This window comes from Bombus huntii, chromosome 2, assembly GCF_024542735.1.
Source record: "Bombus huntii isolate Logan2020A chromosome 2, iyBomHunt1.1, whole genome shotgun sequence".
Lineage (NCBI taxonomy): Eukaryota > Metazoa > Arthropoda > Insecta > Hymenoptera > Apidae > Bombus > Bombus huntii.
Window position 1 is genome coordinate 7,221,275 of NC_066239.1, and position 72,089 is coordinate 7,293,363.

At 34.5% G+C, this 72,089-nt stretch overlaps 2 protein-coding genes across 8 annotated transcripts in view; both read right to left on the reverse strand.

The window, feature by feature from the left end:
• Positions 1-5,911: 5,911 nt before the first annotated feature.
• Positions 5,912-32,905, reverse strand: LOC126874280 (venom allergen 3-like). Its single transcript, XM_050636108.1, has 6 exons — positions 32,583-32,905; positions 23,509-23,679; positions 22,511-22,595; positions 17,588-17,723; positions 13,010-13,311; positions 5,912-8,421 (listed from the first exon to the last, which is right to left on the reverse strand). The coding sequence occupies exons 1-6, from the start codon at positions 32,730-32,732 to the stop codon at positions 8,270-8,272; spliced, it is 996 nt and encodes a 331-aa protein (XP_050492065.1). The 5' UTR covers positions 32,733-32,905; the 3' UTR covers positions 5,912-8,269.
• Positions 32,906-36,651: 3,746 nt separating this feature from the next.
• LOC126874205 (uncharacterized) overlaps positions 36,652-72,089 on the reverse strand; it is a 65,338-nt gene continuing 29,900 nt past the window's right edge. For 4 of the 7 annotated variants that reach the window (XM_050635983.1, XM_050635974.1, XM_050635993.1 and 1 more), the window contains exons 7-14: positions 59,526-59,742; positions 54,444-54,605; positions 53,826-54,023; positions 53,032-53,141; positions 49,660-50,003; positions 45,299-45,547; positions 44,545-44,848; positions 36,652-39,673 (exon numbers count right to left, since the gene is read on the reverse strand). In XM_050635983.1, coding sequence (XP_050491940.1) covers positions 39,496-39,673; positions 44,545-44,848; positions 45,299-45,547; positions 49,660-50,003; positions 53,032-53,141; positions 53,826-54,023; positions 54,444-54,605; positions 59,526-59,742 — 1,762 coding nt within the window. In that variant the 3' untranslated portion in view covers positions 36,652-39,495. The remainder of the gene's footprint in view (positions 39,674-44,544; positions 44,849-45,298; positions 45,548-49,659; positions 50,004-53,031; positions 53,142-53,825; positions 54,024-54,443; positions 54,606-59,525; positions 59,743-72,089) is intronic. The other 3 variants (XM_050636007.1, XM_050635999.1, XM_050635998.1) reach the window with 2 other exon arrangements.

Sequence of the window (72,089 nt, forward strand, 5' to 3'; positions counted from 1 at the left end):
CGATCCGCAAATCTCCGAAATCGTTAATAAGTTGCAGAACGAAGAGCTCGCGGAAGACGTCGCGAATACGTATGAGTTACGGTCCGGCACCCTTCATCGTAAAATACAGAGAAAGGGTAGAACTCTCTGCCTGCCCATCGTTCCGAGAGGATTTAGGTGGTCTGTTATTAACCATGTGCACCAGTCCATTATGCACTTAGGTTGGGATAAAACGCTTGAGAAACTGTACGAGTATTACTGGTTCGAAGGAATGGCGAAGTATGTTCGCAAATTCGTAGAGAACTGTCATGCTTGTCGAGTTTCAAAGGCAAGTTCGGGTAGAGTACAAGCCGAACTACACCCCATACCTAAGACCAGTATACCTTGGCATACGGTGCATATGGACATAACGGGCAAACTAAGCGGTAAAAACGATTCGAAGGAATACGTCATTGTGTTGGTCGACGCCTTCACCAAGTTCGTATACTTGCACCATACCCGTAAGTTAGACTCCATTAACACCATTAAAGCGCTTAAGTCCGCTATATTTTTGTTCGGCAGTCCCTGCCGGATAATAGCGGATCAGGGAAGATGTTTTACGGGCAAAGAATTTCGAGACTTTTGTCAAGATAAACACATTAAACTCCATTTAATTGCGACCGGAGCTAGTAGGGCCAACGGGCAGGTAGAGCGTATTATGAGTACGCTAAAAAACATGTTCACAACAATAGAAACCACCGGGTGGTCCTGGCAGGACGCAATCGGGGAAATACAACTGGCCTTAAATTGTACCACCAACCGCGTGACTAAGTCAAGCCCGTTGGAACTACTAATCGGTAAAACAGCGAGACCCTACGGCTTATCCCTACCCGACAATATCGAAGAAAGAGAAGTAAATATCTCCCATATAAGACAGCAGGCGATAAAGAATATAGAAGCAAGCGCCAAATACGATAAGGATAGGTTCGACAAAAACAAAGCTAAAATAGTTAGGTTCAACCTTGGCGATTTCGTGTTACGTAAAAACGAGGAAAGAAACCAGACGAAGTTAGATCCGAAATTCAGGGGTCCATTCGTAGTAGCCGAGATTTTGGAAGGAGATAGATATACCCTAAAAACCTTAGACGGCAAACGATCATATAAGGACAGACACGACAGACTGAGAAAAATGCCAGAAGGTTGCGTCCCTGCTGAGTTAGACGTCTGCGGTGATGACAACGGCGGTGATAATAACGATGCAAGTACACTGACCTCAGAGGATCATTAACACTGCGTTGTGGTCATAGTAGTACACCGAGTGGTTTTATGTGCTTTTGTTGTAACCCGTTGAGAGGGTTGATGCGCTTTTGTTGTAACCCGTTGAGAGGGTTGATGCGCTTTTGTTGTAACCCGTTGAGAGGGTTGATGCGCTTTTGTTGTAACCCGTTGAGAGGGTTGATGTGTTTTTGTTGTAACCCGTTGAGAGGGTTGATGTGTTTTTGTTGTAACCCGTTGAGAGGGTTGAGGTGTTTTTGTTGTAACCCGTTGAGAGGGTTGATGTGTTTTTGTTGTAACCCGTCGAGAGGGTTGATGTGTTTTTGTTGTAACCCGTTGAGAGGGTTGATGTGTTTTTGTTGTAACCCGTTGAGTGGGTTGATGTACTTTTTGTTGTAACCCGTTGAGTGGGGTTACGTGCTTTTGTTGTAACCCGTTGAGTGGGGTTACGTGCTTTTGTTGTAACCCGTTGAGTGGGCTTACGTGCTTTCTGGGTGTAATGCACCCAACGTGGCAATATGATCCAACAAACTGAGGTTCACCGGTGTACGAAATCGAAAATGATCTGTTGTGTCATTACGGTCTGACTGGCGACTCACAGAACGCACCTAACACTTTGAATACAAATTATAACATTACAAATTCCTATTCTCCTTTATTTTTCCGTTGTCAAACCTCCGAACGAAACTTTGTTATTGCACTGGACCCTTGACTTACTTGGACATTTAGCTAAATCGCAAATAATGTCAGTTGTATCGAATCTAATGTAAGAAATACGATATTTTAGTTACACACGAGGACGTGTGATAGTCAGGATGGCCGTGTCGGAGATGAAAGAACACTGGAGCCTTTGGAATTTTGGATAACCCCGCAACATTGTAACCTAGAGTCTACTATAGCTGTAATTGAACAATTGTAGTTATTCAACCCGATTGTAATTATTCGAGAATTGTGATAATGAGCTTGGGCTCGAGGCGACAGTCAGTCGCCGAACGTAGCCGCGGTCACGGGATGAACGCTTTGTCTAACAAAGGTATGGAGTAATTCTATAGCTCTCCTTAAAAGAAATATTCGTGGCGACAGTAAACATTCCTACGGTTTCTGTCCTGTGGCTCGCCACGTGCAGACCCTATTCTTCGAGTAAGATGATTGCCAGATGTCGATGCGTCTCCGCAGTACATGTTCGGCTAGCCCGAGGGCCCGTCATAAATCTTAAGGTTTTGTTAACTAAAGTCCTTCTAACAGACAAACAGTTTTTGGCCCAACTACGGGAAGATAGGGGAGACATATTTTTCAACGAGCGGCGTCTCCCACTAGCAACTTTCCCTCGAGGGCGGCTAGCATCCTTTTCTAACCACCGATATGGAGATTAACCAATTAGCAGCAACACTTTCTGAACGAAGGCTTTTCTCGACGAATCCGATGATCTCGTATCCTTAGACACACCCCGTTATAGTTTTCCTGTGTGGCATCATCGGGACGGGAAAGGCATTCTCGCCCGCGATCTCATCGATCCGAGAGTAACGCCTTCGCGATCAGTGATTATTCTCTCAGACTTAGACTTTGTGAGTACGTTCTGTTGTCATCCCGTTGACCGCGGATTCGTTATTGAACCTAGGATCATTGTCATTAGTATCTCGAGCACCTAACTACCGCGGTTACTTGTCCGGTTCTATAATAATCGTATTTGCACTAGTCAATGTTTTCTCTATTGCATAACGACAACGTGTAACCCAAACGAAGATTCGTTTCACGCCCCTAACCCTAATTCTAATGTAAACCCGACATATATATATATATATATATATATATATATATATATATATATATATATATATATGACATATATATGACATAATAAATATATATGACATATATATATATAAACAAAATTGATAACAAATTTTGAAACAATAGATCTAACAGAAAATTCCCATAATAGATCTACAATGGCTTTTGAGTATCATTTTTCAAATGATTCCTTAATTTATTAATTGTATATTCTCACATCTGTGCAAACTAAGTAAATTCATATCTTACACGAGTTCGCATCGTTAACCAAGCGAGATTCTCTTCCCATCGTCTGTTTCATCCCATCCTTGAAATTCTCTAATCAGGGTTCACGAGGTGACCATGTGAAATCTAGTGCGATTTGACGTGAAATGGCTAGTCGTTACGTGATCTGAAGAGCTCGGCTCTCCCCTGCTCACTCGACGTCTTTCCGCTCTTTGACTGTGAGGAGAAACACAGAGGAAGAGAACTAATTCACTTGGTAAATAATAATCCCGTAGAGATGTGCAAATACTTGACACTTCCAATTAACGCAACGTCATTGTACGTGGTTATGGCTATTTTATATCCAGTTGATGCATAACATACAGTCTATTTATCATTTGGAAAAGATAAGAAATATTCATTTTATTGTACATCGTTATTCTATACGATGTTTGATCATTTCTTCTATTCCGGCGAATTTTTAAAATAAAATAAAATATTTTCAAAGAAAAGAAAATATTATTTATTGTTTATCGTCACATTCCTTGTTAAGATACTAGTGACTACAATTTCATATTTTTTATAAATATATAAATATTTAAATACTATTTACATGCTTAATTTGGTACAGTTACCTTAATGCTGTTAGCTAGTAAATAATATGTTAGTTATTAATAGTTAATTACCAAACTAGTACAGTTTTACATACGTGTTTCTACAGGCGGCACAAAAGATTTAGTATTTCTAATAGAAAACTGAAGTTTTTTTTTAACATTGTATTCTAGCAGTTAGAAGCGTTTGCATATTGTTGGGTATTTTTAAGTTTCACCTTTTACGTATATATTAATATTTTTCAGCATGCTGCACAATCACATTGCTCTGCACTGTATTATATTTGTTCACTGTTTTTCTCAAGTACAATTGTGTTTTGTAAAATCATACTTATTTTTTGTGCCGCTTGTATCTAAACTTTCTTTCGTTCGCTACCGTATCTTAGAGTAAAATAAGAATAAAAAGGGGTGTCCAAGGAAGTTGCGGAATGTCCATAGGTTCCGAAGGTCGCGAAACATCGAGTCGAGAAAATTGTTTAATGTCACGAGAAAGGAACATCGAGCTAATATTACTTGTCGCTAGAAACGTTGCGGAATAATTTAATGAGAACTGGCCGGTCCTTCTTTCACGAAATGATTCTCCACCTCCTAGGATGTGATGTTCATTTTAAATTGGAAGTCGAGCGCGAGGGTGAAGCCGATTGCCCGACATATTAAATCATCTTGTTGTCGACTCGTGATACCAACTTCCTCCGTCCCTTCGGTTAGATTACTGTTTCCACCAGACCCGCACCGTTAAAAACTCTCCGGTTAAATTAAAAAACAAGACGACGATGGAACGAAAGAAAGAAGCAATTTCGCTGTCGCGTGAAATGTTCATTGCGAAAACACCTTGACGCTTTTTCATTAGCGATGCTATTTCTATTGGAACGCAATATAACAGCGTCTCCCACTAAGCTCGAAGCACATTACGATTTCCTTCGAACGTTATACTTAACAAGAAGACATCTTGCAATATTTTTTCGTTTTCGATTACGACGATGTCACGATAATTACGTTGATCGAATCGACTAATGTAATGTTTTGTAATGTATGTTTGAAATGCAGAATTTTCAATGGATCTTCGATCGGTTCTCATTTTACCTTCTTTTTTTGGAATTCAATTAATATCATTATCGAAATTTTATCAAGTCAGAAATTACAAGTATCAATTACTTCGTTCTCTGCATGAGTACTAAGCTCATAATGGACGAAAGCTTAACACGATAATAATACTAATAATAATGAAAAAAAAAGATTTCAGAAATAAATTTTGCAAGCTGCGAATAAAACTATGAAGCTAAACGTCATAGAACTATGAAATTGTGAGAGAAAAATCTATATCCTACAACCTTTAACTTCTCGATTTATAACATTCGTTAGAATATTGATTTATTTATTTTTCGTGTTTTTATTTAAGGAAACATTTCAGGCAAATGAAGTTTTATCATATTCAATATATTGTACGTACATACGTGTTGTATACAGAACGAGAAATTTATATTATATTGTAGAATTCTTCAGGTGATGCCATTTTGTTATTTATATGAATTGGGCAATTTCATTAAATTTTATTCATAGAAGTTACATCTGCCATTATTACAATTATTAATTGAATACGAATTCCCATTAATTTATAATACGATACTGGGCTCAAAAAGAATCGGAAATTAAATATACACAAATTGTTGAAATGAATGTAATAGTATTTCTTATACAACATGTTTGACATATTGATTGTCGCTTCCGATAATTTGATAATAAAATGCTCGAAACAAAATAATTCCGACCGATGAATAAATTGCTGTAGCAACTGGGAAAATATTCCCTGTCATAAGATTATACAGGCCCTCTTGTATTTGTACATTTATTAGAAATCTAAGTGTACAAAAATGTATAAAATATTCAAATAAAGTATTCATTATATTTAGTAAATGGAACAAATTTTTATTTAGGTTCTATTTCTTTAGTTATATCCATAAAAAGATAAATTTGCAGAAATAGGTGCCGTCTATTTATAATCATAATACATACAAAGATGAATTTATCGATTTTCAGTAATGAACATCATTCGTGTACGATCAAGTTACGAAGTCCATATGCATATCAAATACTATTTGTATCTGTAACGATTGCTCTATAAACATCATCATGCAAACAGAATTTTCACCAATGGAATCGTTCGAAACGCTCGAAAAAATATCCCGTTTTAAACTCACGTTCTCTTAGCACGCAAAAATAATTTTTGCAAAATCAGAATGGAATCAAAATTTGATACGCGCGAGCGCTCCCATTTCCAAAAAAAAAAAAGAAGAAAAGGGCAACCGAACCGATGGAATAAACCACTCAACGACGCGTCAAGTAACAGACATGCCACGAAACGTTCCGACGTTGCGGCCAAACAAGAAAATAACGCAAAACGGGCAAGGACATCGTTCCACTTACGGAACATCGATTTTCTCGTTTTTTCTTTCGCGAAACCTTCGATGACGGCCAGCCGTTACCACCGTGAAGCTTCCCTTTTTCGCCTCGTAATTCTCGACCTGATCCCCGCTGAAATATTCATCAATCGTCTCGCTCGATTCTCCTTTCGGCCTGTCTCTTTCAATTATCGCCTGGACAAGCTGGATCCGTTTCTTTTTGCACCCAACGGTCATGTTGCTTCATCACGATCGTTTAATCGTCCGATCAAATTCTTCGAGCTGGCAAAAAGTAACGGACCTCGGCAAATTGATCGAGTAAAAGTCCACGTTAAACACACGTCTAATCGCTCTACGCTCTACGATCCACGTTCCTCGTTATCGCGGCTAATGAGCCGACCCGGTGACTATGGCATAAACAGTGGTTAAACTGTAATGAAAAGGCGAATGGAGATTAATGTCGTTGTCGTGACACCGGTGATCGTTGGGCAGTTATGTTTTAGGGGTAATCAAATGAATCTGCCTCGTAAATGGGTTTTTGAAATTTCAATTAGATCCAATCGAATTTACTTACTGCATAATGTCGTTCTCGTTTCGATCGAGAAAATGATTTCTTATGTTTTAAAGGAAGCTTCCAACGTAAAATTGGAAAAAGAAGTTACGCATATAACATTGATTATTTTATATTTTTCTCGGCCCTTTTGACAGATTTTCTGATGGTAGAGAAATACAGTTTAATCGGAAATAAACCGATGAAGGCGACAGGGTTCAGATTTCTTGGGGTTAGCGTAAGATTTTTATAAAATTGATATGAGGGAGTAATCACGAGAAATATTAACTATTCATGTTGAGAATAAAAATAGATAAAAAGTATACGAGAAGAAACTTCTGACGTGGAAATCACAGGATTGTTGCATTTTAAATGAAATGAAGTGTACTTACGTGTACTGTGAGTAGGTTTTACAGATCTGGGTTAGGTGCAGCGGCGTGATTGGCATGCAATTTGTAGAAACGTTTTAGTGCGTTATATTGTAATTAAGTAACATTTGCAAGATACGTTCAGAAATTTGGAGAAAAATATAATCACGTTTTTAGCCGTTCTTGAAACGATTAAGTTCTGCAATGTTTGCTTTCAACTACAACGCCTGTCTGGTTTGCCCCATTTTCTAGTATTTGCAGACGTATGCAAAGACAAAACTCCCATGAATTTGAAATCCGTCAAAAGCGCTATACAGTCGTAACTAGTTTTCCTTTCCGTTACTATAATTTACTTTCGAGTATTATAAAATATTCAGAGATTGGACATCAGACATTATTACGTTATAAGATAAAAATCGTTTTATTACCTTGTAAAGGTTTCTTGTAACAATACATATTTGTTGTACAGCAATTGAAACATATCAGTTGTGAGAAAAAACTGAGAGAAAATTCAAACATTACTCGAGTGAACATTTGTATAAGAATAGCTAAAAATAAGTTGCTAATAAGTGAATAGAATAAATAAATAGTAATAAATCGATAACAGATGAATAAATGAATAATTACCGATGATAATGGAAAATAAAGTTCAAGGAAAATAAGAAATTCGAACAAGGAAAAGAAACTATTTAAGAATATCAACGTCAAGCGATTAATATAATAACACTAAGAAGATTAATTAACGAAAAGTTACTCAAATATACAATGCGATAATATAATATTAATTTTCTACAAACTACAATAACGGAGGAAAAATCTTCGACCGGATAGATTTTCCCCCGTAACTCTTTGAATACGTTAAATCGCTCGTTCTTTACTATATACTATCTAAACTAAACATCAATAATCAGGAGTCGTTCGTTGGTGCAATATCAATTAAGATTCTTTCAATTTTTTGGTAAAGAATAAGCCTAAAAAATTCCACCTGTTCGAAGACTTTCTGTGTGCTATTGTACACCGAATCAACGAGAAGGAAGAGAAAGAAAAAACGATTTATCTGGTGAATACGGTCTATTGATAGTGCTACAGCAAGGAACGACGATAAGTGGGCGATCACGTCGACAACAATAATAATACCAGTTGAATAAGATAAATTGCCGATTTGATTAAGAATGCCCCGTTGCTCATCGGTCGATCGTTCCTTTTATCTTGCTTCTGTTGAATCTTGTGCTGCACCTTTTGCGACTGCTGCTTCTGAAACTTTTCTAATAGAGGCAATCATTTTTTCTTCTCTTTTTTTCTTATCTTTGTCTCTCTCTCTCTCTCTCTCTCTCTGTCTCTTTCTTTCTCCATTCGAGTGGCAGTGTCTCATGGAAAACTTTAACGAGCATCCACCTTATCCTTGTTGAGATCTCGCGAGCGAGTTCGTCGGTATAAATTGGAAAGATAACTGAAATCCATGCGCAATTTCGCGATCAACGCGGCTACATCGTTCTATGTATATAACGTGTATGTACGCGTTCTTTGAAGGAATTTTCGATCGGTATAGTAGATTGTTGTTTTCGTATACGGAACGAGTCACGCGATATGTCGGTTTTCTTGTTTGCTTTTCGATGGCATGGAAGAGGGAAAATGTCGACTCGCGAGGAAATAGCCGAGCTGGGTGAGATTTATTTGCTTACGACGTAATGTTGCCACGAAGATTGATGTTTGATACTTACGGTGGCTGCACAAAATATTTGCACGTACTTCTTTTTTCTTTGCGTTTCGACGTGTTTGTTCCGACTGGTCTTTTAGGTAACATTACAATTACTGAACTCGTCGAAATACGAAATCTTTCGTTCCATATGCAATTGGAAGGGTTACAGTTATGAGACAATTACACAATACCTGGTAATTTGAGTAAATAACGCAACTTTTCAAACACGTTATAAATGTATGGTTAACTATTATCGATAGCAATAAAATTCTTTTTTCATGCGTTAAAAATATATTTCTTTATTAAATGTTAAATCTATATTTTGTTCTATTAGGACTAAATATCTTTTACTGTACTTCTTGGCTTCGAGTCTCGAATGTTCGAATAGAAAACGAATAACCATAGGGAACTTGTCATTCGCACGAGACGACAGAAATGACAGTTACAGTTTAATTAATATCGGGATACATTGATTCCTTAACGCGGAAGCGCGGATGAATATTATCAAATGGCTATTTGCGCAGTTAATATAATTCTTTCGCTGTCATAAGACGCGTACTGTTTGGAACCAGGTAAGAAACCAAACTAAATGACGAATGGATTAATTTTGTCCGCTAAAAACTTTGGCGACGTTTCCATCAGGAACGAATTAAGAGGGAGGACTAAAAGGAGTTACAGCCCCGAAGCCTTCTACATTTTTGTAGACACCGCTGTTCAAGAAAAATTTCACTTTACACCAATAACAAGAAATTCACTCGCTCATCTCAAATTTAAAAATTTAAAAAATTAAAAGAAAGCAGCTGTCTTTTGATAATGCATAGTAAAAAGTTTTGAATATGACATATTATACAATAAATTTCATTCCATATTTACGTAAATTTATTTAATTTTGCTGTAGATTAGCAAAGAATACTTCTTATAATGTCTAATCGATATATATGTATACACATTTTAATTCCCGCCTCCGAATTTTCTATAAAGGGGGCCTCGGCTGGATCAATGATCCCAGGCCTCAAAAACTTTCATCCGGCCCTGGTTTCCATCGACGGATTTTAGATTTTCTTTCCCTTGGAATACGTAATCGACTGAGAAACGATCAAGTAATTTTCGTAACGAGAATCATACGACTAACCCGAAATCACGAACGCTGTGTCACGATCGTTCCATTGTAACGTATTAATTTTTATCCTCGTTATGTGTATTATTTGATTGACGGTGGTCGAATCGCGATGAAAGGCGAGGAAAAGATTTCGCGAGGAATAAAGAAGGTTGTGCACGGAACGAGTCACGCAATTTCAGCGAAGAAAAAGTCGAACAGTGTAACGAGGTTTGTCTTGCTATGATTATTGCTTTTTCCAATTGTAACAACACTCCAGGGAAAGATGCTATTATAGTTTTTTTATAGCGTAACTTTACGTTTTTTTGCTTTTCTTGGGTCTCGCTCTCTTTCAGAATGTTCCACGCACGAAGGAAAAATTTGAAAACGAAAGATAAGGTAATTAAGAATAATACGTTTAGCAATTAACGTAAACACTTGTGTATAATTTTATTCAACTCAAAAGGAAACGTCTTGTTGAATTATTGGAAAATAATTTTATGCGATAAGAAGAAAGATCTTCGCATACAATATTTCACGCTAGTATAAGCTTATGGGAAATGAAATTTTGTTTTCGGAGATACGTTTTGTGATTCGTTACTCTCCTGCTGATATTCTTCCTGTCGTAATATTTTCATATTATTGTTAGTGATATATCATGTAAAATTTTAACACTTTATGATTCGTATTTTTAGTAAGGAATTATTTGAATGATATCTAAACGAATAATGGCGAAAATAAGAAGATATCGATTTAAGTAACTCGATTGAAAATGGTAATAGCGTCACGGTTTTATTGCTGTTCATTCGTTCTAAGTTCAGTTTCAAACAGAAGTGAAAATTTTCGAGGGAACTAGGTACGTTTTCGGGAAACTCTGGAGGATTCAGCAGTACCGGAGCAGAATGCTGAATAAGATTGTAGAGACGCTCCCTTAATGTTCAGCCTGCCCCTTCTATATCTACTTATAGAAATGTTCTGCAACTTCAAGTACCTATATCTCGCAATCAGAGGTAATAGTTTCGTGGCTCTTACAGTCGCTCGAACGTCGGATTTTACGAATCGTTCAGACATCGTCGAAATTGCAAAGAAATAACATACTTTTGTGAAGAATAAAATAGGCAACGGAGAAAAATAGAGGAAGTAAGGATATTCTTTAAAAGCTGAAAAATGTATTTTATCAGTCGCGACGCCAAATATTTGCTTTTTTATAGATAAATTTCCTAAAAGTAGCTTTTGCTACAAATAAACAAACTAAATAATTTTTTAAATAGAATCCGACAAACGTTTTTCAAACAAAGCAATACTATGCAAAATATCCTTTTGTCCATTATATTTCAGCGTATGAAAAATCGATGTTTTGCACGCAATAAAAGAAGAAACAAATAACGTACAAACTAGTGGCTGCATTTCATTCTTTGACAGAGTTGCATTTCAATATTTACAATGTATATTTCACTATGACCGTTTTCTACTAAATTGAACGTAGAAAATCAGTCTTTCTTTCGCCGATTGACGGTTTACACTTTTATTTTGTTATTTTAACAAAACTTTCATCATAGTTACCTGCTACCTTGTGAAGTATTTTAAGAGCAGACCGTAATTGCAATTTCCCGTGTTATATTAAGATTTCGACAAAAACAACATCGTTCTCGTTTTCTCGCAGTCATTGAAAAATAATGTAGCAAATAAAGATAGACTTGATCAATGAAGCAAAGTGAAACACTATTTCGATACAACTTCAGTCTTGTCCTACTAACATGCGAATACCGAACAAATCGATCTTATTCTTGAATTAGCCTTATTATTTTCGCGTGAGATCTGCTAAAAATCAATTCGTGTTATTCTATGAAACTTGATAAGCGGCAATTTGATAGGCATGGTTGCTACATTTTTAAACAATTGAAGTGTCAATAGTATTACATTCCGTTCTGTATATCTTACATAGTATCGATGCGTAAACACTGTAGAACTGTACATAAATAGCGTTAAAATATATATAGTATAAATGAATATTGGAAACTAATGGCAAGTTAATCAAATTAATTAAGAGTCACACTTGTAACCTCATGGAATCGGCAGACTATTTTGATTCACTAAAATGTTTATGAAATCTATACATAATATATCGAAATTATTTATTAAATCGTAGTTGCATACTGAGTTCGGATACAGTGTCGGAAGAAAGTGTCTTTTATATACCTACTAATTAATTATGTTCAAGTATATTAAATTTCGTATGATTTAGAAGTGCCTTCACTTGGTTATCTAATTCCACGAAAGTGAAATATAAAATCTCATAAAAAACTTCTTCATTGGGAAATAACTGTCGATATTACAAAAATGCTTTGCATAGCCTTTGTAGCTTGTCGCAGCAATTTTCTGCAATCTACCTGGAAAGATCTACTTGCCCCGTTTTACCATTAAATCCCTTATTTAATCTTACCCTACGACATCTTTTCTCATCCTCGACCATTTCGATATCGCAAAGACTACGCGCGCACTAGTGACAATTTGTCGCGCGATATTTTCGTCGTTTACGAAAAGGACATTCGTTTACATGTATATAAACGCGCATTTGACGATTGCAAGACTAGCATTTAACTGCTTATTGGAGAAAGAAACAATTGAATTTGCGGTTGATGCGAGCGGGAGCGTGACGAATTGTCACCAACGCGCACGCAGCCTAAATATGCCGTTATTTACGATAACGAAAACATTTCACATTGTTCTTGTTGTGGCAAATTGTTGCATAGACTTTTAATGATGATTGTACGTATCGTGTCTTATGTTTCCTGTTAGCTTGCGGCAGCAGAACTAGCCCACTCCGTATATATCGAATAACCTGAAGCCAGTCTCCCGTGAGACCAGCAATCCGAATACTCCATGAAAACAATTCTAATGTCGCGTAGTCGCGTCGTCGCAAGAATCGTCATTCAAGGAAATAGCTAACAAGCGCTGTATGCAGACATAGCGAGGGAGAGGACAGAGAGAAGAGAAAGGAAGTGACAACGATCGCGCGAGTTCCGCGGCGGGAACATCTCTACGAGGAAACACTTACGACAGAGGGCTCGGTATCGTGAGCTGCGGATCGTCCCCGATGGACAAAGAGCCGGCATACCATCTTCGTACAGTTCTCTTGCAGTGTTCCGATCGAGTGGGCCGTAATTGCACACGAGGGCCTCTACGCGATCCCCGAATCCAACTGCCATTGTACGGCCGGCTATTGGCGTGTCTGTGCTACTGCTTGTCGATTGCCCGGACCTGCCCGTGTAAATTGCACGACCGCAACCGATCTGCCTAATTGTAGACGACGCGAACGGAATGTAAGACAGGTTGCTCCGCGCTGCGAAATTCACCAATCTGAAATCGAGGGATTGTAAATGAGGAGGTTTTGAGAGAGAAGCATAGAAACTGCAATGTAAGATGAGGTGGTTGTGGTGCTCTGAGACAATCGATACTATTGTCAATATTTCATGGTTCTCAACGAAAATGCGATTCATCAGTAAATATTGACAATATCGCATTGACAATACTTATTGAGCCCTTCGGTTGAGAATCTTAAAATGGTGACAATATATATATATATGATGTGTATGAGGTGTGAAATTTTATATGCGAAGGTTGATAACATTGTATGATATTCAAATTGGAAAAAGTCATAGCTCCATTTGACACTGGGCTTGGTATTTAATGAGCCATCCCAATAAATAAAATTTGAACAGTTATGGAAAAATGTAATACTTTGTACGTCATGCGATACGTATAATAAAACTGAAGGTGATAGCTACGTATTGTTCTGGATTTTTAATAGCCTATGTAATAAATATACGACACGTTGAAACTGCTACTAAAATTCGCTTGTAGAGACACCTAATTTTGAAAATTGTTTATAATTATTCCTAACATTGCACAAATTTGCCACCGACAAATTTATTTTATACCATTTATTACTGTATGCTCGATGTCATTCGATATGATTCTATTTATCCATTTCCGTTTAGTTTGATCAATCAAATTTGACTAAAATTGATTCATTACTGTACCAACATATATGATTAAATGGACCAATTAAAACCGATACATGCATATGCATTAGTTTTGACACTTGGAATTAAACAGAATCTATCAATAGTCTAATAATAATTATCGAGAGTCTACGATAATTATGTCTCACTGAAGCATATTAGAATTAAGAAAATAATTTAATCAATCAGAAATTAAGCAAATTCAGCAAAACGATATTAACGATGCGATTTGAAAATTTCAATCTACTACCACTGTAGTACAGATTATTATACAAACCGTAATACAGAGGATTTTCATTAAGATCGACGATGAAAGCTCGATGTTTCGGTGTTTTCCTAGGCAACGTCGATTCGATGTAAGCGAAATGCGTCTGTCGTACATAGACAGTTGGGATAAAACACGCAAAGACAGAGTGGAAAGTTAAGGAAAGGGCTAGAGAAAGAGGCAATGTAAACCTTCTGCTAAATTCAAAGACAAGTTAAAAGTGTCTCCACACGCTGCATCGACCAGTTCCACTTACAAAGTGAAAGCCTTGGCAGATAAAAGTCGTTTCGATCAATTCAACTTAGGCTATTGCATGCTGTGCAGAATGACAATACGTGTGGATTTTCACGTGACTTGAGTGCACATTCACACGTACACAGGCTCGCGTATACACGAGGTATTATCACACGACAAACGTACGGTGAAAGGCCTTGTGTCTTTTGACTCCCTTTGTATCTGCGCTATTTATTGTTGATTCCTGAAGATGGAAGGGAAGTGATTGAATTCCATTGAATTTTACGAGTCATACTCGTTTTCCCTTAAAGTCATTTAAAAGCTTATGTCATGTATTTCATAAGACGATTCCTGTCTTTTTCTACGCGATTTACTGCTTTCTATTTAATTCGAAGATATGAAGAAATATACTTACATATTTATATTTTGTAATTTTTATTTTGATTTTCAAGCTTGATTGCGAAATGGAAGAGCACTGAATGGTGAAAAAATTATAAAAAATAAAATAATGAAAGAAGTATTTATTTATTGTATCGTTATGTGTATGTTCCAAAAAATATATTTTGCCATTCTTTTCTAATATACTTCTAATTATAAAATTAAATAAAATGACGCTACATATGTAATTTCTGTCTTCGATCCTTTTAAAGATTTTGAAAATTTACGTTGGCTAGAAAAAGCATGTTTTATAAATGCTTAAGTACTCCGAATAGCCACAAAACTGCACGGCGCATCCTGAAAATATCATACTTGTAGTACTCATATGTAGTATAAAATATCATACTCTCTAATGAAATAATAATACCATCGAAATATCGTAGTAGATACCAATAAATACAAAATTCACGAAATATTCTTCTCTCCGTGCAATTTCCGTCAGCGGAAAATATCCTTTGTTTCCCAATATTCGGCAGATTAGTTTCATTAACAATATAAAAATAAACATTATGTCACAAACGACAACGAAATCATAAAGCTACGTTCATTTCGTCCTTTTTATTTTTTGCGTGTCGAACCGCCGTTAATGCAAATAACGAGTTTACGTCGTGATAAAGTCGCGCCGATGTGATTAATGCATATCCATTTTTTCATTTGCTTTTCTGGCGGTATTTCTCGCTTTTTTTACGTTTTTAATCAAATCCTATCTATCTTGTTAAATTACATACGATTCGTACTTATCTGTCAATCGTTTGCCTGTGGTAAATCACCGTGAATATGTTTGTGAAAGCCGCTTAATGCTACAAAACCGAAAAAAGATATCTATTCGAACACCACTTTTTAATATAATTTCACAATTAAATAACATCCCTGCATCATCAATATGGGAAAGCTTTTGTTACAATTCAAAATACGGGATGTTTTTGTACAAAATTGTGTACCTAAAATCTTGAGTGTACGCGTATTTGTAAATAATTTGTACAAGTACCTTTGCCTCATAAGAATGTATCTATAGGTTGAATTTTCTTTTAATTATTGCAAGTTTGTTATCGATTAGTTTTAGATTAATTATAATCTAATTATAATCTATAATTAATAAATCTATTCTAGTCTACCCAATTAGATATCTGGATTTTCAATTTGTTAATCTTCTATTTAGGTTCATGGCTATTTGATCTGAAGGCTTTGTTTCAAGCACTTCCTGTAATCCTAAACCATGACATGACTTATTATCGTCGAGATCAAATTACTCCTGTATCAATTTTTCATATCAGGGTATTTGCAGACTTTCAGGATTTTAGTCATTCCATAGGGGCCAATAAAATCCGCATCAATATTTCTGAACAACAAACTATTTCGATACTTCAATGCCCTACAGAAGGAATGAAAAGGGAAACAAGATCGTTGGCAATCTTTGGCGCCGTTCCAATTATTCCGTCAATTTCTCTTCCATCGTTCGAATCATTCCTTTCTATAAAAGAAATAGTGACTGAAGGAAGTAACTCATCAAGATTTTATATCTCATGAATGAAATTTTATAACTGATTTAAATTATGTATAAAAATAAAGTATTCAATCATTCAGAATAAAATGACCCTTAAAATATCTAAAAGAAGAAGACATTTATTAGGATCCAATTTATTTGATTCTGTTCATAAAAATATGAATTTGTATAAAAACCCATAGCCTGCAAATTATAATAAATAGTAACAGAAACGAATAGCAAAATATTGGCGATTATTTTTAAATATTCTCACAGAATCAAAGATTCATTGATGTACTATTAAGAAAGAAAGCGAAGTGGAATTCAAATCTTATTCGCTATATTGTTATGTAAAAAAACATTTTGTTTTAACTTGTAATATTAAGTATTGTAGTATTTCTAGTATTAAGGTACCGTTGGGGAGTCATATTTTTGTTTCCATACAATAGACAGATTAAAATGTATATATATGGAAAAGAATTAGTTCCACAGCCTTCCTAAAGAATAAATCGATTTCGAATTAACTACGTTGCCACGTTCCAAATCTTCGCTTTCCCCCTCATGTTCCCCGCAATTGAATTAAAAACATTACAAGTCACTTTTCAGAAACAAATATAACTTATAACGTTTCTTACGAATCACTTTTCCTATTTTATCACATACACATGTACACATTTTTGGCTTATATGCACTCATTTAACGTATTAGTGACGTATAATTCCGCACTAATTTACAGGCGAAAAATATGATTCAGCGAATAATTCGACCCCCCCCCCCCCGCCCCCTCCAAAAAAACTTGTTTGTTCCCAATCTCACCGATTCAATTACTGTGTCTTGTTAAACCAGCCACAATAGAACAATTAAACTCAGCAACCTGAACTATACAACAATCCTCCCAATCTCAAAAAACTGAAAGACTACCATACAAATGAAATTCAATTTAACACGATACACAGAATCGGTGCGGAGCACGGCTACGCGCTCACTTTTATTCTTTTCGAATAACGCCTTTCACACCAGATCTCTCTGCTGAAGTTCATCCTCGCACGCTCGTGCAAAAGGGTAGATTGAAAAAGAGAACTTAAAAAACAAAAAAAAAAGAAAAAAGGAAAGAAAAAAGAAAAGAAAAGAAAGAAGAGGAAAAATGACGCTGCCTTAAAATCCGTACGAAAACGCGCGCAAAGAGCTTACCCGAATTCCGCAGAATCGAAGTCTTCTACTTCGTCGTACCATGATTGAATATGAAAGCGAATCCTCGCGGTGGACGTCGTGTTTCCTACGCTGTACATGTCGAGTACGTGCACGTTCTGCCACACTCCGAATCGTTCTACAAAAGATAGACACCCGGATTGTTATCACCTGTAATTTTAGGTTCCAAACGATTGAATGATACGAAGTGGCTCACGAAAGTATTCTGACACTCCTAGAAACATTTTATGTATATGCAGTTATACGAAACATTTCGAAATGTCATTAACACTGTACCGAGACATGGCTCGTTAACAACAAATTGTTCAAATCGATGAAATAACATAATGAAATTCTTTTTCTTCGGATGTTCCTTTATTCAAACGTTTCTAATTGTATGCTTGTAATTACTTGCATTTATTCTATGGTGGTACTTATCGTTATAATACTAATCGTCAGAGTGAAAGTTAATGTTGTATCGGTATCGATTATCAATTATTAATCATTAGGTGTAAATAGATGTAAACGGTGTTTCCTTTGAAGTTTCTTAGAAACCTGAGTAACAACTTTTGTCAAATTGATTTTTGTAGCCTGTTTAATCTGTGTTCATATGATTCCGAATATCTTCTAATTTCCTATTCCACTGTTAGGATTTTTAGTATCTTCCTTATGTCATCGTCTCATATATACCACGGTACATTTAACGTAGTTCTTAGTAGAACCGATTGTAGATTTTCTATTTTTTTTTTTTTTTTTTTTTTTTTTAATACGGAATTTGGCAGCCATGCCTCAAATTTGAATTCAATATGACCACATGGGATCGGTAATTTGTAAATTTATAGTTTACTGTTTGTATTCAGTTTGGAATTGCTGGTCATGAGCCAGTTCATAGTTTTCCTGTCAGTTTTTATTTGATTTTCTCTTGAATATATATTTTTCGGTTTAGTTTGTTGTCCAAAAGAAGACCAAGGTATTTGACAGAGCGGGATTTCTGAATTATGAAAGTAGATTTTCGAAGTTGGATTTTGTTTTCAGTGTAAAAACAGTAAGTTCGAGTATTATGTTCGAGTTAATTTTAATTTTGTTATCTTAACATAATGAAATAGAAACGTGGTTACAACTGAATCAATTAAATTCCTTAGTCGGGTAGATCCATTTGATTCGTCTTTTTTTGCTTTTCCCCTTCGTCATGCGTGCATATTGTATATGTTTTGCTAAAACTATGTTGTTCGTCGATATTTTTCCGAACAAGTATAAATTCATTCAGTGAAAATAGAGGGAAATTTCTGCTTTATTGATAAAATTCCAGTAGAGCCCTATTTTTTGTATTCAAATTTTAAATGCACGTGTAAGTATTAAACGTATGCATACTTCGATCGGTGTAAATTTTATTTCCCTGAATCCAAGTTAATTTAAAGTTGAACGCGACGATCGTGGAATCAGCAATGGAATATTTAATGATACTAGTAACATCGGTAACTTCGATCTTATTCAATGTTTTTCATCTGTTGGAAATATTGTTACGCTAAAAGAATTCATTTGTTACCAGCAAATGTAAATACTTCAGATTTATGCATCAAAATGCCAAAATAATCGAATAACGGTTGTTAAAAGAAGCTGTGTTGAAATTTGTTGTTAGCAACAGACCTGCAATCCTGGGAATTTGTGAAACCACATGAATAGCTTCATAAATTAATGCGACAAACATACTTAAATATCGGATTATGTATTAGTGTGTTAAATATTATATGAACTAAATTACGGGTACTATGACTCTACTAATCAATTAATAATAACATTCATGCTGATAAATATTAATTTTGTTATTAATAAATAGTATTAACATAATATCAATAATCGATATTATAAACAGTGATTAAAAATATATGCGGCGTAAATATAATATAGAATAATATAATTGTTATATATTTCTTGCGGGCAGAATCGCTGCCACAAATAAACTACCTTACTTTAAAAATTAGTTAGATCTGGTTCACGTATGACTGACCTCCGGTTTTCAGTCTCATACCCCAGACTGTTTTAATAAAAGGTATTCTGGTCATTGAATTGATAAAAGAGAGCCAACTGCATGACCCATATGCTCCTCGGATTTCAATCTTTCGGATTTTTTCATCCGGAGGTAACTCTACCGGCTTATTCGCTGGAATCCTGTTGATAGTTCGCAAGATCTCAATTATAAACTCGCGTTACGCAATCCAGAACGCACCAGGGGGTTTGAATGTCACGTGCCGTGATATATCGAGGGTTACACTTGAATATTTTTCTATTATACGAAAAAATCAGAAAAAACTGATAAAATCTTTAATTTGGAAAGATTGTGTGCGATGTTTAAGTTTTCGCTATCGAATGTTATTCTTTCATTGTCAAACGTTATTACAAATACAGTAGAAGCTCGATTATCCAAACTAACTTCGTTCAGGATGATCGGATAATCGAATTTTTCATATAATCGAACGACTCGTATTTAACTACATTCTACGTGAAAAATTATAATTTGTTACATATTACAAGAATTATATACGTAAGTTTTATTCATCATTGTTTTCCCAATCCTTGTGAGCTGCAAAATCTCATATCTTTTTTTAAAGTTAATAGTTTCGCAGGAGTATCATTTGTGGAAATGTCGTCTTCTTCAAGATTTCACACTTTGATCTTTTAATGTCACAAATTGTTAATTTACTAATTCCGCAAACCACTGCTATTTCACTTAGTGTTTCACCACTGCCTAATCGAGTCACTATTTCACGTCTCCCCTGAAGTGAAAACGGTACGCTTATGTTTTGATATATTAGCGTGCAATATAAAAATCAACTGACAATATATCGGCAATACAGACAATATACTAGCTTGTTTCTCATCGACAAAAATATGTGTACAATGTTTACCGATGCAATGTTCAGATAATCGGACGTTCGAATAATCGATGTTCGAATAATCGATGTTCGAATAATCGATGTTCGAATAATCGATGTTCGAATAATCGATGTTCGAATAATCGATGTTCGAATAATGGAGGTTCTACTGTACTTATAAAGGCTCAAATATACAAAACAACTACATATTCAGTATAAAAAAGAATGGAACATTGCCATTTGACTGGGCCCCTCATATGTATATTTTTCTTGTTGCATTATTATTTTACTGTTGTATTATGTAATACAATATTTTCTTAATTATTTTATTGCTCTAATACATATTTACCTTTTAATAATATCTTGTATATCTTTTATCTTGTATACCTTTGATATCTTTTCCTTTTCTTTTTTTTTTTTGTTTTTTGTTTAATAAAACGATCCGTTTAATTTCTTACGTTTAGTATTCTTTTCGTACCATAATTGTTTATTTATATATGCAATATTCGCTTTCATATTTCACTTTACTTTGTTTTATTTCAAGTTGATGTTACTCTGATATTATTGTGTTTATTTTACGTTTTGCGTACTTTGCTTTAAATTGGTTGAATCAACGAGTCTGGTTTGATAATGAAAAGCCGATATTTTAAATTAGCTATATTTTTATCGTTTTAACTGCTGAAATATTTACGCGGAACAGAACTAAATAATCTTTTCAAGCGGGTTTCCTCTTTCTTCTTTTTAATTTCATTAACGTATTAGAAACATTTTCGGACAAAAGGAATTCTACAAACTCATGCTTTTTCTAACAGGATATATCTACGCATAATTAGTTTTTTACATGTTTCAATCGGTTTTCTTTTGTAGGTAACTTATATTTTCCGCGGTGAGCGTAAATAAGAGAATCTGTTTCAATTATATACCGAACGATATAAAACAATACGTAAAACAAAGGAATTGTTTCCATGCATTACCAGTTAAACGCTTGAAAATTCTGTATACTGAAATAAGTATAAGAATTAATTAAATAAAGTTAATAATTTTAAGCCACTTTAAAATACATTTTTTGTCCTTAAAAATATACCAAAGGAGAATAAGATGCTTTGTCGAATTAAATTAGTCTATGTAATATTATTCTCTTAAATTATATAACTGTTTCCGAAATGAATAAAAAAAATTGCAAATTTATGTTACAGCAACCGAACAAATGATTCCAAGCTTTTAATCGATGATGTATATGTAGAGGAATTGTAGAGGATTGATAAATAGGTAACGAGAACTTGCTGTTGCAACCCGTCAAATATATTTGAAATAAATTAAATAAATTATAAATAAATATAGACAATGTCCAAAGTCGCTCATACAAACGTATTCGCAAAGACAGTGTATAATCGCTCGCAGATAACTCGTAGACATTAATCGATAACTCGTATAACTCGTATAACTGCTTCGCTCACGATCGCGTCCGTTTATTTATACTGGTCGGGGGAGAGTCGAAAAATTCGAATTCGTCTTTGTTTGACGGTTGCACGGAGCGGAGACATTGTTTTGCCCGGAGTTTATTTATTCTTACATTACGTGTATCCTAACGATCTTGATACTTCGAGGCAAACAACAACATGATTTGAATTATCTTCTGACTCATGTGCCGCTACATATATTATCAAAGCTCAGACAAATATTTCGAAGGCATCTACAGCACGTCGATTGTTTCTCGACAAAATCAAACGAGCAATCAAGTGCACCCATCGAAGACAGGCAATAAACGAAATGGAATTTTTCTTTTATAAGAACCACTATCGCTTTTTGCGCCTTGCTGTTGAAAATTGAAATGAAGTCGAAACAAACTACATGGGACGAAAAAAAACAGTATGGTAGGGGAGATTCGTAAGTAAGAAGAAGAAAAATTGAAGTAAAAAGAAGAAACGCACTGACATCGATCTGGTTGCAGGCGGAACAATTTCGCGTTCGAACGTATACCGGTGGATATTGAAAAATGATAGGGAAGACTAAAGGGAATGAAAAATGGAATATATCTGTAGGAGTTACTTGCCAACGTCTCTGCACTGATCTTTCTCGAGAAGGTTGCACTGTACTACCCATCGTCTCGCGATATGAGCAAGTTCGTCATCCCAGATCTGTCAAAATAAATATCGACATCAGATTCTGACAAGTATGATCATTACAGAAAAGTCCATTAACTCTTTATTCGAAATGGTCGAAAAAATCGATAGCTGTGTAACTAGAGAGAAATTACTGATATTATACGATGCATCATACTGCGATTTTGTTTGTTATTAATATATATAGAATAAATGTAGCTTCAACCGTTAATTGTTATGATTAGACGACAGACTTTTGAACATTTATGTAAATGTATTATGGGAATGTAAAATTGTAGAAATGCTTATAAATACGAAAATATTCGAAATATTCCACGTATAGTACTTATTATGATATTCAGTGGATTCCTACTTAGATTCCATTTGTTTAATTAGGTTTATCAAAATACGAATTTACATAAAAATCTAATTGTGATGAAACACAGATACATCCATTTTCTAGTACACAGATAAAATATCCATAACTGAACTCATAATTATGAAGCTCAAATTAATTTAAAGAGAAGACAAAAATATGAGATACCATTTTTGACTTTTATATAGCACTTGCATATTTAGAAACCGATCGAAAATCAAGTATTAGGGGGACTAAAGTTCTCCCACGACAGCTATTCACTGTTCTTTCGTTTAATTGACAGTTTTTATTTGTGTTGTAATATAAAGTTTTTATAACTCGAGTTTATAAGTTACATTGGGTTTACGCGTATCGAAGTGGAATATACTTTGGTTTATGAACAGATTTATGAAATAAAACAGTCGAAAGGGACTAGTTGGGAATTTTTCTACTATAGAGGGGGTTGAAATTTCTTTACAGTTGCCATCCAACACCTGAATGTTGTTCATGCCAGTCGTCACCATGTCCCAATCTTATCCCTTATCTTTTTATAGCCATATATATTATGCCTTGTCGGACCAAACTAAATCTTACCAGCTCCATCATGAACTTTGCTGGACGTTGAGGGCCCGGATTTCCTCGCTCTTCGTCCCCGTTCGCCACAGTGTTGCGATAAACGTTGTGCCAGTCGAGTATGGTCTCGATATCCTTCTCGTTCAGATCAGTATGCTGAAGGTTCACGCATCTGGTGCCATCCGTGTCGTGCTGTGAAAATTATATATCGAACTTTCGATTTACGATAGGACATTAGATGTTTTACTATTAACTTAATATTAAGAAAGTAGAATTTTCTGTTTAATAAAAGGAAAGGAATAGTTATTCTCTTTGATCATTTCTTTCATTATTTCTTATAATCATATTTTTTCCAATATCTTTGTTTCTTGTTGCTTTGTCTTTAACAATTTTACGTCATTCGAACGTCTTTTAAGTTTGACAAACAAACGAGATATTGTTAATTGAATCGCTGCTTTAATCTTCCTGTTCGTTTCAAATAGCTTTTATACATTCTAATTGAAATTGTCATTTGAAAGCCCGATTAGTTATACATCTTGGATGTTTGTATTAATAAACGCAAATTATGAACCGAAATTTCTATAACTGGTGTAGCAATAGTACAAGAATAGTGCAGATATCATACATATTGTATGAAGACTCTATCATATTACTACTCACTCTCACGAAGATTACGGTTTTAAAATACGATTTCTATTACTTGATATAATGTTAAAAGATCTATTTCCATTTTCCATATTAAAATTTCTGAAACGTACACAAAAATTTATCAATTAGTACGATCAATTATTATCAGGGACACACAAATGTATTTGGTTTGGGTCGAATAGTTGGAATAAAATTAAAATGTCAATAGCCTTCTTTTTATATGGATTCATAGTTCCTTCGAACTGGCGCTATCGACTTGCGAATTTCGTACTCAATAAAAATAGCCTCTTTAAGCTTTTCATACGAAGTGCTATCGAATTTAGTGGGAGGGTACTCGAAGCATATACTTTCTTTAGGCAGAGCTTTGACGTGATGCTTCATCGAATTCGCTTTGATGTATAGCAGAGGAAGAAGCATTTTTTTATGTCTATCACAGGCCCACAGGGGTATTCTATTTTTTAGAAGCAGGCTATGAAATTCACTCTGTCAGTCTTGATTTTCGTTCTACGCGTTCTTTGTTTGGTTGTTTTATGCGCGTAAAATACATACATGTGTGGCATCCTAGCTAAATTAATTCATCAAGTATATACGTATATATTCTTTCATATTTTTGTACGGACAATATATAAAATTCTATAGTCTATACATTCTATATTCTGCAATACATTTCTACTTTAAGTAATAAAGACACTTATTTAAGAAAAAAGAAAAAAAACAGAATATAATATAGAAAAAGAGATTAACCGTCGATTCAGAAAAAGTGAGTAATTCAAAAAGTTTCAAGATCGACGTAAAAAATTGTTTTAAGAATTTTCTACATAATTATTTTCTGGAGAAATAGAAATTTTAAATATAGCGGCGACTTCTTGTCGTGTCGAAAAGTTTGATCTGATACTGCTACTAAAATATTTTTCCAATAAAGCATTCTATTTAACGCAATCGTGTGATATCGTAAAAGTATCGTAATCAACGGAAACGATATCGCGACGTTTCTTTAATTCACTATCTTACGTAATTCCATCGATTGCAAATGGGTTCTGAAACAGTTGCTCGAACGAACATTTGCATGTTGCAACGAACAAAAAACATAACTTTTTATTGGAAACTGAAGAGCAATGAAATCTTAATTCGATTGCAATTTGAAGTTACTCAAGTAGTACTGTGACGGATGAAAAGAGAGAGAGAGAGGGGTGCGTTTCGTCCCGGGACTACCGGTGGACTCGTCAGTAAGGCTATGCCCGGTAGTCCCTGCCTTAGACGTAGAGGGAGTCTCGCTAGGTGAGGTATTTATATCAATCGCTCGTATATTCGACCGCTAGCGAGTTAGACAGACAGACTCGTTGTCGTCGTAGCCCTCTAGTGTTGGCGGTTGGTACCCGCGGATCGCCCGAGAGATGTTGCGCCGCGTTGATGCCTCGTCCTGTCAGCGTCCTGTTGATACCGATCCGCCACAGTACCTTCAGCTGGAGAACTAACGATGGCATTGATAACATGGTACTTGAAGCAAAATTGGGAACTAATTTTAACAAGCCATGCTATAGATCATAGATAAATAATTTTCAGAAATTATTCGATTATACCTGCTTGCATTTATACGTGCATTTGTACCAGTAACAGTTTTCATATGTTTAAATGCAGGTGGAGGATTTATTATTAATAAATAGGAGGCAATTCTGTACATTGCAATAAATACTAAATTTATTTTTAATAAATAATAAATTTAATTCGATTCTGAACGATTACTATTCTGTATCTAGATGTGTGAAATGATAAATAAGACGGCTATTTAATACTCTAACGCCTTAAAGAATCTAAAGTAATGACGATATTTCAACTAATCGAAACAAGACGAATTAATGATAATGCGCTGGTTGTTGCGGCATCGGGGAATTTAGAAAATAATTGGGCGCAAAATATCACAGAGAATTTTAAAACTCCCACGAAAGCTCGAATTAAAAGGAAATTAGCGATAACGACAGAAAGCGATCGACCTAATGGCATTTAATCGAAAGGTTTCTTCTCACCTACCTCCAGCATTAACGTTGATCGAGCGAATAGAGAAAAAGCCTCTATCATGCTATCAGTTTTCACCATTCTAAATGTCCAGCTTGTAATCTTTCATTTTGACGAATATGTAAATAAATTTCGTATTTCAATTTCCTGTTAATAATACGATCTACTATATTTTTGAATTGGCCGGCCGAAAGTTCACGTAAAAACGTTATTATACATAACATATTGTTCATTCATATAGAGGATGTTTCACGCAACTAACTCAGGCTATGGATTTGAAACGATGAAACGTAGAGAAAATGCTCATTAAGTAAAATTAAGACGTTTCCGAACGGCTCATGTGACGCAAGTGTTTTCTTTTAAAGCGCAGGTGTTTTAAAGAGTTCGAGTTAACCCATATTTTTTTAACTGTATATCTTTTAAATAAAAATAAAAATTGATGAGCTTTTCTTCTTCCACCAAAAATGTTAAAGTCTTTGGGAAGGATTAATTCGAATGATATATACACTTTAATTTCAATTTTTGCAAAACGAGGAGAACGCAAAGTCGTACTTTATACTTATATTACTTTTTCTACATTACAAATTTCCGGATATGTGTACATTTCTGATATATTTTCTTGCTTAAAAGTTGCTATTCAATGAAATTTGTCACTCCTTTCAATTACAACAATGTCTCTAATTACACAATATATTGCATGCTATCTAGCAAACGCGTTCATAATCGGAAACAGTCAGAAAGTATTGATGAGCGCGTAAACTGAAATCTGTATCCGATATATCAATATTTCAAAAGCTCGATTTCAACGGTACGAGCATAAGCGTAATTTATATACGAGATGTACCTAAATCAGTCTAACTAAAATATTAAACATGACAGCGAAATATGGTATTCGAATGCACATTGGTATTAAGAGCCTTCACAGAAATGTATCATAATAGTACTTCGAACGATAAATATTAAATATTAATCGCTTTTATATTTTTACAAATACATATACGTGATACGTAATTCTAATTGCATATGGCCAATAGTAGGTTGAATTTTGGGGAGAAAAGTCCAACAAACGCTAAAATAGAGAGTTAACGTGATTGGTACAAATAACGTTAAGGAATAGCGGCATCGTTATTCGAAATTCCATGGCCCGCAATTTCACACGCACACACTGATAGCCATCGTTAATGCAGTATCCACCCTTTACCACCAGCTTATTTTCGATATATCGCGTTCTCGACATCGTTATTTCCTCGTTTCATAAATTTAAACCGGTAGAAATTTCGCACTGGCCGAGCAACGTCGACACTCCTTGTCGCGCTTTACTCTGAACGTGCATATGAAATAATTGAATATGCGTATGAAATGGTAATTCGTTTTTCGAAAAGCGAATTTTACGATCGATGTAACGATCATTTAATCTCGTTCTTTACTGAAATAAATTAGCTATTAGATTTTAAGAAAAGTGAAAAATCGATTTGGAAACAAGTAAGTACGTCGAAAAACTGAAAATTATCGAGTAAGAAAGTAAATTATTTTTTTATTATATGTAAATTATTATTTATTCCGTGACATTTTCCGTATACAATAATGGGCGAAACTGAACGTACACTCTTTAAAATAAAATAACTTTTTTAAAATGGGATCAAATGACGAGTTTATTTCTTGAGAATTAGGAGGATTAGTTTAATAGTCGACGTGCAAGAAGTCCTTGTAAAAATTGCAATTGAGCGGAATCGCGAAGAAAATAGTAAAGCTCGCATTTCATAACGTCTTTATCTGAGCCTGTCATGAAATTTTAAACAATACGTTTGATTATGAGTATATTACGAATATTTCGTTTAAACACAGTTCGATCCAAAACAAAATTTTCGTCACTTTCAGCCTAAAATCTATAAATTCTTTCATCTTTATATCTTTACTGCAGACTCAGATAAAAAAGTTGTAAAAGCGATTTTTACTTTCTTCTATCAGTTCCGGCCAGTTCGCGATTTATATAAAACTTTTTTACATGTCATCTAGTAAACTAATCCTTCTTACTTCTCAAAAAGGAAAAAAAATCAATTCGTTTGGTCGAATTTTTAAAAAGTTACACTGTTTTAGAGGCCGTGTATTTAATTTTGCTCATTACTGTAATTGTCTATCATATTTTCATGTAAGAAATCCTTTGTTATTAATTAAAATTACAATTCTAAGGCGAGTAATCGAGAGGTCGGGCAAATGGAGACCTATTGATCTACAAAGATCGACTTTAAGGGAACACGAAATAGAAATTTTATAATACAGTTGCGTTAAGATTGAATTGTCTTCGTATAAAATTACAATTAGAAGGAAATTGAATCTTTTGTGTGACATAAGTTCGCTTTTTGAAGAAGTTGAAGCATAAAAAAAATATTGTACTTTATTTAACTTGTGCTTTTTAATTCGTTGTCTACGAGGAAGACTCTCTTGATGTCTTCTTTAATATCATTTAAAGTAAACTAATGTGAAATAAGCATTTTGCTTTAGCATACTTTCCTTTAAGTGTAACACGTCAATTATTTATAATAATAATGTAATTGATTTTGAAATTAACGTACCTATCTGCTGTTCTAGTATATACTACTTGTAAATTGCAAAATAATATACAAGTTACTTTATTTACAATTTTCAATAACATCGTATATATGAAACGTTTAAACATTGCTTTACTACTTAATCGTTAATCGTTAACAATTCCCTTGTTGCGGGTTAATACCTAGACACTTCTGTATTACATGTTTATAATCTTCCCTTCAAGAAAGTAAAATTTCCTTGCAAAACTTTGATTGTTTTATTATCAAAGCTGTTATATCATTGTTACGTTTTTGTTTGGTTCGTTTTGGTTGTGTTGCCGTTAATTTTTGAATTTAGATTAAATTGTAATGTTGTCTGATGTTTAATGCGATTGGCAATTAAACTCCACGTTTCGGCTAACCATAGTTTCAAGTACCCTCCATAAATCTCAGGAATTTCCTAGTCGAGGCCCTTCAAACCGAACAAACATCTATTTTCCGACTCATTTCTAAAGACCATTGTCTACTACGGCTTGACAAGGGAAAGTTAGTTTTTCTCATCTATGATGCAACTTTCCTCCCACTAACCACTTTCTCTCGAGGGTGGCTAAGACCCTTCCTAGTCCACCAACCTTCGTTTAACCAATTAACACGAAGCCTATTTCCCTCACTCTCTTAGCCAAAATCGTCTCCAAATCCGATGGTCCCGTGCGCTAGACACACCCATCCTTAGCTTTCATCCGCCACAGCATCGTCTCCGAACATCATTGATTTTACATCCTTCGAACAGTCAACATTCTTTGACCGGGAATACACCCGTAAATCAGTCACTCACTCGTCTTATATATACGCACCAACGTAACTGTCTTCTTTACAAGTTGTTAGAATAAACGGTGATATATAACTTACTATACAGTGTTACATTCATTGAACCACCTCTGTTATCTTAACCGAAACAGGGGAACGACTAATTCGCGGCGTCGATTAACCGAATCGTAGCGAGAATTTACGCCTCTCGCTGACGCGTTTTCTTAGCGACCGCGTCTCTTCGCGAACAGTCGTAACAGACAGAATTGTCGTTGAGATTTCGAATACTCGAAGTTACAATCGTTCGCAATACGTTTTCACTCTTATTAATTACAAGATTTTAATTTGATTGATTTTCAATAATTTACAAATTGACAAATGCAAACACATCGATTAACAAGACTAACAAGAACTGGGAACTAATGAAAGAAAGAACTAAAATCTAAAGAACTAAAGGACTAAAGAACTTAAGAACTGAGAGCAAAAAACTAAGAGCTAAAGGAACTAAGAGCTGAAAAGCTAAGGAACTAAAGAATTGAAAGGCAAAGGAACTGAGAAATTAAGAGCTAAAGGAATTGAGAACTAATCGCTATGAACAAGGAAGTTACTTGCCAAGAATTGGGGAACTGATCGCCAAGAACCAAGGAATTAATCACCAAGAACTGAGGAACTAACTACTCCGAACTAAGGAATTATTTCTCTATCTTCTATGTCGCTAAGCTTATTTATATTTAGGTCTACCGTGGAGGCGTCATGTCATGTGACGGGTTATTCCGTGGGGGTTGTGAGGCTCGAATTTGGTTTCTATACAAACTGTCAAAATTTATTTAAATTTTAAATTGGAACGCCCACTCGCGCTATTGGTAGTTTTAGTCTACATTACGGCGCGTGCGCAGCGCGGGACGTGACATCATCATGCAAAAATATTCGTTAACACTGATAATTTGTTATTTGCATCTTGTACAGTTTTCCTAATAATATCGTTCCAGTTCTACAAAACAGCCCTGGTCGTATTTTAATTTAACCATAAGACAATATAATATTAATTTGCTAATTGGTACACTTCGAAATTTTTTCACAAAGGGGCGTTAAAAAATACTACAAAAATGTAAAGTTATACAAAGCTACATTGTCATAGAAAATCAACGATTCATAGTATTTTTCAGTATTTTTCATGCTCATCAACGAGAAGCAGGCAGCATCGGCGTGCATCCGGCGCGGAATGATGATACCACGTATCTGACATCGCGAATTAACGCCCGTCTCAAGAATTCACGTTTCCTATAAAACCTTAGTCTGAATGCGTTCGCGCTATTCTTCGTGGGTGACGGCATGATCCTCCGGCCTGGAAATGTACGCCGAGAATAGACTCATTGTATGCGTGACACCGGGTCGACAATAACGAGCGGTGTCGTCGTCCCTAATTTCCTGTTGCGCAAATTCGCACTTGCGATGGATTTTTATGTTCTCAATTCGCTAACCTCGACCGCGTTCGTATTTATTATCGACGTCACGGTGACGTTTTCCGTGCGTATCGTTCGCTCATCGCGAACGCGGCGTCTCGATGAAGCAAGAATTTCGTTGGATATTTACGGAAAACAAGCGGAAGTCGATACTGGAAGAGGGTGTGATTACGTTTCGTGAGTTAATGACTGAATTAATGAAAAAGATTTAAACGATAAATCGACGTGTTGCCCTATTTAAAACGAAATATCCTAAAACATAGAGTTTACTTTACAGTATTTTAGTTTAAAAGATTGTCGTAAAGAAGATTGCATTAGGGCGATACGTACGAGACGTTCGTTTCTTTGAATCAAATTTTAACCGCACACAGCTTCTTCAAAATGTCATGTAACCTTTAAATGCTTTTCCAAATTTTTAATACGGTAGTCGTATTTCTGGGCTGTCGCGGATCTCTACGCAACGTATTTCATATGATTTCGGCGATAATAACGTCTACGATGGATTATGTACTCTGTTTTATGGTTCAATATTGATCATTCTTTATGCACTTGCATGCGTTTAAACAATTTTTATAGTTTACCGATACATCGCACTTGATAAATTGTGGATTTAATGAAGATTCAATGGGGAGTAAACAATGGATGATTAATGACCAATAATCTTACTCAGCGTTTTCTGACTCGCTGTATCGGTTAATTAAATGAACAAAATCATGTTGTATCACGTTTGCTCGGACTGATTAATATTTGCTGCATTAATTAAAAATTTCATCGATAGAACAAACAGCATAGGCATTGCGTAAATGTGAAAGTATCGCAATAAAGATGATTTAACTGCTCCAATAATTACATTCCACTTTATTCCTATCTCAAATTTATGATGGATTGATTAAAATTCATGTCTTTATATCATTAACCTGATATAATTTACACCATTTGTATCGTTGTACCGTTATTTACATCATTCCTGCCATCGGCACTAAAACTACCGACGATTAAAACATGAGATTTGCAAGTACCAGAGAAATGCAAATGCGAGATAAAATATAAAAAGTACCATGTTGTTTGGTCCTCTTAATACAGTGATACAAGGCAAAAGGGGATCTTTCATCCACATATTTTACGCATATTCATATTTTCATCCACATAATTTTTATTGTTATGAAAAATCGCCAATTGGTTATTTGTGCCATTTTTGTAGTATCAACGTTAAGATTCGACATAAGATCGGTACAATAAATCTTCTAACGTAATAACATAAAATAACATTGAGATTGAAGAAACCTCAGCTTAACAGTTGGAGATGTTCATTATTTTTATGATCGATTATGATTAAAGGCAATGTTATTATATTACTAACTTGCCATCGTTTATACCATTAAGATGCAATGTAACATCGAGATAATAAACCTCATAACATAACATGATATCGAAATTTACTAACCTTCGCCTCGATAATTAGGTTAACATCTCACAACAACCATATAAATCAACAATCACAATAAGATGATAGAAATTACGATTCTCCCGAAACGAGTCAAATATGGCACAGAGGATTAATATCTCTAAATGCAACAAATACCTAAGCAGCAAGTCACTTTAATAAATAAGTTCATCGATTCATGGAAATACGTACCGGAAATTGGCACATGGTGTGATTGGCGCAAATGCGGCAGTAAGGATTGTCTTCGTGGCCCACTGAGAACGATGATATTGTTCTCGGTAGTATGCAATCATAGCAGCCCGTTAAGAACAATAAGAAGCAGAACGAGATATGACCTGTCATTCCGCCGGTTCTTGTCGTGGCTTTCAACGGCCGAAAATTCGTCGCGACGTTTTATCTTTTGCGTTTCACTGCTGTCCGGGTAATCTCGCTGCTACCTTCACCCCATGGTGATGTTTTCCGAATCGATTTTCCAATGAAACAGTGACAAGCCGGCCCACGGCGGAGGATAATATTTTACCTGCCGGAAATGATGTTCGTTAAAAACTAAGCGGGTAGGACGAACCAAAAGAGGATAACAACCCTACGTACCAGTTCCTTAATGGTAACCAACGCTCGCTCCGACTGAGATTTCACGATGGTGATGGTTAATCGCTTAACTTTTAGTTACGAGCCTGCTATTCTATAAATTGAAACGATAATTTCGTTGATCAATACATATAAGTATGTGATAATACGTTAATGGTATTTTTACATTAGCTTCGGATATAAATATTTTCAGATTAAAACTGTTGAATACGATCCATTGAATTATCAACAGTATAGGTACTAGTATTTATTTTAAGCGATGTAGAAACAGCATCTAGCACATGTATATTCACTCTACTGGAATAGGAACGTTTCGTGTAAAATATGCAAGGATATACGTATATATCTAAGCAGTCACCCAGTCCAAAATCAACAGTCATAGTAAAAACACGGGAAAGCTGGTCGTCTGCAAATTAATGAAAAGTAACAATTAGCAACTTATAATTACAATTATTTTTTCCTCCTCGTAACAAATCTTCTAATCAAATATGTAATTATCGTTTAACACACGGTGTCTGCATACGTTACCAGAATTGAATTTTTTTATAGAAGATTGAAATCTTATAACATTAAATTTTCCCTCTCGATTCACGTGTTTACCTATATATCTCCCACTTATAAAGGACGGTTTGTGAATTTCCTTCAAAAAGTTCATGTATTTTTATTGTATATATACATATTACACGCGAAGTTTATGTTTATCAGTGGAGCCGCAATAGATTGAAATATACTACGTCATAACATTTATTTTTCGCAAATATTATATCATATAATAATACAATATTATATTGCGCAGTTTTTCTCAATTTTCACATTACTGACAATTTTTCGGTCCACGGAAATTTATCTTAATTCAATCATTTTAAATTTAATAAAACGTTTGTCACTGATGTACACCGTGGCAGTCAACGTGTCAACCATGTACAAAAAGTCCAGTAACGAAGTTGCGTATTTGCGACTATTTACACAGCTAATTATCCCTCGGTTGATTTTTATTTCGACCATATGGTAAAAGTTCCGGCACACAGTGTCTATATTGTTCCCCAGGCGGAAGCGCTATAACGCGTAAACGGCACCGACGCAACTTACCGACAAGTTGGACGATTTTCGGATGTTCAGCACGTGTTTTCATTTCGTTATCCCACCGACTTCTTCCCATATCATTACTGTTTCAATACGCGCGGGAGACGGAAAGTTTTCCGAGTCAGCGAGCCTTCGTATATCGCTGGCCTTTTTCTTCCCTCTCGTTCATGGTCTTGTTGGAATGGCAATGGCCCAAGCCACAAAAGAACGCTTGGAGGAGAAACGACCAACCAAAATTTTATATCGGTAGTTCTTAGATTCGCGAGAAAATCGGGGAGGAAAGGAATAAAAAAGAAGCAGTGTGTTAAGTTTGTCGAATGTTATACCGTGGTACCTATTTTTATCTTCAAGCTGTTGAAGTTTGATTCGTTATAGCTATCAAATGTACATACATTTTTATGGACATAGCTAAAGCCATATGTAAAATTCAAATAGAGATTCCAATTTAATCTAATAGAAATCGTAACTGAAAGTACTCTACTTTGGACAACTTGTATATTTTTGTGTGTTGTGCGGATTTATACATTTTGAAATTTCTCGCAAAAAATAAAAATTTACGGTCTAGCTATTAGTGTACCTTTCAAGCGGCATTGAAATTAATTCCATCTTTATTTTTAAGAAACAAAAATTCGAATTTCGCACTCCTTAGTAAGAATCGAAATAATATTAAAAAGACTATTATACTTATATATTAATTTGGCGAAGACTATATATTGTTAAATATTTTAAAAGAGAGTACAAATCACGAATACACATTTCTAAAACCAATGTGACTGATAGGAAAGCTGATAATATAGATAATAACGATCCCAACATTACACGAACGGTGCACAAAATTTTTCCCTCGTCGCATATTAAAACTATAACAAACATACATTTATTATTTATTATCTGGGTTACTTTGGCTAAATAAAAAAAGCTATGCACACATCAAATAATGAATAATTCAAGAAAGAATAATTAATAATAAAATAAGAACAGGTTGGAAATAATTTACTTTTTCACCTCTACTAGTATATTTCTCGCGTATACATCGTTTTCACACGAGAGATATGCATAAGATCCTCGAGATTCTGTCCTCTCTTTTCTTTTTACATATGTATCAAACGCACGATAATTCCACGCGTCGCTTCGGGATACACAACTGCGTTGATCTCTAGACACGTTAAAAATAGGGCAGTGACGTAGTTTATTAATGAAATTGCACCGATAAGAGGACTAATTTCTCTTGCATGCTATTGCAATCAAGCACCTAAGAGGCCTCCATTTCTCGTACCTAAGCCTTCTAAGCTCTTAATTCACGGACTTTCTTTAGTGTTGAATGTTTCAACTTGAAACATCGACCGCGTGTATACGCAGCTGCGTTAAGCCCAGCGCATGCGGTTACATTTGCGTTCTAATAACATCCGTATGCACACTTTCAAATGCAAACAAGATTACTTTCCGTCGGAAATGACGTGTGAACTTCTTTGTATACGCTAACATGTGTATAATTATTTGAACGACTTCAAAAGTAAAACGATTGTTGTTTCGATAAGAAAAGAACTTCAGCTCTAGATTTAAGAATAGCTTTGGAATAACATTGGACGAGATCGTAGAAAACGATAGAATAATTACGGACCTAAGATACGAGCGATTAAATTACAATAATGTAGTTGACCACTGTAGTTGAAATAGTCGATTAATTTAATAAACGTTTATGCTAGCAGTAATATAACTACGCACATTTATTTAATGCTTATTCATGGTAAATTTAAGTGTGCAAATGTATTTAGAATGTAAGTGATACCCAAAATCAACGAAAGAGATTTGATTTTGGTTAATGGAAAAAATGCACTGCATGATTTTTTTCCATTAATTGGTTAAATTGGTTCTCGAAGTTATCCTACGAATGTCACTCGTGCGCATCAGATTTTTTACTAAAGCGTACTGGATACCTTGAGGCCGATGATAAACCGAATTAACCTCTTGATGCCAGGCTCCGTATCCTGCACGCATCAACGCGTTTGCGCGTAATAATATGCATTGCCTATTAGCAATATGCGACATATATGATTGTAGTTTATTTAAGTTTATTTTAGTTTATTTAAGAGTTTACCTATTCCCCCGTTACAACCTAACCCCGTTACAATCAGCGAAAATCCAGTTAATCGGGGCGCTAACTAAAATATCGTGTCGATAAATGGAGTATTGTAGAAGTAGGTACATCCTGTCACCTAAAAATATTGCAAATATTTCCAAAATTACCAAGCACGCGCGAAACATATTTAAACGAGCTTCTCAATATACCACGAACTGAGGCTTTATACAATATAAGTACGATACATTTCCCAATTCTACATATTACTCAGTTATAAAAAGTAAATAAAATATGGAGGAAAAATAATACACCGGATACGTAATATAATATTTTATTTTAAATATGTACGTAAAAAAGATAATTGTTCCACGCTCCGCGTTATTGCTACAGAAATAGTTCTAGTATTGTTAAAGACACATTTATAACAGTTTGCTGTTCCTCTTAATATTGGAAACCGTCTGCTTCGATTTCGCTTTCCTCTGTCGTATCTCTAGACATCAGATTTCTGAGAAATATGTTCCAATTTCCCTATTTTTACGTATCAAACGTAACTGCGGTACATCTTGTATACTATATTAGCTTGTACGTATAACTTCTAATCTCTTGCACTGTTAACTTTGTCATGATAATTTCTGTTACAATAATTTAAATTCTTTCCTACATTTTCCGATAATTGTAACTTTCCTTCCTACGCTTTTTTCTTCCGTACAAATATACCGTTTTGTGTGCAACTTCAAAATTCCAAATTCCAATTCCAAGGAAAAACATTTGCGATTGTACGGTTTCGTATTTCTTTTTTCATTGTTATAAGAGCTCGATTACATTTGGATCATTAAACGAAGAAGTCGATGTAACTTTGCATGTGGTTTTCGAAGACCGTAACTCTGAAGAAGGAAAGTTTGCACAATACATCTTTCATTCCTATAAATAGTAGGAAACTTTTCTTAAGTATTTTAATAACACTCTGCTTGGAATAAATATAAAGATGAGTTATAGAAGAGTTGTGAGTGCAGCGTTATGTGCATGATAAACTTTCAAAATCGAACGTGGGAAAAACGGGAGCAAAATTAATAATTTAGATCCATATCAGTAATAATAGCAAATTATAAATTAAAATAGAATTTTTGAACGTGAAATTAGAATTTCTATCGAATTTTAACTTGAGAGTAAACACAAAAGAAATTTCTTAATGGATCAAAATTCACATTACTTTTCGTATGTATAAACCTTAATCTTCTCTTCCTTATCCCTACGCTAGGAAATGGCCATACGAATGATCTTAGAATGATTTTTATTTAAAATTGATCTACTGGAAAATTGATCTAATGCAAAAATCGTTTATACATAACGCTATTTGAATCTTACTCTACAAAATGTCCTAAAATATTTACAACTGTATAGCCCCGTGTAAGTATTCCGATCATTTGTCAAATAGGGCGTACTGTTATAAGATTTATATTCCTTTTTCTTTTTTGGCACGTGCAATATTTTTTATTAAATTCCTTCATATTTTTTATTTAATTTAAAAATTACTTAGATACTACTTAAATGCCAAATTACTTGATATCATGATACATTTGTTTCTTCAACTTGAACTTTCTTGAACTTCAATAATCTATATGCTAGAGCAATATCTTTAATTAAAATTGATCTATCAAAAACTGAACGTTTATTCGTAGATACCCAAACTATGCTTCAAATTACTATATATATTTTATTATACAATATTTCTATAAAAGCTTTTAATTAAGTAATTTTCAAAACTTTGTTTCAAAATATCTAGAGTTTTATTTTTCATTGCTGTTGTTTCTTTATCGAGATGTATATGCTTTCATATCAAAGAACAGTTTAATGAGCAACATCTGATCAAACGAGTGGCGTTCGTCAGCAAGAATTTTAGTTCTTTGATTTTTTTCTGCGATCACAAATGCGAAGAATTAATCCCTTTGCAGAAAGAAATTGCTATTTGTTGATTTTATCATTACGTCATTGTCCTTTATGGTATTAGTCAATGTTGGTACGCTACAAAAGGAATAAACGCTTTTTCGCCTAGCATCTTCGTATTTTCGTACTCCTTGTAATCGGATTAGAGTGTTCTTGGATGAACATTTGATACGTTTGTTATTCATTTATAGAGATTTAACTAACGAACTAAATGAATGGCAAAAACGCTCCTTGTATCATCCGCGTACAAGGACGACAATCTTATTAAATTTTTAATCCTATTGTTCCTTAAATACATAAATGAACTTGATCTGATGACGTTACAATTTTAACGTTTGAACCACTTTTTCGAATAAAAACCTATATCTTTTTCATTCGTTAATTACTGCAAGTTTGTTTCTGAATCTCTCTAACATCTCTAAAGAAACTCAATCACAATTTACTTTTGCGATACGAAGTTAAAACAACTTTCAAAAGTTCTATAAAATTCATTTCGAACAATTGAAATCAAAAAGATTCTTGTCAACTTTCACTTTGTCTTTCTCAACGGAAATATGTTACACACAATACTCGATGTAAGACAAATTGCGTTTCGCTGAAATAAGATGTAAAATGCCTAATAACGACAGACATAACACGAAATAACATAACTTCGCGTTGTACCCAGACAGTTTGAGCGAAAAACAAACTTGTACGTATTTATATACATTACATGTATATATGCTTCGAACTGGCAATATACAGTGGCTACAAAAAAGCATTTGTACATCGTTGTATTTATTTGGGCATTTACATACCTATTAATTGGGTCCAAGTATTTCAAATTTCGTCCGACTTAGTAATACTTTCATATAACCAACCATAAATATTGGGACACCTACTGGTTACATTTATTCGAAAAATCTAACAAATTTCATTTCCTACTTAATATTTTACATTACAAAAAATACATATACGTTGCGGACGAAATGACTGGTTAGCAATAAAATAACTAAAGGATAAAAGCAGTGAATAGCATTCTGCACCAAATATCAATAAGTATTCCAATACCTATAGTCGGCAGCTACAAACTCAATACTGCAAATAACATTGATACTGTGAAAGTGAAATGTGAGAAGCTATTTAAATAACAGAAACTATATCTTGCGATAAGAGTTTGTTTGATGGGCATACAAATACCGTTTGTAGCGACTGTGTTTTCCCTTTTTCTCTCGATACTTCCTCAACGTTACCATCGAATCCTTCAAGAATTCTCTATATCACTTGAATCTCGGTTTGGCTTTCGAGCGATCTCGAGCTTCCAAGTACTTGACGCGTCGCAGCTTGCTGCCAGGGCAAAAACCATTGATGCCATTTTGTCGATCGAACGGTCAGCCGGAGGTACACGGCGCATAATATCGTAAAGTTTCGTTAAGGACTGTCCGGCGTATTCTCCTCCCAAGCCAATATCGTGTTCATGTCCTTAATGCCGCGTGTGCTCCATGGTTCGAGCGGATCAGTAGGCGACGTCGCCGGTGAAACCGCCTTATTCCGCTCGATCGATTCTCTTCTCCTCGGACCAGCCTCCTCTATTTCCTTCGGTGATACCCTGTGCATGCATCGTGCCGAACAGAAACCATTAAACGAACGGTCAATCGTTTCCTGTGCTCACGGACACTAACGCCGCGAACATTGCCTCCGATCGGGATTGGAGGAATGGGTTCTTTCGAACTTGCGATTCGAAAGGTCTTGGTAAGATAGGATTTTCTTATTCTTTTCGTCTTCGTTTCTTTTTTCTTTCCGTTTTCTCTTATTTCTTTTTTTACTTGTTTTCTTTCTACGGGTTAGGAAGTCGAATTTTATATAAAGGACGTTGGAACTGAATGATGGAAGTAGAAGCAAGACCATATGTATACTTCTAGAAGCCCTAGGAACAACGGCGTTACAAGGTCTAATTAGGTTGCCGAGTTAAGTTTTAAGATGTGGCCACGTAGAGAGCGAGGCCCCACCTTGCTCCTAATGCGCCTTATGGCAAATGCGGCTCTGGGTAGAAGCATAATAATTTGGAGTTAAGTACGTGGCTGATAACGGCGTTGGAAATTTATCTTCGTCGATAGAACCATGGATAAGCGCGTATATTTAAATATTTCGAAAAATAATTTACATCAAAGCGCGACAAAATTGGAATTCGAGAATGACTACGCATTCCAATAGCATAACAGCCCTGAATGTCGCTCATATCTGGTGAAAGAATGGCTGTTATAAAAATGAATGATTCTTTGGATATTGCGTTGTGTACGTGTAATGCTTTTGTTCGAATTTATTCAATCCTACTTCCAAATCGATATTGCATATTTAGCTGATTCGAGAAATAATAGAAACAACGACATTGACTGTGATCAATACTTCGCCCCTTGTGCATTTGTTCCGATGTTTCTCTAATTTTGAAATGATCGAAATAAGAGCTTGTCATATAAAATGAAATTAAACATTCATACTTTTTGTCGGAAATAATATCCTCCCACTTTTTATTACTACGTCCCTGCATACACCAATATGGAAGAAATCAATTAAACAATATAATCCGATCGGATAAATAAGCAATTCATTATGACAATATTTACGAATTCGCTTCCGTTGTCGCCTTTTTATCGCATAATCTCAATTTGCTCTGGAAACGACTCGCACTCCGCGTTTATCCCGCCTAATAAAGCTATACTTTCAATTTGCCTTTGGTAATCGTCGATATCACCGATCGTTCCGCGTTTAAATCCCTTCTTTCACGAGCAATATCGCGCTCGCGTGATTCCCAATACTGTTTATCGAACGGGTGCATACGTCGTGATCCGATTTCGTTGTCCCGTGGCGTTCGTTTGAAGAAGAATTATTAACGAGTGATTAATAATTTATCGCAGCATCGAGTTCCGTGGAATAATTACAGAGGACGTTGACGTTTCACCGAAACTAACTGTATCGATAACAGACGCCTCCTGTATTACATATCGGTGCGGAAAATTTTGAAATTCGCGCACGGTAATTTACATTACTTGTTTCGGATAGCTATTCATCATTTCGTTATCCACGTCCCATTGGTTGCTTTAGGATCTCGGATAAAAATCGTGTGACAAGTCGATGATCGAACGAGTGATGCGACTCATGCGAATCAACGTCGATCAGAATGAAAAGTTGTAAGAAATTTTTGAACTAAGAAACGAAATATGTAAACTATATAACGTGACGAAACAGTGGCAGAATTAATAGTCGTAGAGAGCGACAAATGCATCGTGTAACGTGCTAGATAAATTTAATATTTCTGGAATCCAAAACCAGAGCGTATTGAGTCATGTTTCTTAAACTTTAAAGCAAAGGAAATCATAGTTGCAAGAACTTTGTATCGAGATACGGACTGAATGTTATTTTTACGCTATTATACGAAAAGTTTAGGATGAGAAAATTTTTACTATCGGAAAGAGCGAAGACTTTGACGCGGGAAACATATAAAATGTTATTTTTGAAAAAAAAATAGACTTAATACATTCTAGCTCTGGAGTCTAGTTTTTTGGGATGTAACGCTCTTTTCGACTTTTTGTTTAGAAAAATATTTTCACGCGTATGGTATAACGCGGAAAAAGTATCTGTCGCGTTTCATAGGATTATTTCTACGAAAGGACTATAATTTATAAACAAATTCATATAAAGTTATAATTAGTAATAATAGATTATTTCAAAACGTTAGAGTATTAAATTCGTTATCTTTTTTTTTAAAAGAAAATATCAACTACGATTTAATCATCTTCGGAGAAAAATTTTACAAAGCAATTTTGTTATTTCAGGAGTTCATTATCCTCAATAATGCTCACTCGTCAAGGGATAGATATAAGATAAAGAAAATTCTTCCAAATTGAGAATAATTATAGCAACAATTATATTTAATTACATTCAAACTGCAATGATATATTTATAGCGCTCACAAGCTGAATCGATAGATTCTATACTTCCTATAAATTTTCTTCAGTTCAACGACACTTTTGTATTACACTAGTATGGTTAACTTTTAAATTTTCAGAAACAAAATGATTACTGTCTTTCGTGTCTAATTCATTCAGTCCATAAAGGAAAATACGACAGGTTGAAAATAATAATCGTTGAAATTTATTTTCTATCCTGCCACGCCCATAAAATTCCAGCGGTTACCTTGCAGATAATCCGCAAAGAAGAATGTTTCGATGAATAGGTACCTCGCGTGGCAAACTTCTGCTGCAGATGCGTAAGATTTATTCTAACGTTGGAACAAAACGTCTTGTATTATTCTATTCGCGAGGTAACAACGAGCACTGTGCAATCTGAGTAACACACAATGATTTCATTGTGACGATTAATCACAGCTCTGAGTCTATAGTTTCGAGTGACTCGTTCGCTGTGCTCTCTTTGTTCTGAAACACGATTACTTGGAAATTGAATAATGAAAAATTGTGCACCTTAAAGGAATGTTCGTTTAAATTCTTAATAAAATTAACAGAAAACCGATTCTTTATGATAAAAGAATAATTCCGTGTTTCGATGAGGAGTAACAACGGAAGTACATGTTTTCTTGAAAGGAAAGGAAAACTTTACAGATGTCGATCTTCCGCAGATTATGTAGAAACAAATTTTATCATGTCGTAACATGCTACGAGATACAGCTATAATAATGAATAAAGGGAATAATAGCACAATATCGCTTAAAAGTATGTAAACGCTTGCTTACTTTTGATAGAATCAAATAATTTCGTTACAAAATTACGCGGAAAAAGATCCAGATCGATTCTATTCTTTATCACTAGAATGCGGATTTCTATGTATTTATGGGAAATTTGATGGTGTATATAACACATAAAAATATATAAAATACACAAAATAAAGTATTTGTTATAATACTCAAGAGATGAAACAAATTCCTATTTAAATTTCATTTCTTTAGTTCTATTCGTAAAAGTATAAAAGTGTATAAAAATCCGCAGTCTGATAATAAAGAGTAAAATTAATCTGGATCTTTTTCTGTGTAATTCTATAACGAAATTATTCAATTGCGTTAAAAGTAAGCAAGCATCCACATACCTTTGAGCGATACTGCGGTATTATTCCTATTCTACGCAATTACAACGAACCATGTATAATTTCACCGATGCAAAACAATCGAAACCCATTCTTAATTTCATCCATGAGTACGTGTTTTATACGCGGAAGCGAACCTGTCTGTTTTCCGACTTCGGACGGAAAATGGTGAAAGGAAACATTCGACAAATCTAAATAGGAAATCTATGTTCCAATATTGCGTGTTCTTCGTGTTCCGGTATGTCGACACACGATCGATTGTTGATAGTGTTGTCCAATGCTTCTAGTGTTTTCAGCCTGATTCTATATACCTTTGTCCGGTATACGTATGCGTGGCTGTACATACATCCGAGCCGTGACTTAACACGAATGCCACGAAACGTTGTAACTCGGCCATTATGTTGTAATTACTTTTCGAGGCCGGGCCAGGAAATTGTGTATTTTCTATACTATCGTTTCTCTGACGGGCGTTCACGCGGCGGCTCGATGAAATTTCATTAAAGTCCAAAGAAGTCAGTTCGGCCGTACCACGGATTTCCATTTAGCAGTTCTTTAAGTGATAATTGTTTTGTTACGTGTATATGGCTTTGTTAGATGTCCGATGACGCTCGCGTTACGGGAGATTCAAATTGGATACGGGTAATGGGATTGACGATCGAGGAAAATGACGACGACGTTGAAATATCAAACGTTAATATTGCTTTCTGGTAAGTATAGATTTTTCGTAATGAACCACCTTAATTGAGGAAGTAAGGCAAGCTCTGCGAAATTGATGCTCTTAATAGTAATTTTGATACGAATTTCAGGTTTTTATCAATTACGTCGAATAATTAGGTTAACCTTTAGCTACAATAATATAATATTACTCTAATATCGATATTTTAATCTATAACTATATATATATATATTCATTGATATAGATTTTTTACGGTTAAAAGTACTCAAATGTTGAATTTTTTAAGCTCCTTTGCTAGATTGTAGTAATGAAACGAAAATACAGACTCTTCTAACAGTTAAGTGGTCCGTAGTTAAAGGCTAAAGTAGACTTTTTCTAACAAATAGAAGATAGGACAGGTAAATATAGGGAGAAACTTATAATCGGATAATCCTAACAATACTAATTAAAATCAAATAACAGTACTTTAATCTTACTGATATGTCGTCCCTAGAAAAACATCCCCTTTCGCCCGCTTCTTATCTATTTAACTTTTTTATACTCTATAGAAATACAGACTTTGATTTGGGGATGTAAATTATTCAAAAATATTTTCACCTTTTTCAGCTATTAAAGTACGTTAATCCTTAATTCCATAATTAAAGTTTAATTCTATCAATGATTTAAAAGAGAAAAAGAGATTTAGAAGAGTTTCATTATGAATTAGCTACCTATTTTTCGCCGTTTTCGGTCGACGCTTCTGAACCTTGATCTTCACTGAATCGCATGACCCGTTCTGCTTTACTTGCGGCTTAATTGCTTCGATAGAGCTCTCTCGACTTTCGATTTGACGGCTCGCCAAGTTCTCAGGGCCGTTGAGCAATGGCTGATATTGAGGATTTCTGTCGGCGGATGTGGACGACGTAGATGACAGGTCGTCATCGGTGTGCCGCGACCGTCTCCGTGTCGTGATAAATCTGTTGTTCGCTGATCTTATTCTACGTAGACGGGCCTCGGTTCCGAGTAGGTTGTCGCCTGCGATAAGACAATCAATTTTCATGAAATTCGCGTGGCGCTTAACACTCTCCAACAAAATTTACGCTGGTTTTATTCTTTGATATCTTCATTGTAAAATTATCGTTGAGAGATCGCTTCGCTTTTTAATACTTTGATTATACGCGTATAAATGCATGTTAAATATTAAACATAAATTTAAAATGTTGATGGTTTGTAATAATTCTTTGGTATTATTCGTTTCGTTGCTCGGAATAAAGCAAAAATAAAATTCGATTTGATGAGATGCTTGCAGATTAAATTATGTAAGACGCAAATGTACAGAGATGATTCATTCAAATTCGCCTAGTAACAATTACACTTAATGCAATCGGTGGCGCATTTAGTAATAGGCAATTAGTGTGCGACCATGCCATTGATTAATTCTTAGAATATCAAAGAAATATTTTACGGAAAGTAGTTCGTCATTACCACCAAAATCGTTGTCACTCGATTCAACAAAGTACTGCTTCTTTCTAGCGGCAACTTTCTCCTCCATAGGTAGCTTAGTCATCGTGAATTGCTCCAAAATTTGCAGATTTATTTTCGAACTGCTCTCTACTTCGAAATTCGCCGCGGCCCGCTCCGCTATTTTCAGCAGCGTTTCAGGATCGTCCGTATTTTCGGAAGCAATCACAAGCTCCAAAAGCGGATCCTGAAAATCCTCGGCCATGCTCGAATCTAGGATAAATATGTATCTTTTGAGTTTTTTTTTAATATTCATCGTTTTGCGAAGTCTATTATATCTATAAATAATATTAATAAGATTGATATATTCTTCTTTAGACACTGCTCGAATATTGTGTAAGTTGACGTATCTCTGGATAAAAATGAAAAATCTTTTCGTTTGCGATTATTACAAAGAGAAAATTTCAACAACTCCATTTTTACTGAACTCGATTTTATGCTGTAGCAATTTTTATTTCTTTTGGACATAGTTCCATTTTTGCTGAAGTAAAGTTAAATGCATTGAAAATATGGATAAAATTGTTACATTCTTATACATATACATTACATCGCGTGATTATCGATATTTGTTTATTGTTACTACACTATTATCTTCCTTGAAACTTTATCAAGTTAATGTATTAAACAACAAACGTAAAATAAGTACCTGATTCCAGACAGTTTAAAAAACGATTAAAAGAAGTATTAATACTAATTAGCTGCTTAACAAGTAACTAAAAAATTAATTTTAAACAAATGCAAACGGATTTCCATCATGTAGAAACATTTCTGAAGACCGTAATTTGTTAATTGTTTTGAACAAAACGTTTCAATCCAGCACTGTTTCGTTCAAAGAAATTGCAGTTTCTCAGAAATATAGAAAATTATTTCATTCAAATTCAAACAATTCTAAACAATGTATAAACATTATTACGTCGGGCGACACTCTACCTAAACCAGGCCACACATCGCGGGCAAGATTGCAGTCAGATATCTTCAGATCCTTACTGCGTACCCTCAATAGTCTCAAGTACTCTCCATAAATCTTAGGAATTTTCTAGTTAAGGTCCTTCAGACCGAATAGATATTCTTTCACTGAATTGTTTCCTAAAGTTTATTGTCCACCACGGGTTGACACGGAAAAGTTGCCTTTTCTCACGTATGAGGCCTCCCACTAGCAACTTTATCTCGAGGGCGGTTAGCATCCTTCCTCACCCACCACCATAGCAAACAACTAATTAACAACGAAGCCTATTTCCCTCATTCTCCTAGCCAAAATTGTCATCAACAAATCCGATGGTCCCGTGCGCTAGACACACCCATCCTTAGCTTTCCTCCGCCACAGCATCGTCACCGAACTTTACTGATTTTCCATCTTTCAAACAGTCAACATCCTTTTGACCGGGTTTACACCCTTAGATCAGTCACTTACTTATCTTATACATACGCACCAGCGTAACTGTCTTCTTTACAAAGTTGTTGGAATAAGCTGTGATTTATAACTTGTTACATCAGTGTCATATTTAATTTAACTACCTCTATTATCCTAATCGAAATAGGGGATCGATCATTTCGTGGCGTCGATTATCTAATCGTAACGGAAATTTACGACTCCCGTTGACGTGCTTCCTCGCGATCGCGTCTTACCGCGAGTGGTCGAAACAAACATCGTTCACCAAAATGCGTATGAGCAGAAATAACAACGAAGATACAAATTTCAAATCCACGAAAAGAAACTTTTTAATAAACTTAATTTTTTACATTTCACGATCTATATCCGACAAAAAGAAACCGTATACATATACGAATGAAAACAACATATCAATTGTTGCTGATCTTTCTGTCGAAAAAGAGAAAAGAGAAAAAGGAATCTTTCTCTTGAAAAAAGAAATTCGTTGTCTATATCGTTATCTTTATTTTTAAATTTACTTGTTTAAAAATTGATGTTGTTAAAAATTGCAATTTCTGCGTCCATGCAGACTTCTGTTTGTCGCAAATAGACCAGTTTTCATTATTTCAATGCGCAAGCTCGTTTTCAAGTTTTATTAACGTCCTGCGCACAGCAAGCTGCATAATAAAAGTTGGCCAAGCTGCGTTAAATCCTGACGAATGTGAATTATTTTCAGGCCAAAAATGGGAAATGCTTGTTGTGCAGCGATGCCTGAAACAGCGGCATTTTGTTTTGTTGCTCATGAGCGGAAACGAGATCAAGGACGCCGGAAACAAGAAAGGCGGAAACGTCGGAGGCCGCTGAAAAATATTTGAAATATTTCTGTTCGAAACGTTAATCAAATCTACATTTATGGTTTCATTGATATTTACCTAATTAGCGAACTCGTAAGAAAATAATACGAGTAGCAATATCTGCAATTTGAGAGAATTGTGGATTAAAGTAAACTTGAACACAAAAGTCTGTATGGTTGTAAATATCAAAGTAGCTACGTTGTTATATGCAAACATAATTCTTTAAATAAATACAAATATTATTTTTTCGTATTGCTCCTATCTTTTTGGGGAAAAGATATAAAATACACACGTATATTAAATTTTTTACATTACACATTATACATACAATACGTGTAATATATAACATATAATGGTTACAATCTAGTTTAATCTTGTAGTGTTGGCATAGTTTGATTATATCGAGTAAAAAGCAATAAAAATGTACGTATAGTTGTATAAAAACTTGAAGAAACCGAAGGTGACAATTAATGAATTGATAATGTTCTTTGTTAATGGAAACCTCGAAACAGAAGTGATAATTAAGGGAAGGAGGTATAATATTATAGTAATCGCTGAAGAATACTGAAGGATTACAATATTTGATTAACGAAGGAAATTAGGTTACAACTTTGCTAATTTATGATAATCATATGCTTAACGGATGAAAGGCCATAAATTATCCAATGCTTGTTGCACTACTTTTCAGGTTAATCAATAAAGTCTCTCGTTTCATTTACGCTTTAATAACCAAATTATCGTGATTAAGATCGAAACTGCAAGCTTTTGAATTTAAGGTGCTGTTGAATGACAAGTGTTCGGTTTTAAAATACATGGATCATTATGCAGACATAAAAGAGACATTCAGCGAAGAATCCGCAAGATTTAATCGACTTCTACTTAGCAAACTCGTAAGATTTCCTAATAACGCGAAAAGCTGCGACATTTATATTTCTACTTTGGTCTGTTCAGTTATATATGTACGTTCTGAAATTCGAAATTTAATTCAATATCAAATAATTTGTACTTAATAATTACCAATTATTTCATGCCCCGATATTACTTTCTAACGGATAACATCGAAGTTGGAACTTGGTTTTGTTATCGAAATTTATCCGACAAGTAAAAACCTATGTGCAGCTAATAAAAATTCATGCACATTCATAAGCTTGATTCGATTGCCATTACTATAGAGCTTCGGAACAACTCACAAAATTTGGATTATATGTAGGAGATATATCAAATTTTAATAAACAAATTCAAGAACACGTAGAGACAGTCAAAGAAAGAAGAATAATTCGTCCTGCATTCCTTTTTAAACTATAAAGAAATGAAATTGTTTATAATTGACGGAGTGCATCGTTTGAAAGAAAAATCAAAATAAACAATTTTATTGTCGCACATTTTCAAAAGGAAAGGAAATATTTTAATTTTCGTTGAATTACAGATTAGGATTGGTTCAACAAATTGTCGAGATAGAAATCGCTATATTGTGCCCATTGTGAATAATGTTCTTTTTTTTATCGAATTGTTTGCAACTTTCAATATCTCTATACTTTTTTTTGAAAAAAAACCTTTTTCATTTATAAACGAAATATCTTGCGCGATGTCTGTAAAAATCGGTTCACAAAACATCTCGCCCGTGGATGCTATAGGATTAACGATATTGAATTTTAACTCCATTTTTACACAAAACAATATTCAGTTGTATATATCGTAAAATAAAAAGTTGGTAAAATTTTTATTAAAACATTGTATTGTTATATTTAGCGATATTTCCTGTTCGTGAATGTAAAGGGGTTGTATTTTAACGAATACTCAAGAGATTAAAACAAGCTTTTACCTCGTAAGAGGTTAACAATGCTATTTAAAATTTCACCGTTTTTCCTAAGTCATAAAATATTCTTATATTATTCGTCTTATTATTATTCTATGTTAAAATATTAAAAATATAAAAATTAAAATGGAAATATCAGAATATTCGCACATCATTATTATTATTCTATGTTATCACTTTATATTAAAATGTTAAGAACATGAAATACCCAGCGTACAGTATTAACTACTTTTCTTCATAGTTTTTCATAAAATTCCTTTTTAATTAATACAATAACTTTACTTACGACTCGCGTTCTTCGAATTCATCTCGCGAACGGCCACAAATTCGCTGGATGTTTTGTCAATATCATTATGACTGCTCGCCAGATTATCCAGATTTTCCGTGGTTAGTTTCCGTTGTTGCTGAACGTCCGTCGACCCTTTCTCCTGATTATTCGTCGCCGATTTCGCTTGATCCTTGCAGGCGGTCTTCGATTTCGACTGCTTCGCGCCGATGTTGGTCGGAATTCCTTCCGTAGCAGTAGACAAGTCGAGATCGTGGGCGAACGCCATCACATCCAGCGCTGCGGTCAATGCGTCTCCAAAACCGGCCGTAACCGCTGAAACTTGAGGCTCGGCAGTGTTTGGACTGCGCAGAAATTGATTATCTCTCCTTCGGTATTATTCAAATAGCATCTGCTACTGGGGACTTTATAATTTATTAGGTTGTCCGAGAAGTTTCTTTCGTTTTATGAGGAAATAATAGACGCACAACGTTTCTTGTTTTATATTTGTAACGGCACTCGACAGCAAAATAACACCGCTCAACACTAACTAGAACCGGACAATGGCAGCGCAGTGGTTAGAGCCTTAGGTTACGAACGTTCGGGACCCGGATTCAAGTCCCGGTGGCCAGAGTCCGATTTTTCTTCCACGATTCTTAAATTAGAAGAAAAACAGCAGTACCCCAGCAGCGACATCTACAGCCAGCAGTTACAATTACCACGGACAACACTTACACCTCATATTATTTTGTCGAATTACGTACGATCCATTTTGTTCTGTTGAGATAAACATCGCGACATTTCACAGACTTGGTTCCTCGTTTCTATGAAGATGCACTATTGTAAAAAAACACGTTTACGAAAGAAAGACACTTTTCGGGCAATCTAATAATTTAAATATAATTTACAGTTTACTTTAATAATTTGCCTATTTCGAGACCCGTTTTTCCTTGCTTTTCTTTTTTCTTCGCATCTCATTTGCATCAGCGATGTTTGATATCAGTGAAGTCAACAACGACGCTGATACATCGAGCGTTATTTCTACGACGTCAGTTAGTGATATAAAACTTGTTCTAGCGATTTACTAAAGCGCGTAAACAACACATAAAGAGCAACATGGTATATGTGTCTGAACATTCTTCATACGTAAAAAATTTGACTACATTATTTAGTTTGTCGTCTACTACGCAGGAAGTTCATACGGATTTAGTAAATAAACTAATGAATGTTTTTTAACGCGGTATAAGGCAATCGGTTCGTTAACTCTATCGAAAACAAATATGTTCAACAATCTCTCCAACACTATGATAGCCGAATATCAATGCGATTTACTGCATAAAAGTGAAATTCGAACGAGACCGAATACGATATTTTGGAAATTCATGAACTGCGTTCCAAATTTCGCCGAATATTTAAGTTAGAAATAGCGATGAAAAATTGGAATTGAATAGAATATGCATGAATTCTGTATATGTGAATATTTTACAAAATACGTCAATATTGATTGTAAAAAAGAATTTTAATATCCACCTTATTTTAATGTTATAACTCGTAATATTTATTGTGTAAAATATACGCGTAAAGTTTCGAGCGCTCAAGCTTTAACGTTTAAAGACTTTCGAGCATTAAAATCATCTGATGTCGTTCCGTCTGATCATTTACGAGTCTCGTCGTTTTAAAAGTTCGAGCATCGAGTACAAATGCCGACCTAAATAAAATATCTTGATAAGTAAGGTTTGGTGGAAAGCTCTGCTACTCTCAAGCTAATTTCTACTCTTTGACATTTATTAAAATCAACCGCAATGAGGTGCCATTAAAATTGAAGTCCGATGCAGACGTTCTTAATATCAGTTGTCTGATATCGAATGCTATCAAACTCGCGTAAATTTTTATCGGTAATGCCCGAATTATAGAACCAATGAAAAAATATCGCATACTTATACAATATGAGCATATTAATATTTACTAACCAACAAACATATACAATAACGTACCATTATGATTAGACCACGGAATTCTGTGCGAATTTAAACTTTTCTAAAATTTTGCAGAATGAATTTATGTTAAATTTAAAGATGGAAAAATGCAGAGTACGAGTAATAAGGAAATATATATGAAATATCCAATGTAATAGAACAAACAATTTTCTATCTAGGTTCCACTCCTTTTTTAATTATCTTTATAGAATTATGAAGCTGTATAATAAATATCCGTAGTCTACTCAATGCTTTCGAAACAAGTTACGTGTATAAGGTTGTTCAACTAACTGTATTGCTTTAAATATTGTTTTTGATAATATTAAAATATGTTCCAGGTACAACTTGAATGGTTTAGAGAGCAACGTAATTTCACATAATTAGCATTTTTCATATGTGAACGCGTACAGGAATATCGATGTTTTCTAAATCGGAATCATATATATTTTAATATATTAGCATGTATTACTCTCTTAGCGTGTCTCTACAAAAAAAGTGTTAATCTGTTTATTACCTATTCGTATATACTTTAATTTAGTAGATATTTTAACTATAATTTGTCAAATTTGACGTATGAGAGGCAAAGGGAAAGCGCGAAATGGTATTCCAGTGTTTTTGTTATCTTTGCCTTTCATACCTTAAATTTGACAAATTAAAGCTAAAATATCTACTGAACTAATAGTTTTCCGACTACAGGTTATAGAAATACGTTAACACTTTTTTATCAAGAATGTCGCAATGGATCGATTAATTTATTAAATTATATGATTTCACTTAAAGAAACAACGCTAACCATCATATATCATTTACGCGTTCATCCACTGAATAAACTAATCATGCCAAATGATGCTCTCCTCGAAACTATTCGACTTGTATCCTGAAATATTCCTTGATATTATCAAAAACAAGCAAAATATTCTAGGTGATAAAGTTAAGTAGATCGCCTTATATAGCTGATCAGCTACAATCCTCAGGATTTAGTCTCTTAGGCCTTGAACTCCAAATATTATCTCGAATAATATTATACTAGATTCGTTAGCACAAATTGGTAGAAATTCCAGTGCCTTCAGCGTGTGATACCATGACAGGAGTATTCAGAATGATGACACTATCAAGCATTATGGTCGACCAATATCATGTCCTTGGAGATAATAGTTTGTCGAATCACATGTCATGCCCCTCATGTTATCAATATCGAATGCACCGTATTTACTGACGTTAATATCGGATTTCGTAACCTTGATGCCTTGCATATTAACTTTCACAAGTGCAAGGTCAATTGTATCGCGTTCCATTAAGCCGAGACAATTTACATGGTTTCAGACGCCACGTGGGCCCCCGTTAACGAATCAATTAACGATCCCGATGTTACATTTATCACTTCCTTTGTCCTATAATGAACGCGACTTGATATTACCTTGTTCTGACAGGAGTGGAGAAAGATGCTCGGCCCCACATGACTCGTCGCAACGCCTCTCCTGTTATACCACGTTTCTTCAATTCGTTTATCGTCACTTTGCCTACGCGCTGTAAGCAGAAGCATTAAACATAAGGAGTTAAATTAAGAGTAACGAGATTAAAAATTTCGGTGTAGAAATTCTACGAGAAAAGAGGAAGATAAGGCAAACTGCATTTATACTTCTATTTTAATTTCATTAAAAAATCCTGTAATATCGAAGTTAAATTAAAAACAATAAGGTGTAAAAGGAATTAGTTTTTAAAAGAAGAGAGAAAGAGAATGCAAATTAAATTAATACGTTTATTCTAATTTCTTGGAAATACTGTAATATCGAGATAAAGAAAAGATCGTGCAAGAAATACAGCTGATAAAAATTCATAACGCTACTCCGGTTATTCTTGTTATTCTAGTCGCTTAAAACGAAGATTTCGGAAAGTTTGAAACGTATCCGAACCCTTTAAATCGATTCGTTACTGTACAAATATCCATTAAAAATACTTGTTAAAGCACAAAGCTGATGGCTATAAAACGAGGAGAAACATAGGTTTGAACATAGGTTTGAACATGGATCTCAACTCAGCAGGTTTTTTCCTGTTTAAAAAGCACTATGTTATATGTGTAACAAAATCTAACACCCATAATATTTTTAGTACTCGTTATCGTCGTTGATAATCACATATTTGTAGTTGATGCGACGTTAAAACCTATTTAAAAAAAAAAAAAAAATGAAACAACAGAGGAAAACACGTCACCTTCCAATTAGCCACCGCGCCTTTGCGTTGCTTCGCCTTGGTTTTCGATTTACTTTTAATAATCAGGACTCCGCGCTGTTCCGAGGCGGGGTTGTTCGGGTCATCTCCAGGTCCCAGTTTAATACTGTATTCTTGCAAATAATTCTGCGCATCTTTCTGCGCGACTGCACGCTCCAGAGAAACCACGATTTTCGCCCACTGCAACCAGTTAAACGCTCTATAATGGACTGCTTCTAAAATTTTCTGACATTTTAGCTCAATTTCTTAATTAATTCTTAAATTAAAAATAAGCAGAATATATGTTAAAAGTGATAGCCATTGAAAATAAGACCTTTACCAAATTCTTCGTTACACGTGTATTATACTGCGATTATAATATGACTATTTCATCGATATATCAATTTTATCACATATATATATACATTTTTTTAAAATTTACGTAACTATATTTAATCATACTTCAACGACATTCAAATACACGTGTATGACACTTAATTCTATCTGTAGACCTGCAGATCGACGCAAACGTATGATATACAGAACCCAAGGGATAGCAAACAATAGAACACGTTAATCTATGAAATCATCAATTAATTATGTCGCTGTACAAATATTTACTTGCTTCACCCATTCCTTCTCGCTCTGCTCGATCACATGCGCGTAAGTGTTGCCCATCATCGCAATCAGCATATTCAACAGCAGTATGGGCACCAGGACCATAAATATGGCGAACACCATCTTCGATAAATTAGGGTAGGTTGTGTAGCCGAGGTCCGTATACTGAAACGGACAATCGTTTCGCCTCGTTATCAGTATCGTCTCCAACACGCTCGAACGACCCGGAATCGCGGGCAGCGGATCGATAAAAATAATCGTGTCGCAAGCAAAAGTGCACGGCCATGGATTTACCAGCGGGAATCCAGCCGATTCTTCTGCTGCTTCGCGTGTTTAATTCGACGTGTTTCGACGAATCGCTAGACGAACCGTAAAACCGAGCAACGATTTTTAGCGGACATTCTACGCTTTATAAAGCTATTTATGTGGTGCTGGTGCTGGCGTGGTGCAAACTTTTATTCGTTTGTCTTTTTAAGGCAAAAAATAAAAGGAAAGAATATACAACATAGGGAAACTGATGAAATAGACCGAAAAATGTAACGTTATTCGCGCAGACAATTCGTAATTGAAATTCAAAATTAATGCGTACCGTAGCGTTCTATGAGGTGAAAAAAGGTCGGCTTTGCCGTAAATTTACACTTACCATTAGAGAAATTTTATTCGCAGATTATAAAGTAATCGCTGTAACAAAGATCGAAGTGTAACTGTATTTCGTTAAGAGTTTGCATCGCAAGATGTTTAAGTGGCGCAAATTCGATAACCTTTCTCTGTATGAGTTGGTCGGAAGCTATGCTGATTAAGTCGGTAAATTAAAATACGTAGAAGAATGACTATTACAAACTTTATCTCTGGAAATTTTCCTTCGAATTGACAATTATTTATGCAATCTTCTTACGACAAATACGTTTACGAAAATGAAATTCTTGTTTGAGACATCGAATACTAGTTTTGTACGTGGATAATGTGAAATTGGTATATTTCTAAAAAATGGAATTGATCAGTTTGAGGCTCGTATGACAATATCTCTCTAGACATTAAAGCTATGAAAATGTTGATGCGGATATAATAACACGTTTTACGATAAACAACATAAAACAAGTAGACGGTGAGTACAGGCTTTAAATGTTTTCAAATTTCTTGCTTAAAAGCTGAAGTAAAAAATCAAATTCCGATTTAAATTCGTATTAAAGTTCCCTAAAATACGTAAATTCCAATTTTCCCTCTACAAAACGTACATTGAATTCGAATCTCCACGGACATTTTTTTTTTTTTTCACTCGGAAAGTTTGCCAATTTTTATCTAGGCATCGGTTCTTCAAATTTGATAATCTGCCGATAGATCGTTTTCCGTAGACCAACGATTCTAAGCAAATGTTTCACAGGGAATAAATTCCCTCCCTTTCGTCGCCCGACAGCATAATCGATTCGTTAATTACGCGAAAGATATACGAGATCTCGGGGAAACGCGGCGTGGCGCGTTATTTTCTAGCAGGTCCGGGGCCGATCGTTGAATGTAATTCAATTAGCCACGGATACAGTGAGCGCGCGTTGCGAATTGTCTTGATATTTCATCGGTGAAATTCGATTAATTGAAACGCAGGAAACCACGCCGCGAGGCGAGCCAATTTTTCCCAACGCGCGTGCCGGCTTGCAACTCGCGATCTATCGATTGCCGAACGAGCGAGTGTTTCTCTTCGCCCCCTCTTTTTCCCCTTTTACACGTGCCCGGGAATTGCGCATAGCGCGAATGTTACATTAAAAATGAGTTTTCCGCGTTGAATATTCTCAACTGCGAAATGACGACTTTTTTTTCCTATTCTTGTTTATGGTACAGTGGCTTACGAAAGTATTTGAGCGCTCCTGAAAACTTTTTATGGCCGTGACATAGGTCGTGTCGCTTTTTGACGTTAACTTTAAGCCTGTAATAATAATACTTACATTTATCGTTGATCATTGTGTACTTTGTCATCATTTTTAGCGAACCCTTACGATCTCTCGATTAACTTTTTTATTGCATTTTCCAAACATTTGCGAGGCTTTGAATTAAAAAATACCTAATCTATTATCAACTTGATATGTCCGCTATCGTTGGTCTTTTTTAAATAAATATATCATGCGCGTTATATAAAACATTTTGAAATCTCATTGGTACTGTAACGAGACACAACTATCGCGATTATATTGGTAAAATATGAAACAGATTTGGAAATGTATGTGGCAGTTACAAGATACTCATTGAAAGCGTAACTTCGCAAAGATCACCAAAGTAATTGAATAATCAAGTATTCACTATATTGTATCTTTAAAGCTACTATTCATGCTGTATAATAATTATTCACTAAATGTAAAATACATTTTCAAACCTATTCCAGTGGTTTCAGTACTTTCACTGGTTTCAAGATAGTTGCGTTTCGTTGCAGTGCTATCGAAATTTCAACAAGTTTCATATAATGCAAATAATACACTCGTAGAAAAATTCGGTGATAAACATTCGAATACTTTCGTGAATCACTGTACATCGATTCAAGTCGAAACGATACCGTTCATACTGAGAACCCCTGTTACTTGGAAATTGAATTTTCCTGAAACCGGAAGAATAGTTCTTTCATAGTATTGTTGTACCGTTGGTATCAAAGAATTATTCTTTTATTTATCTTTTTTTCCAAATCTCCTCATCCTCTTTTTATCTTCAACGAATAACATGGAAACAAGAATTCTTTGATAATTCATTTTGTTGCAGCAGTTTGGTGGATTGGAATACATTTACAGGATGATCGCGAAGAAAGAAAATAAGTTACTTGTTATCTTAAATAAAAAGTAGTGGAACTTTGAAATCCGAACTGAAGATACTTCATTTTTCATTTTCATTCATTAGAAATTTCAATGATTCTATATAATTTTCTTTCATATCGTAGAAAATTAGATTTTAGTAATTGGTAAATTTTAAGTAAATCTTAACTGTAGCTTTGTAAAACTTTGTAAGATATTTTTTACTAGATTCTCGTGAATTATTAGTATTTTATTATTATTTTATATAGAAGCATCATTGCTAATAATACGAAACAATGATATACTAAAATAAATATAATTACAAATTAATAACAACACGAAATAACAATAAGGTAATCATTAACTAACCATTATGTCCTAATCGCCTTTCACCTATTATACTCCTTAATAATCAAGAATTAAATCATTAACAAGAACCAATCATTTATTTTATTATTATTTTATATAAAAACAGCAACATTAATAATACGAGGTAATAGTACACTAAGATAAATATACCTATAAAGAATAATAACGCGAAAAAATGATAACGTAATAGTTAAGTGATTATTATGCTAACCAATAATACTTTTAATAATATTTTTACACCGACTTAATGTATTCCTATAAATTATACTGGACGTTATTAAACTCGTACGAACGATTCGGACAATAAATCAAACGAATTACTTTGAAAAAATAAGAAGAACAGAAGATTCTGTCGCTCTAACAACGTGACGGTTTCTTGTAATCCGAAACGGGCCAACGTTTAATCAGAAAAACAGGAATGGCAAGTATCTCTGATTGAAACTGATTTACGAGCAACGTTTAAATTCTTAACCCTTCCACGGTAACCGCTACGAAAAAAGCTATGCTGGAAACACCGCTGGAAGTTATGCTCTCCATTGACATGCAGACACTATTTATCAAATTGCCCGATCCTTCTCAACATTCAACTTTTTCCTCCTATTGAAAATGCCGCGACTGAATTTATGTACATATGTACATAGAGCACGTAACAATCCGCGCAACCTTAAAAAAGAAAGGTTGCAAACGTTTCAAAATTTCCTTTCACTCCTTTCAAACGTCAACAGTTTCCTTTACGCGTATTGGAGGAAATATTGTAAAGAAATAAACATGATCTCGATCGAACTATAATTCGTATGATGACGGAAAAGAATGTAAGACTTTTTCGATTCTGGAATCATTGGTTATTTTAACGTCCAGTTATTTTTTGGAAATACCATTTCGGCAAAGGAAATATTTAAAAGTTATGTTTACTAAGGCTCAGAGAATGTTCGATGGAATAAGAAGAAAAGTACTGAATCATTATTGAGGATGCAATAAAATCGAACATGTAAACGGGAAAGAACAATAACGTGTATTTCGTTTTTAGTAGTCAATGTCGCTAAAGTGATTATTAAATAGAAATTCAATTTACGAGCCGTGACGATCATATTACACCAATATAACGTACAATGTATGTTCTAATTCCTTTCAACTCGGTATAAATACTTGTGCTATTGCTCGTACTGATTGCGAATCCATTTAGTTAGTAGGAAGTAGTAACCAATGTAAGTTCAGTAAATATGTCTTTACAACGTCACTGGCAACGTAATAGTGTGTGGTTGCTAGTAGCTAATAAGCCGCTGCGACACTAAACAAATAAATAGATAATAATAACGTATAACATACATATTACGTATGAAAAATAGTAAAACTTCGTCTATTTCTATTTTCCTCATAAATTTATCATTTATAAGAATATCACAATTCTGCGATAATAAAATAAAATGATTGAAATAAAATTTAATATTTAACAATCTCGTTATCGCATATAACACTCTCAATACTGATTTGTATAGTAAGCAACGTACATAAACGATGTTTTATCAGATCCTCTCAAAATTTAAAAACTGTCAGCTAAATTATAAAAGAACGAAGTTTGTTCACTGCCAAATGATTAAGTAATTAATGATTCTCCTCTTCAAACATTTTACTTCTTGATTTGATTTCATAGAACCTTCTTTGCTTCGTTCTGGCATAAATGAACGATACACAAGAATAATGTAAATACATTGCTCTGTTACATGCTGTGTTATTAAGCGGGTGATGGCCTTAGTCCGCAACGAGCATTTCGTTCAAAACCTCGTTCAAAATACGGTGTGTTCATAGTTATGAAAGGGCAGAAGTAAAAAACGGAGATAAAGAATAGGCGTGCATCCTAGCAAACATGTGTGCACGTGAATACATACGACGATAGTAGAAATAACCGCGACAATAAAACGCTGATTTATAGGAAACGGGGGAGGCTTACGTTATAATCGCCGAGGGTTATCTGAAACAGTGCCATCCAGGTCGAGTGATAGGAACTGTAGAGGGATGATTTCACTCCCGGGAAGCCTTTGTACAAAAAGTAGAACGACTGGCAAAATCCGAACAGCACCACCATGTAGATTATCCCGAAGGTCAACATGTCACCGGTTATCATACTGTAGACCATAGTAACGAATGGACCAGTCAACCGGATAGCGCTGTTAAAACAATCGAAAGATACATAAAGGTATATATGTGTGTATCAATGGCCGTACGATAATGACGCGTTAAAACGCGTCGGCGATCAGATATAGCGGTTGCATCGTTTGTCTGCGCACAGATTTCGTCGTGCGTCCTTCTGTACGAATGCAAACAGCCAGAAAGGGTAGAAAGAGCGATAGAGAGCTGGTACGTATTACTGCACTGCGGTTTTCGGTCCATTTTTGGTTTAATACTGTTGCTAAAAAAATTTTCCTTCTTTAATTTTTGCTTAATATTGCTTTATATAATTTGCTAATATTTGCTTTATTGCACTTTTGTATTTACAATCTGTCAAGAAGAGACGATACGTAAATATATGTAGTTATTTCGTTACAGTAACATGCGGCTTTTCATAAAAAAAATCTTTCCTAATACGCGTGAATTTAGATTTCGCTTTTGTCACAAAGTTGATTTTTTTTTCTTTTATTTTTTAATACTACAATAGTCTTTTTGATTAATAAAACAAGAGTGAGACTAGACTATAAAAATTGGAGATCTGTAGCAGTAAACCGTTAATTGTATTCGAATAAGGAACGCTGCACACAGGGTACAACTTATGCAAGAGTGAATTTAGCGCTAGTTAGTGTGTAAGTATAACGATAAGTATTGTTATCCAATCTAGGTAGTTAAGCATGTATCTACGAGAGCTCACCCCAGAATAATTAGATTAGCTTCAGCGTCATTACGGTTCAGCTGTTACGTTTACGGTATTATCAATGTTATGGCGTAATTTTTGTAAAAAGAAGTTGTAGGCAATGAGCGTTTTTTTTTTTTTTTTTTTTTAAGAAAGCCTTGTACGTGTGTGCTATTGCAGTCTTATCACGGGAGATAACAACCGACATGATCGATGGAACTGGATGTCGTCGTGAAAAAGCAGCATTAAATGTTACAGTGTCCAGGTTTAACGTATCATAAAAGAGAGTAGTAGAAAGAATAGAGAGAGAATACTGGATTATTCAACCACAATTTGGGTCTTATGGTTTTGATTCCAGTGGAAGGTTGATTATACTGGACTGACAAAAAATTTGTCTATGCATACATTTTTCTATCAACTTTTTTATTATTGAAAATGCATTGTAATAGTGTGACACGTTCACGATTTATTATTTCATGCATGAGTCCATACAGCGATCTATACCTGCATCAGTCATGCTCGGGGTCAGAAATCATATATTCTTCTTTCTACATATTACAAATGTTTCTCTTTTATTCGTTCATTTATTTTTTTTCGATAAGTTGTAGAGAGAACATATACAATAATCGCGTTGTTTGTGAACAATAAGTATCAGTGAATATTTCCGTATTGTTTCTATTCAAGTTGCGCGGAGCGTCTTGTTTTGAATAATGGCGAAACAGATTGTCTAACCATGGAGTGCTTCGGTTCAGTTAGCGTAGTTTGCTTCCTAAGAGAGAAGATACGTAAACCTTCTAAGCAAACATGTTCTTTTATGAAGCTTATCTCGATGGCTTGATACCATACATAAGATGTACTATTGATTTTGGATAAATTTTACCTTTGCGCTACTTGCTCTTGCATATCTTATACGATACTTCTTTATACAAAGTTACAGCTCGAGCAGATTATTTAATCTAAGATGAGCCACTTATTCTATTGTACGTACCAACATTAATTAAGCTAATTAAACTACATAGTCCCGCGCCTACATACGAAGAAGATAGTTTCTGCTTACAACAACAATGCTTTCTATTCTAAAAAGTTATTAGTTATATTACATCTTTCATCGTAGCTAAACAGTTAACATAAAATAATAACATTCTAAATGATAGTAAATGTGGCGTTCTTTACGAATTAACTTCTGGCACGAGACATAAAATTAGCAGTTTCGTAGCTAATAATTTTTTCATGTGTTCTAAAACTAAACGTTGCTTGTGAAAGGGTAAATCTAAAATTGGCTATCCTAGAATTATCAGAAATATATAAATTACCAAATCTCTTTTAAAATAAGGATTTTTGTCCTTTTCACATTTTATTACACTATGGAAAAGTTTATAGTTTATACCATAGTTCAGCTAATCATTACACATGTTTCGTGCATTTAGTTGATAAATGTACGGTCCTAGAATGTTCAAGGCTGTATTAATATTAGGTTGTCCGGAAAATGTCTTTCTTTTACAGACACATCTTTGACAACAACGCATCTTTATACAAACATGAAACCGACAGATTTGTCGAACATTGTGATCTTTAGTTTGATAGAACACAATGGATCGTACGTGATTCAATAAAATAATATAAAACGGAAAATGTTGTGCATCCATTATTTCCTTATAAAATGAAAGAAACCTTTCGGACGACCAAATAATTTTGCAATAAAAATTAAACTAAACTATCTGTAAGAAGGAAAGAGGCAGAGATTCTGTATTAAATATTCGTGGAAAAATATGTATAGGTGAAAAATATAAATCTGCGATCTTCAAGAAGCGCCGTATCGTTCTAGTAATTTCCTCTCTATTTTCCTTTTACTTTGTCTCGTATCTCAAAGAGATTCTCGCTCTTCAGCGAGACGCAGCTTTAACAACGATGAAGCGTCACTGTCATTGCGATATCGATGAAGTCTCGTGTTCCTTTCAAAGGTACCCGTGCATCGTGCAACAGATATCGATCCTTTCTGTGTTTACTGTCAACGGATGCAATCGTATATAACGTGAACGTGTTTAACGTCAGTTTGTAGACAGGAAGGCAATGACTGGCGTTTGATTCCTGAATACAATGCGATTACGAAGACACTGATCTTCTAACTATCGTTACCAATGGTTCGTTAAAGTTACCCGAAAAAAGTGACATTTAAAAACATTAAAGATTAATATCGAATGACACTAATGATAATTTATCAATTTATTATTGGCGAGAGAAAATTTGAAGTACAGGAATAAAACGATGGGACAAGTTAAATACGTAACTATTTTATTCTATATGTATATCATGATATTAAAATCGTAGAGATATGACAAGAAGTGAAATTTAAGCGATTCATTTGAATTCCTAATAATTTTTGTATCTGCATTAAACACAAGCATTATTTTCAGTGTAATTCATCGCAATTGCTTGATTATTGCCGCAACAATGTCATTATATACTTTTCCAGGTATTCGATTATTTCTTTAGAAGCAAATATTCTGGGAATTTTACACAGAACTGGTTATAATGAAAATGTAATAAATATAGCAAAATCAATTCAACATATTTATCCGGTCGCTGAGTTTTATTAATTATTGCCTGTAATACAGTGCATTTTATTTAAAATAATTAAGATCGTGTCCACTATACCGTTAAAAGATAATTCATATGAAAGGTCCTTGTCAACCCGTCGATGTTTTACATTCAAAACAACAGGATAATTAGCTTATGTTTCCTTTTCTATCGTTTATTATTCTAAATTTTCATAAAAATCAATACAGTAGTGTCATTATCCGGACGCCTATTATCCGAATACCTTAATATCCGAACGTTCTCTTATTCGAACACTTTGTTATCCGAATATAATATTTCCAATAACAGATGCTTTCTCTGTTTTAAAAGTGTACATTTTTACTGGTGTTCATATACAATGTATTCTTTTCTTTATTTTATCGAGTGGATTCTGATTATATGAACTTAGTATGAAACTAATAGCGTTCTATTATACGAAAGAAAATACGACATAATTAAAAAGCTCGAAAGTGGTGTAAGTACGATAGAATTAGCGAAAGTACACGATGTTGAAAAAGCGATAATCACGAACATTAAAAAATATGATATTGAAAATTATCTAAAGCGTGTAGATGTCTCAGGTACTGGTAACATTAGAAAAACCTTATATACCGATGTAACGAATGATGTTTCCATTGCAATAGAGGCGACTAATAACAACGATTTTACACAAATGGAAAGAGCAAACGAAAGTATTAATGGAGTGTCTTCTCATGTCGAAGCATTGGCAAAGTATTCAGAAAAAGGCTTCGATGTTTCGAAGTACAGAAAGATTGTGACTCTACGCAGTTACTCATGTTGAAATAATTATGTGATTTAGCAGCTAGAAAGATATGGGAATAAATATTTCAAGAAACTATCAATCTTAATTGGTATTCGAATAAATGAAATTGTGTATCAAAAAAGTGACAGTTCTATTATCTGAAAATTCTATTTTGTTTTATTCGTTTTGTCTCCCTATTAGATCGAATAAGGGAGGCTCTACTGTGCTTCGCTTGTTCGTGGCAGACCTGAAACTGGAATATTCACCTCTTCAGGACAGACGTAAAATTGCAATATGTATTCACTTCATCAGAACAAGCTTTAAATTGAAAAGATCTCGAAACATTGGAACAAAGATAACTACTAAAAGCACGATCGAAATCCAGAGAACCACAAATGCATATGTCGTCTAATAAACATAGTAAAAATTACAAATTTTAATAACTATTAAATTAATAAAAATCAAATAATTACTAGCTCATAGTCTGTCGATCCCTTCAACAACCGCCCTACCACAATACCCATACCTCTACCAGGCTGCGTAATTTATTCGCGAGCCACGCAATAGCTCTAGACAGCGGACATAATTGCGAATGACGTGGATTTGAACTTTGTAGCGAAAACCTAGTGGTATAGTGCGTAATATAAGAGATCACATTGTACCTTTCGAGTTTGTCATCGGTTTACAGGTCATTCCGAGTGGACCGTGGACAAGTTCGAAACAAAATGCCGTGAAGAGAGATAAAGTTACTCCTATTACCAGTGCTATCGTGTTGTCGATCGCTCGTCACGTTAGCTGTTTCATCGGCCGTTGATTATCCGATTTACCAACGCGATCGGCGTTCAATGAAATTGAAGCAGCGCGTAATTCAAGCCGAAATCGCGCACGGGACAGGACAATGGTCGCGTTTCCTGAATCGAGCGCCAGCCGAAATCGATTTTCGCGACACCGCCAGACAAACGACAGAATGGAACATTTTTAATCTTTCGTTAACACGGATAGACTCTTTCGTTACATTTTTCCTTTCTTTCTCTTTTCCCTTCTTGTTGATAAGGATTTAGAATCGTGTCGACTTCCGATCTAAAAATCTACAGACGTGCAACATGACATATGCTGCAATTAAATTTTATGAGAAGCTTATATTAATTTCTTATAAGTAACGTTCGAATCCAACGAAGCAAAGAAGAGTCGATGCATATGGAAGTCACGTATAGCTTATCCGTGGAACAAAATTCATCAGAAGTAAGCTAACTTATTGGATTAAAACGATCTAAAGGATCAATTCTTATTATTCAGACATTCAGTGGATTTAGGGAAATAAAAAATTAGATTTACAACAATGTTCTAATGTTATTAATTTAATTAATTTTTCATAATATAATAATTCAATTTTGAACTTAGTTCTGTTCAAAGAATAATTATAAAAGGTTCTTTCAAGCGTAATAGGTGTGTGATATAAATCGTAGATCATACTATGCGTTTCAGAACATTGACCAAAACTATAATAGATAACTATAAAATCAGTCGTAGATATTTGTCAAAGAAGCGAATCTTCCTCGTTGCTTAATCCAGATTTTATCAGTTTTACACATCGTTCGTATTTAATTTGTTCCTTTCTTTTCACTTATTTTGATTTGATATAGCGTACGGGTAAATTGGCAGAATTGGATTATGTAAAGAATAGGGAATTATATAAAGTCAATAGAGAAATGACAGAGTGGAGGAGGCATCGATCCAGGTACCATTAGCCAGACCGACAGCTCAGCCCCTTCTCGCTTCCGTTAATCGATCGGTGACCTTATCTTGTCAAGAGTTACCGGTAGTCATAAATCTTCGGTTTTTCCTAACGCGCGAAGTTCAAGGGAGGATACAATCGCTGTAGAAATTAATAAAATAGAGATGCACGAGAGAGTTACGAAGATGGTGATAGTCGGAGATGTTGAATCTATGGAACGTGGTAATCTTTTATAAGTTTGGAACATGTATAATGAAAGTTTTAATGAAACTTTTTTATATATATTGTATAAATTTGTTGCTTCTCCTTTCTGTTTATAGGTATCATGTTCTAACCTGATTGTTTAAGAAGAAGCTATTTTTTGTAATAGGAATGAAGATATATAATGGTAACATATAATGCATAATCTTATATGTTTTAAAATTAGAAGCTGATTTGTATCGTATAGAGAAGTATCGTTACTTTGAGCGTGGAATATTTTTCACCACTTTCTTGTATCTTGTAGTTTATCGCTGAGTAAAGGTATATCTAAATCTGACTATGATTCAAAGTAGTGAAAAGAAAGTGGAAGTACAGTAGGTCGGACATCAATGAATTAAAGAAGTGGTAAGATAATAAGTACATATAAAATATTTCTGATTTAAAAAGAAACGAGAAAGATATGTATAATTATTGTTTCATAAATAACAACATTTTCATTTTATATATATTAATCAAAAGAACGATTTATCAAAATATATTCTGATACCGAGCAATTCCCGAATAAAACCATCTCATCTAAATAAGCAATAATTAATGGAACCACAGATGCACTTCTGTTCAAAACGCAATAAAAATGAATTCGGACGTACAAATCTCTCTGGATGAAAAGCTTATAACAGCAAGAGATATTAAAAAGCCAATAAGAAGAAAAGTATTTTAACTTACAGCATGTTTCGAAACAAATAACAAGGGAACATTAAAACAACTACGAATTTAAGTTACAAAGAAATAAATAAATTCATCTAAACCAAAAGATCGCTTGCGATTTAAATTTCTTAAAAAAGATGACTAAAAGATATTGAGTTTTTATAAAACCCTCTATAATTTCATGCTACTCGCATTTATATATTACAGATTCGTTTATATTTGAATAGATCTATTTCAAACTAATATTTTATTCGCCTATGAGTATAATATTACGCTACTTTATCACTTAATTAGTACATCCTTCTATTAGTATTCTACTCATAGAACTAACTAATTTACAATTTTCAGCTAAAATTAAGAAATTGTAACCAATCATTTTCCTCGCAAAGGAACAAGATTCGAGTTACAGATAGATTTAAACGATTTTCGACTTTTCCTATCGCTAGTATATGTACGTATGAAGAAAAAAGAAAGATAAGAAAAAAGTAGGCTGATTATAAGCGAGAATAGAAGAACGAGGAAGAAACGAGCACAGATTCGTTTCTAGAGGGAAGCGAAACGCTGGCCTCGCAAACCCGAAGCTGATAGCATGGCTCGACGTAAAAACAGGTTTTATTTCATCGTGTTTCCTTCTCTTTTTTCCTCGCATTTTCCACCATTTTTTCCTTCCTTCTTTTTTCCAACTGTATAACCCGAATCTCAAGTAACATTTCTCGTCCCTTGCTCTTTTCTGCGAGTAATCGAGCTTCAACAAACGGAGAATGATTCCGTAAAATTCACGGGTATACGGACGATGACAATTATTCGACGGTTTACCGTAGCCGCGACATTTTGAAGGACGATGTTTCGCGGAAATTTACATCGACAGGCTGACTCGTCGTCTCTGTTTTATGTTGTACGCTCGCTACCACCGATTTATACCCGTTCCTGCGCCACTGTCTCGTTATTTCACGCGCCATTTGTATTATTTAGAAGTTATTCGACGCGTCCGATTTATGTTCGACTCTTCCCCTGATTTGATTGGTCGCGCCGTTTTTATCATACTGCGCTGTACGAAAGTCGAAAGGAACGATGTGCAATGTCATTTTAAAATATTATCGTTCTATAAACTGATTACAACGAGTATATAACGAATCGTATAGAACGTTTATAAACTCCACGTCTATAAGTATCTAGTCATATCGAATAGATAATAGAGATAACATAAGAGTTAACAACCACCAAAACCCACTAGTTACTCAATTTCTTGACACGTCGGATCAGATCCGCAGGCTAAAAAGACATTACCCTTTAGATTTAAGCACTAGATTCAACTAAAATCAAATACACGATAAGCACTTATTAAACACAACATAGTACCAAGCCAGAAAAATTTACTTATAATCCTCAATGAGAATTAATTGTAAAATTCAACCAAATAAAAAAAATTGTATAGATTGTAAGACATAAGTTGTAGTCATGAACGAAAAATTAATGACTAAAAACAATATTTATTATCAGGCTGCGGATTTTTTATGCATTTGTAGGAAATTTGAAGATGCAAAATGTCAGAAAAAGATCATACAACGTATAGTGCTTTCTATATATAATACTTGAAAGGTAAAGCAAATTTTTTAGCAAGATTATTATTATTTTTAATCATATTCTCAGAAATACGAATGTGCATGAAAATCCGCTGTCTATTTATTACCTTCTTGTGAAATCACATTATAAATAATCAAATTAATTGTTCTTTGAAAAAGGTTAAATACGCAAAGTGTTTCAGTTGTTCGCGGTCAAACTTTGTCAGGCTCTATGGGTATAAAATTTTAAAGATGTTATACATTACAAATGCAGGTCGTTTGAAGATTTATTGAAATGACAAACAGTCGAAAAGATTAGCTTCCAATATCACCAGATTTCATACCACTTTTATGTGTACCTTTATGCATGGGTTACTTTGGAAACAAGGGATATCAAACAAATACGCAATACGTGTAGCGAACTGATAGCAAGATTTCATCGACCGATTCAGTGATATGAAACGAAATCAAAATGAACTTCTGGTATACACATCTGTACTGATCCTATAGAATTAAAATCATTGCAGATCCTTTTATGAAGTATTTTTTTATATCGTACCTTGTTTACATTTTGTAACAATAATGTATATCTACATCATTCAATATTAATTTTGAATATTAATCTGAAATATTAATCAATATAATTTTGAAAATTAAACATACGTCTGTGGTAAGATCTTGCTAAGTCTCATTTATTGCAAAAACACGGTTTTGTGTTCTATATGTATATTTTATATTGTATGTAAAATAATGACGTGACTTATTTGTATTAAAGCGAATACCAAACAAAGACGAGATTCTTATATAAAACTCTTGTTCATTCCTCTAGCTTCTTCTCTCCATGTTCCTATATCTGGTATAGTCGGATAATTCCTGAGGCTTTCTAAGCGCTTGATACGCTTAGTGTTCCTGGAACGTGATGCAGATTCTGACGGAACCATTTTGTTCTCCTTTGGAATTGCAAATAGAATTTCAGAGATGCTTAGCGTTTACGTTGTTTCATTGGCATATATATATTAGATAATATTTTTTCAACGAAATTTGTTACGTAACTATACAGTATAATCTTTTCGGCGCGTTATTTTATTTCCTTTCCAGAACTTATCAACGTTTTATCGCTCATCTTTTTAATTTTCCAATTAATGTGAGTATACGTATGTAGGGAATATTACCAGCGACATATATTTTATTCCTCGTAATCAAACAAAGTAACTTAAAAATGCAGTGCTATTGTTTTTGTCATTTCCATTAAAAGATATACATTATGAAAATTACTTTCTCCAATTGAAAAAATCGTGCACACGATTTATTACGCCAGACTTCTGCGAGTATACCGATCGGCTACTAACGAATTAATCGCCGATTTGATGATCTGTTGAGTCTTTAAAGACTTAACTTCTCGTTAACACTGATACAAACATTTAAACGCCGTTCTCATTTGTCAAATATTTCATAGAAATAACCAACGTTTAATTCCTACTAATTACGTAAATTCAATGAAACCCACTCTGAAATTAAAATCTAATCAACCGAATTTTCATAGGCTCCGGTCTCTCATTAGTATAGACACGTTAGTCACTAATTACGTTAAAAATACATTGTAATCCTTAAAGAAAGAGAAAGAAGGAAGACCGATGACAAGAAACGAAATATCCCTTAACGTCAACGTCGTCAGTCGAAAATACGAAGCTCCATTACGATTATCGATTTTGCGTAGTATAGGACCAAGCAAGAGAAACTCTACCGAGAGAATCGGTTTAGCCCCGCCAATAGCTGGACAGAGCTTATGTCAGGTTAACTATAGCCTACAAATCTGAATTAGGTTCTTGGATGGTAGACATTCGATTCATACTTGGCTCAACTCTCTCCTCTCTCTCTCTCTCTCTCTCTCTCTTTCTCTCTCTCGATCGGAGAGGATTATACCTCGTTAGGCTTGTGAATCTAAACTATGCGGGTTAGCATCTCGGAGCTAGATGAGGCCGCAATTATGTTCGCTTCGTGTACCTATAATTAGAAGTCTCGGCACGGTGCTTTCGTGCCGACGAATCTGAAATATTCGGCCGTTAGGTAACAGAAAATTTTAGCTAATCGTTATCCATTTCGAATAATCGTCTCGCGATGATGTATGCGCAGTACGATTTGATCCGTGTGAAATCATGTGATTGGGCGGTCGAAATAGGCTGGAATTGCAAATCAAAACGTTGAAATTTTCTATCGAATACTAATGCTTACGCAGACAGACAGTGTTCCGTGAAAGTAGGACAAGATTATTTCTGTGAGATGGTTAAATATTAGCAAATTCTATACAGGACAAGTGATTAATTTTTGAACGGCTGATTTCTATAAGCATGTTCTATGATATTAGCACATGCTGGAATGTATCATGCATTTTGAAACTTTATTTTAGTACGGAGAAAGGGAGTAATTAAGAACACGAAATGCGATTTAATGTAGAAAGATCATTCAAAAAGTATTTCCATTGTGGAGTTCGGAAAATTGATGACGATTGTTGAGTAAATGAAATACGGAAATCATTGTACATACGTACCAACCTACTATGATAGGATAGGTATAACACGAAGTAACATTTTTTTAAACCGACGTTACTCTTTTATTAAACATGCTCGTTATTGCTAATCTTCGGTATTTTATATCCACTCGAGATTCTTTTATTCAGTCTGAGGTAAAACTTTCAGTTTGAAAAGAGGAGTGAATAACAACATCGTTAAAAAGTTTGAGTTCTCCATACTTCTTTCCATTATTACCGTACAAACCGTTATTTACTCTAAAAAAATATTTTCGTAGTTTAATGGTACTTCTGTAATTAATAACCCTAAATTCATCTATGATTCGAGAAATATTCGATGATTTCGAAGTTCGATGAAAAAACGACAACATTTGTATCTTTCCATTATATTTCAGAATACAGAACAACCTATAATTATTTTGTGCATTGAGAATACAAATACAAATGTATACAAATAATGTAATACAAATACAAAAAACAAAAAAAGAATACAAATGTGATTTTATATGAAAGAGACGGTTTTTAAATTAAATTAATTCATTTCCTATAAGAATTCATTAACTCTTTAAAAAGGATGAAAGAAAGGATTTTCAAGTTTCTGACCACACGCTCAAGAAATAACGTACTGAAGATATTGCAAGCGAGGACATTGAAAAAGTGATTGCTGTGGCGAAGAAAGTAAGCCAAGAAAGCCCCGTTGCTAAGCAGTGAGTACAGATTTGTATACCGAAGGATGTAGCAGGATATTTGGGAAAACAAATCGTGAGAAGACTCGACGTTTCACCAAAAAGGGCGTACCGCACTCTGCAAGCTAAAAGATAATGCTTCCAAACTTCTCGTCGGTGTCGGATGTGCAATCATGCAGTTGCAAAGTGCAATTACGCTTTTTTCCCAAGTGGAGCTCCATACTTTTTGGTGAAACGATCTACTTATACGGTTTCTCATTCTTTTCGAAAAACCATTATTAGGTTTCTGTGGCGATAGATATGTCTATATAAAAACAACTGATTACCAAAGGAGAAATGAAAATCTTCTCTTATCTTAGTTTAATAAAAATATTCCCTTGTTAATCCTTATGCATTAACCTCTCATTAATCCTGTTTACATTCCTACAGAATTTATCATAATTATAACTGGGAGAAACGGGAAAATGTTCTGCATCGTATTATTTCAAATCATTATGTCATATAATCATTAAAAAAAGATGTCATCATTCATATACTCGTAGCTTTTTAAGACCTAATCAGTATTCATTTGCAATTTAACTTAATCATGCTGATATTTACTAGCCCAGTATAGTTTTGAAATTTCAGATCCGAACTTTACAAAATATTTATTTCTAACTTTTGAACGTTCCAATGTTATAAGCATTCTTTCGCAGTTATAGTTTTTAATGCACTGTTAGGAGTCAATATTTAATTAACAACATAAATAAAGACAAAATACTAAAGAAAAATCTTTCTTTGCTTTCTATAAGTTCGGAAACTTTTAAGAGGCCTAGCAAACTTTCACAGGAAAAGAAACAAATGTTTTCTTTCTTTAATAAATAACGATACGCGTCGTGTAATCGCCAGGACTATAAAATTAATCTAAAAAA

Excerpts from the sequence above, each read along its gene's own strand:
- LOC126874280 (XM_050636108.1), bottom strand. The coding sequence starts at position 32,732 with ATGACAGGTCATATCTCGTTCTGCTTCTTATTGTTCTTAACGGGCTGC. Across the intron at positions 23,680-32,582 it reads ACACCATGTGCCAATTTCCG|CACGACACGGATGGCACCAG; the intron begins GTACGTATTTCC and ends TAATTTTCACAG. Across the intron at positions 8,422-13,009 it reads ACGATACCGAGCCCTCTGTC|AAAAGTTTCAGAAGCAGCAG; the intron begins GTAAGTGTTTCC and ends TGCCTCTATTAG.